The sequence below is a fragment of the Chenopodium album genome, chromosome 5 (genome assembly GCF_948465745.1).
Source record: "Chenopodium album chromosome 5, dcCheAlbu1.1, whole genome shotgun sequence".
In the NCBI taxonomy this organism is placed as follows: domain Eukaryota; kingdom Viridiplantae; phylum Streptophyta; class Magnoliopsida; order Caryophyllales; family Amaranthaceae; genus Chenopodium; species Chenopodium album.
The window spans coordinates 33,884,020-33,956,108 of NC_137838.1; the positions used below are offsets into that span (position 1 = coordinate 33,884,020).

Genomic DNA, 72,089 nt, shown 5'->3' on the forward strand with positions numbered 1-72,089 from the left:
TTTAAAAACCAATCTAATCATAAATCTAACTATTAATTATGAGTTTTGTGATTAGATTATGATGTTTGATTATGAGTATCATGTAATTTAATTTTCATATTTTAATTTTAATTGAAAATCCCCAAATTTGAAACCCTAGATTCATAATTTATTAATTATTGAAGGATTATGATATAGGATGGTTTAAACCTTTGATTTAAGTGTTTTAAGGCTTAATTACAGCAAGTTTTCATTAAAATATAATGCTAGAATTTTTGGTAGTGCATTAAATTACCCATTAATTGGGATTTAAGTATGGTGTTTTAAATATAAGTTTTGCTTATTTTAATTAAATTATGAGGGGTTTAATAATAGTATATGTTGTGCCTAAAATTTTACTACAGGTTCAAATGTCGTAGGTCACAGGTGCTAGATTGCAGGTTATAGATTGCTACGTGATCAACTACCTGGTTTCATGTATTAAACTTAATAAAACAAAGATATTTCCAAGGAATATTCTAAGAAAATCCAAGTTTGAACAAAGTCAAAGTTGTTATAAGCTTTCCTACGATCAAGGAGGAGGTATTTCCCACCAGGAATAAGTCAATTGGAAATGTTAATTATATCTGCACCAAAAATCAATCCACATTCATTGAAGACCAAATTAAGGAGTGAAACTACTTCTCCTATTTTCATGGAGGACACTCCCACCATTCTCCGACTAACCAGCAGCAAAGAACAAGTCAAAAGGCAAAGGATAAACACAAAGAGAACATGGTGTAAGGAGGGTGATCCCGTCTAAGGGGTACTCTCCTTAAATGCTCATGGCCCTTTAAAAGCCTAGGACTTTACACTTGTTAGGGTGTATTAGGATTTGAATTCCTGACTGTTTGGGGGACCTTGAATTAGAAATGATTCTATCATACACGCTTTTTTGTAAGGAGCAAGTAGGAGTTGCCAATGAGTTTTAGGAAAACCCATAAACCTCGTTCATGCCTTTCTCCCAAGTAGAGTTCAAGGGATATTTAGCATGAATCATAAGTTTGCCCATGCCCAAATTGGTCTACATAAACCAGAAATGAGTTAGGGAGCGAGGGTACTAAGATAACGTTCTCTTTTTAGAGGGGAATCGCGATCCTAGCCCTAGTGCGACCTCTACTAGCTCTTCCTTTTGCACAATTTCATCACCAAATAATATATGCAACGTGATACCTAAAACTAAGTTAGTTGATTTTATTTACACACATCAATTCACGTAGGAATTACATCGTAAGGTCGATATTCTTATTTTATTAAATTCGTGAAAAGAACAAGAAAATAAACAATATTCGCCTTTGCTTAAGTGATCAACCAACAATTATTTTATTCAATTCTAATCTTTATTTAACGAAAGATGCTATATGGAATTGATTAATTAATTATTTTAAAGGTGATCAAACAACACTAATTAATTAATTAAGGTTCTTTTAAACAAGAAAATAAACGTGATTTAACTAAGTGCTTGGGAATTTACCACTTCTCTTTGCTAGATCTCCGTTTAGAACACTTATGGATTCCTTCTTGTTGGGGAACCTCCACCGTAGTAACAAAGTATCAAAGGGGTGAGTGTTTAGGACAAGAGGATTAGGAAGCACAAGTTCACAAGTATTCTGCCAGCGTTTTAGGTTATTTTCTGTGTGTTTAAGCCTCGGGTTACGGTCTTATTTATAGGGAATGATTAGGTTTAGGGTTAAGAGCATTCTGCCGCAGCAGGTGTCGCGCGCAACTAAATGAGTTGCGCGCGGCTGTCACGCGCAAGTGAATAAGTCGCGCGCGGATGATGCGCGCAGTTATTTGTCTTGCGCGCAGCTCTATGGTAAGATTCGATTTTCAAATATTTTGATATTCTGAATCTTTCGCGAGCGCATCTCCAGAAGTTGCGCGGAGTGCTGCGCGTAACTGAATAAGTTGCGCACGACAGTTGAGCGCAACTTTGTGAGATGTGCGCGACATTTTCCGTGGATGCTTAAATTTTAACCTAAACGCTCCTTAATCCGTCATTATTGGGTTTTAAGCACGGGCTTAAGCTTAATTATGATCGGGTTTAGTTAATTGGACCTTGTATTGGCCTTGTTCTTTTATTCGGGCTAGTATTTTGTGTTTTGTGGCTTAACCAGTTATCCATAAGTATTCTTTACTTTGAGCCAACACGAAGATGGCTTTATTTATCGTCATTGCACTTCCTGTTGGGACAGGAGGCCAAAAGTAGATGTCTACACATGGCATGAATCTCGGAGCTGAACCTGGCAGCTAACTCCTACTTTTAAGGAATCATAAAAGAAGTTGTTACAAGACTTCAAAAGACTCCCCTATTATAAATAGGATGGAATACCATTGTAAAAAAAACAAGATACAAGCCCTAGGCATAATATTTTATAGCAGTTAATAATTAGCACTAAATTACAGGTTCGTTCTTGATCATAAAACAACCTGTATTGTACCTGTAATTTATCATCAAACTAGTAGATTGGTGGACTCAACGCCACCCGCAGATTTTGCCCTTATTCCTGGGGCTTTCTACGTCATCATCTTGTGTCTCTTCTTCCCTTTCCCCTTTGTTCATCTTTCGTAGTTAATTCACCCCTATTCTTTGAACCTACGCTATCATTCATATCCTTATTAATCTAGATGTTGTCATATTGAACCTGGTCGAATCTAGCAAGCAGATTTTGGCCTAACCAGTATATATTGCTAGAAATCTGTGTAGAGAGGATTTTAATACTTTTCTATGATTTTAAATTGTAGGAGACTTCGAAGTGAGTGATTTCTATTAGTCGTGGCGATTTTAAGATCGTATACAATGTACGTTCGCGTACTTAGCAAAATTTTATTGATGTAGTAGCATGCTAAATGTGCTTAATTGATTACAAGCAGTATTATGCTAGATTTGGAATGGAAATTATGATTTGGTTGTTATTGGTGATTGAATTATAAAGCATGATTTATTTGTGATGTATTAATAGTTGGAAAATAAGAGTTTGGAATGTTGTATATGAGCCACACTTTTATTTATGGCATGATAGAAAGCATGTTTAATTAAACTAAATGTTTAATTTGGTTTGGGGTATTAAAAGAGAATTTTATTATGGTTCATATAATTTTTATTGATGCTTTAAGCATGAGAAAGGAGCTATATAAGTGTCTATGTACACGAGGAATAAATTATATGTTGGTGCCTTAGTGCACTTAAGGTGTTTTTAACACCGAGGGATAGGATTTGTGGCGCTTTATGCGTTTAAGGTGTCCTTGACACCAATGTAGATTTAAAAAGGGTTCAACATTAAATATTATGTGGTCACTAATTATTCAATAATTAAATTGGTATATTTGATTATTTGAATAATTATTGGTGATTGAATGATTATGGTTTGAGAGTCATCACCAAGTTAAATAATATATAAATAACGTAAAGTGAAAGAGATTACGCACCAAAACTCTTGGAACGTATATACATTGAGTATGAACATATGGGGGGAGTTATGGGGTTTTATATTTAACAATAACTTCTACTGGAGTACACGACGCTGTACATTCCTTTTATTATTATTATTATGTGCAGGAATTCCGCCACTTACGAGTGGTTATTGATGCTGACACGGTTAGCTCCCGTGTCAGTAACCTCATTTATTGGGGGAGGTTAGTTGGGAAACCCGTTCGATGCGTAATCAATGTTAAAAAAATTATGTATTTGTCTAGTTGAGAAGTTTTGTTAAATGTTGTGTGCTTGAAAAACAGGTGTAACAAGGTAAGTTGTGTGTTGATAGGTAAATGCATGTTAGTGTGTTAAATACGGTTATGTACTCAGCTTTGCTGATTGTGTGTTTTGTGTGTTTGTTGGCCTTGTCTTTACCTTGGCCCTATGATGACCCATTAATGGAGAGTAGTGGAAACAAGTAGAGAGAAGCTTTTCGGGTGATGAAGCATATTCATGATGGGCATGAGTGAAGAGCGAATCATGCTAGTTTCCATAAGTATATGATGTGTTATTGCTTTATTTATATTATTATATTTCTATTGCGAGACTAACGTAAAAGTTTTAAGTTGAATTGATTTGTTTAAGGGCCTACAATGGTTCCAAGTTGTAGGTTTGACTTTACTTTCGTGAGTTGATTTTTAAAGTTGGGTCGTTTTAAAGGAGAGTCTTCCGCTGTGTGTATTTGATAGTTGCCTTAGCCGTTTTCACGGTGGCGGTAATATCTTAGATGTTCCTATTTAAAGTTTTAAACAGGGCAAAACAGGTATTTTAAAAGGAAGGAATTTCTTGGGTGTTACATAAGACTTGTGAATGGTTAGCTGATTTGGGGAAGCAGTCAAGGTGGACAAGGCACAAATTTGATCCCAAAATCTATAGTGATGAAAACAAGAACAACTTTGTAGAGAGTTTCAAGGCAATTTTGGGTGTGGATAGATGCAGGCATGTATTAACACTTTTAGAAGGTATAACTGTTCTTTTATAAACTTCTGTAATGGTGATTGACATCTTCATATTGATGCTAACATGTCCTAACATATTTGCATAGGTAAAGAAGAATGTGCATGGTGAGACTTTCAACAAAAAGACAAAAGTGCAACAGCTGGAATGAGGATGAACCTTGCCCAAACATAGTAAAGATATTAAGGGTGTTAACCTTTGAATTAAGGACTTGCAAAGATTATCAGTCTAAGGAGGGTGAATATGAAGTGAGGGATGGAAAGTCTATGCTTCATGTGTCACTGAACAAGAAGACTTGTATATATGGTTTATGGAAAATTTCATGTTTGCCTTGTAAACATGTAATTAGAGCAATATTGGCTGCTGGATTGATCCCATACCAGTTCTGTAGTACATGGTTCTCAGTCCAAACCTATAAGCAAGCTTCTGCCACCTCCATAAACTCTGTGCCAGATTTTGAGCACTGGCCAGAGATTGATATGCCTGCAATACTACCACCACAAATGTCAAGAGGCATTGGTAGGCCATTTCTTTCAGTTTTTTTTTTAAAAAAAATTACTTATCAAGGTTCGATTATCATGATCAAAAAATATTTTCGGGTTGGAATTTTCAACCTTAACCTAACCCATTTATTTATCAGGTCGGGTTAGTGTCAACCCATTTAACTTTTCGGGTCAAAAATCTCAACCCTAACCCGCTATTTTCAGGTCGGGTTCGTGTCGGGTTTTCGGGTCGGGTCAACTTTTTCTAGCCCTACCTTTAGGTTCCTTTCATTCTAGATGCTCCAAGCTAAAAACATACCACGCTGCACTACCCTTTTGTCTAGTGAATTCCAGTGAGCAACCATGTCACACAGAGAGTTGTGTTCGTCCCACTTCATCAAAATACCACACTCACAATCTTCCCATAGGTCTTTCACACGAATGCAGTCCACTAAGGCATGTTGCACTAATTCCTCTTCAACTTGACACCAGGGGCAATTAGCATGATCAATCATTTGATGCTTCATAAGCAAAGTTCGAACAGGTAAGGTGCCTGTGCAAAGTCTCCAAAAAAAGTGACAAACTTTAGGAGAAACTTCAGCTTTCCAAATTACAAGCCATGCTCTATGAAAGTCATCTAGTTCACATCCCTTCCCTAACATGTAAGAGGACTTGACAATGTAATCCCCACTCTTTGAGAAATCCCATATTAGTTCATCCTGCTGCCCACTTTCACTCAATGGGATAGCTTGAATGCACTTCCCATCACGCTCATTGAAATTTCCTTCGATCACTTCATGATTCCACTCCCCATTGCCTCCATCTATAATATCAGCAACATTATTCTGATCAGGGACTGCCTCACTCAGAATAAAACGCCTATTCTCATCCGCCACCCAAGGGTCGTTCCAGATATTAATCCTTGTACCATCACCAACTCTCCAAATGATGCCCTCATTGATAAGTGCCTTTGAAGACCAAATACTACGCCATGAGTAGCTACCCCCAAGCCCCAAACGAGCATTAAGAAAATCAGAATTTGGGTAGTATTTGCTTTGAAAACTCGGGCTAGAAATGAATTTGGATGCTTTACAAGCCTCCAAGCTTGCCTCCCGAGAAGGGAGTCATTGAAAACCGCCAAATCCCTAAACCCCATACCACCAAGGCATTATAGAGTGCATAAAGAGTCCTAGCTCTTTCAGTGAGTATTCTTCTTTGTCCCATCCGAACCCCACCAAAAGCGGGCCATAGCGGCGTGAATTTTCTGGATTATTAACCTCGGAATCTTGTAGACTCCCATAAGGTAGGTAGGAATAGCTTGGATCACAGATTTCAAAAGAATTTCCTTCAAGGCCCTTGAAAGTAATTTTTCCTTCCAACCTTGGTGCTTTTTCCAGATTCGGTCAAGGAGTGCTTCAAACACAATCTTTTTCGACCTTCCCACAATTGTAGGTATTCCGAGATACTTTTCATGCTTATCCACTTGCCACATTCCTAAAATTTCCATCAGACCTTCTCTTTTTACAAGGCTCACTCCCTTACTGAAAGAAACTTCTGACTTTTCATAATTAATTTTCTAACCGGATGCTTTTTCATACTGGTTGAGAATATCAACTACAACTTTGCATTCCTGTCGGTTAGCTCTATTAAAGAGTAAGCTGTCATCCGCAAAGAGAAGGTGGGATATTGCAGGTCCATTGCGGTTGACCTTAGTCCCATATAACATCCTTTGTTCCACTTTATTCTGCAACATTCGAGAGAACACATCAGCAACCAAAATAAACAGGTAGGGAGACAGTGGATCCCCCTAGTCGGGGTAACCGACCCACTAACTCCTCCATTAACAATGAAGGAGTACGAAACAGAAGTAACGCAGTCCATTACTAGGTTGACCCATCTTCCATCAAACCCCATAGTGAGCAGCATTTTTCGGAAAAAACCCCATTCCACCCTATCATAGGCCTTACTCATGTCGAGTTTCAAGGCCATTGTGCCTTTTCTCCCTTTACTCCTTTTTCTTCATAGTGTGGAACAATTCGAGAGCAATCAAGGCATTATCAGTAATGAGACGTCCCGGAACAAAAGCACTTTGGTTCTCAGTAACAATGTTAGGCAGCACATTTTTAAGCCTTATAACAATGCTCTTAGAGACAAGTTAATAAAGAACATTACAAAGAGCAATAGGCCTAAATTCAGCCGTCGACGTCGGATTTTTAACTTTAGGGATCAAAACAATGTTAGTGTTGTTTACATGATGAGGAAGAGAGCCACCATGTAAAATGTTACTAACAAAAGAGGTTACCTCGTCGCCAACAATGTGCCAAAACCGTTGATAAAAAATAGCATGCATTACGTCAGGACTGGGAGCTTTGCAAGGATGCATCTGTTTCAGAGCTGAAAGAATTTCCTCCTTCGAAAAAGGCTTCATAAGATCAGCATTAATATCTGAGGTGATCAAAAGCTCCAAGTTTTGGAGAACATCATCCATCATGGCCTCGGTGGGGTCAGAGGTGGTGAAAATAGCATTAAAGTGCCTAGAAACAACCTCTTCAATTTTGTCTTCCTCCTCCTGCCATTGACCATTCTCATCAAAAATTCCCAAAATTGAGTTTCTCTTTCTTCTTTGGGAAGCTTTGTGGTGGACGTACTTGGTGTTCCTATCTCCATCACGAACCTCTTAGACACGACTTCGAATGTACCAATATGCCTCTAATTTTTCATTCAATTCTTCAAGTTTCTTTTCTAACTTGGCGCACTCCGAAACACTTTCCACCGAAGTATCTTGCATTTGAGCAGTACGCAGGTTCTCCTCTTCCTCAGAAATTTGCACTCCCAGCTTATTAAATTTATCACCACTCCACGTTTTGAGGCTCCTAGCAACTATTGCAATTCTCTCCATAGTGGACCCACCCCTAGAGTCATCCCACGCTGCTTTCACAGCTTGTTCACAAGTCTCATCTAGCAACCAACTTGTCTTAAATCTAAATCCCACTTTCTTCTTTTTCTTCTTTTTTGCATTGCACTGTTGCTTAAGGAAAATAGCAGTGTGGTCAGATCTTACTCTGACGAGGTGTTTGACTTACTCCTCGGGAACATGGAAGTCCATGAGTGCGAGGCAAGAAAATGATCAAAACGTTCCCGGACCCTAGTTTCCACGGAATTACCCCTCTCCCACGTGTACCAACTACCTTCGAACCCAAGGTCTCGAAGTTGGAAGTCATTAGCCACTTCTCAAAAAGGACCAATCTCCCTCCTCATTCTATCCGCACCTCCCTCCTTCTCTTCATATCTCATAATCTCATTGAAATCCTCCCTAGAAAAATAGGATGAGAAGTCTCACTGCATAACTTACAAATTAGGTCCCATGTTTTGCACTTTTCCTCTTCTCTAGGCCACCCATAAATACCCACAAACCTCCAAACCCCTACCCTACTAGTCACATCCCCACATATATGGTTTTGAGAATAGGAAACAAGTTGAAAATCCACCTCCTCCCTCCAATACAAAACCAAACCACCCGACCTTCCTCTACTAACTACACCAAAAGAATTAAAAAATCCAGTCTGATTTTTAATTCCCTCTACCTCCAACTTATTGATCATCGTTTCCGACACAAAAACCATGTCGGGGGCAAGTCTATTACTCCACTTTCGGAGCTGTTGAACTGCACGGGAGTTGCTCAATCCCCGACAATTCCAACACAAAACACTCATTGCGAGAGGCGAGGTTGGTCCATGCCAACCTCTGTCACCAAATTTGCATCTATTACATCTACTTCATCAAGTCTAGTACATTTACTAATACCACCAGCCTCCTCAATGTCCATCTCTGCCACATCAAAGTCACGTTTAAGGGAATTCAAGTTACTGATCATTGTCTTGCTAGATGAAGGAACTTTCATCATGCGCTTCACAGTTTTAATTTTGGTTCTCTCAGAAGAGACACCAATCTGGAAAGTACTACTAGTGATGGTCAGAGGCCCACTCTCCACGTGCTCTAAACTTTTATCACTATCATGCTTTGTACTCTTATCAGCACATTCAGTTTAGAAAGAATTGGAACAAAATCTTTGTTGCCGTCTGTTTGCTTAGGTTCGATCAGCACATTAGCAGCTTGCTATTGAAGGGCGCTTGAAGATGATTTTGGACTGTCAATGCTCTTCTCCTCATTGCTCTTATCATCATTCCTGGTCACAAATTGGAGTTTTTGCTTCGCCTTAAGCGATTCTATTTCTTCGACTTCTTTGAGTCTCCCCTTCCGAGGCGTCGCTTTGATGGAAGTGCTCCACCCAAGCTTTAACTGTCTCTCTTCTTCAGGCGCCAAGTGACAGTCTTTTCCTGAGTGACCCATAATCCCGCAAGCAAAGCAAAAGAATGACAGATGTTCATAGGCGAAATCCACACGCGACTCTCTACCCTTGCGATCCTTGATCAATTGAAATCTTCGAAGGGGACGAGTCGTATCCAGCATCAGTTTGACCCTCCTATAGCACCCTATACCCAGCACATCCTCTTCAATTTCCAGGATCTCTCCCATCCCTTGCACTACTTCTCTAATGTGTGTGTCTGATCTACAATTGAAAGGGAGATTCTTTATACAAACCCAGAATGGAGAATGGGTCAGAGTAACCTTCTCAGGCTGCTCATCGCCATCGATTTCCTTGAGAATCACCAACATATTATCGAAACACCACGGTCGACCCTTCAAAACTTTCCCCAAATCCTTGTAATGGAAGAATTGGAAAGCGAAAAGATTAGGGCTAAGGACCCTAATTGCCAAACCATGAGTGGGAGCCCAAACGTTTGTGATTGTTTTTTTGAAAGCTTCAACATTGTACGGTCTCTCCGTTAGAATTTTTCCCACTAGCATTAATTCCAAATTGTTATCATTATCGCTAGGGTTAATCGCACCAAGATCAATCGCTTCTCCCTCCTCCTCATGAATTTGGAGTTGGGAATACATCTTAACTATGTCCTCTGCCATCAGTCAGAGATTGCCGATGAGGAGAACAACCGGATTCCGGTAGAATCGCTATCTGAACGATAGAGATCGCCCTTTTTCTCGAGAGAGAATGCCCTTTCTTTCAAAGGAGTTTTTTTGAATGAACAATCATATCATATAACTAATATATAAAGCTAAACTTTTAGACATGCCACGACATTGCGACACTTAGCGTTCTAAATTTTCGCCAAGTGTCGTGCCACGTTGGATATATTTATATAGACTTCATAGGATAAAATAAAAAGTTTAAAATTCTATTTTTAATCAAATTTGGATAGAATTTTAGGATAAAATTGTTAATTGAGAGTTTTATTTTTGATAAAATACCAATATTTCATAGGTATAAATTTAATTATAATTTTATTCAAAAAAATATTAGATTATAACTTTTAAAAAAATACCAATATTATTATTAGTCATTTACATGCCTACTACTATATAGTTTAAATCGTCACAAAAACACATCAATTTCTAACTAATTTTGTATTAGAAAGTTAGAGATCAGATATATTTTGAAATTTGACATATAAATTAAAATTTATCTCAAAATTTAATAAAAAATCCGGGCATCGCACGGACACAAAACTTTTTTTTTTTTTGAGAAAGCACGGGGCACAAAACTGGTGCTTTACTTATTGAAGAATTCCTAAAGTAAGAATTAATCATTCTGATTTATAAGTCAATTAAATTGCTTAAAAATTTATACAATAAAAAAAAGTAAAAAACAGTTTTTAAAACACCGAAGAGTATCGGGGAGTGGAAAAAAAAAGTGGGAGCATTGGCCATTTATAAACTCAGTATTGGCCTCATTCTAGGAAAATTAAAAAACAATGGCGGCTTCGCTTCTTCGCCGGAGATTCTCAAACTTCAGCGTTTCTCGTCATATTTACGGTTCGATTCTTTTGCTCTTATCTTCAAATCTCGTCGTAATAACATCTTTTTTTTTTCTTTTGTGTCTGACTTTATTTAACAGAAATTATAGAAACCTACATATTTTCTCTTGCCAATAAATTAAACCTTATGCTTTTCCTCTTTTGATATGATGTTTCTATTGTGCGGCAATCATAATAATAAGTGCAGTATATTACTTATTTAATTTAAAATTTATGAATTGGGATTGTATTAAATTGCTTATTTTGCACAACAATTTGTTCAGCAATAACCTGAGTTTGGTAATTAAACCTGGACATTGCTTCTATCCAAGCTTAAATATTTTTAATTAAATATATTCAATTTAGGATCTATTTTTTAGTTTTTAACAATACAATATGCATTTTTTTTTTGTATGTTAAAATATGTTTTTTGAGCATCATTTGCTAGGAAATTGTTAATTTTTGCTCTACGGAAAATGAATTAGAAGCTTAAAAGTAAAAACTATTTCAATTTTTTCGATGCATTCTATTGTTTGGGTTTCAATTATGTACCGAGGAGCAATTTTGAGTACTCCCTCCATCCCTAAATTACATTCCTCTTTCTAGCATTTATTCCTCACATAATAGAGAGAAAGAGGAATGTAATTTAGGGACGGAGGGAGTAGGAAATTGCAAATTGGATGATGTGAAAAGTGTGGAGAAACCAATTTCACTTTTGAGATTGCATTGAGTTAGTGACTTAGTGTTATCCGGCAACTCGTACTTTAATGTTTATTGATTCAGAAAGTTGAGGAAAATAATTAAAACGAATAGGTTTCCCAGTGGATTAAATTTATGTCATGATCATCTTGTCATATTATTGTTCTTTCAATTTTTCAGATAAGTTTGAGAGTTTCCCTTTGGAGTTTAAATTAGGACTGTTGGCTTGTCAATGCAATTATTCGAGGCTGTTCAGCAGTTGTGTTTCTTCAACTGGATTTGATTTTACAGACTTGACGTAAGTATCATCTCTTTACACTTGCTATTGTTATTTGATGTGTATGTATATATATATATATATCATTTGTTTGTTGTCTTTGTATAGCCTTCTTTGTTGATATATAGCATTGCCTCATACGGAGTAGTAGATTTTGATACTTCCTTGGTTCTTTTATATTGCACCATATGGACTTTTACACGATTTGTACATTTTCCTTAGACCATTTTTTGTTTTTTTTGTTTTTTTTTTTTGCGATTTATAAATACCAGAAAAAAGTCATGTGGGATCTTTGTATTTCCTTTTTTTTTTTTTTTAATTTTATTTTAATTCCTTTTTATGTTTTTTTTTAACTAAAAGCTAGTTGATTGTATTATTGGTATGTGTTGTGCATTTTCAAGTGCGATGTCCAAATGTTGTTATTAAAAAAGCGTATGAGGAAATATTATTTTTAGTAGAATATCTTTTCCTTTTCTTGCTACTAGTAATATTTATAGTGTTTGAAACTTTTGAAGGGAAAAATTTCTATTATGTTTTAGTGCTGTACTCCATCCGTTCTTTTGTGTTCTACTTCTACCCACTTTCCATTTTAATTTGTTTTACTACTTCACATTTTAGTCTTTTTTTGTTCTACTCAATTTGCTTTATTCTATTTAAGTCTATCAATTTTACCACCCACCCCTTCTAAGGTTCTACCCCACAGTAATTACACCTTTTTACACACTCTCTTACTTAAGTTTATTTCTTTTTTATTTTTATTTTCTTATTATACAAACTCATCTTTTTACATTTTCACTTACTTTATTCTATTTTATCATACACCTACTTACCTTTTTCAATAACTAAATAAAATCCGTGCAATACATGATTTTATTTATATATTTATTATTATTTTTTAATTTAAGCATAATTTTTAACACTGATTTAATATGTGGTTGGATCCACACGGTGTGGCCTGCCTCAATGGGGTTACCGGAGTCAAACTATCGTAACCTCAATGGTTGTTCAGTTTTTGATAAAATCCTAGTAGAAAAAAAACAATTTTTATCTTGGTAGTTATTTAAAATTAAATAAAATATGTTGTCAAATTAACTTTTGATTTTTTTTTTTAATTATATAATGAATTATAAATTTCTTTTATCATTTAGTAGATATTTGGATAAAATATCTAATATATAAAAAAAATCTATAATTATTGTTTTGAATTAATGATAAAATTTATTTTAATTTTAACTTAAAGTTGAATAATTTATTGACAAAGTTTAATATGTGGCGTGTGCCTAGGGTTATTTTTTTTTATTTTTTATTTCCTTAAAGAATGGTCGTGGTTATTTCATCAGAATGGTCGTGGTTACTTCATCGGGGGGGTTAAAACAATTTACTTCATCGGGGGGGTTAAAACAATTAGGAGTTACTTGGTCATGGGTTACTCGGTTATAGTGTAGAATTTCCACCAAATATTAATTACCTTATGTGTAAGATAATATCAATTAAATAATAGTTGATACAAATACATTATGCAATGCTGAAAACTAATTTAACTTAATCCTTTTGGTATTAAGCACCATTTATATTTGAGAGATACCATTGGCTAATATCTGTTGATATGTTTTTGGACTTATATCCATCATCCACACACTTATATGGCTATGTGAGTTATATAGATACACAAGTATGTAACAAAAGAATTTCATCGTTGATTATGATGCTTTAAGGCTTTGATTCATGTTAGCCGACCCCACTTTTGGGATTAAGGCTTTGATTGATTGATTGATTGATTGATTATGATGCTTTAAGGCTTACCATCCATGTAGATCATCAGTTTCATTAATAAAGCCATGCACTTGTTAGAAGGCCATTATAAGTATTTAAAGCAATGATAATAAAGTAAATGACATCATAGTCTTTTTATAGTTAGCTACTTTTAAACAAAATATTAAACCATAATAGGTGCCAAGTCTACACTGATACCATGGATGCACCCAACACATGATCTTGGTTAAGCTCATGGAACAAGAAACGACCTAGTTCATGAGCAAACCTTTTCCATAAAGTTAGCTTCATTATTTCCATGCCACAAATCAAAATATGTGATTTGATTTCAATAGCAGCAACAGAGCCTTAGTCCCGAAATGATTTGGGGTCAACTAAAATGAATCGTCATAAGGAACCGTATGATGTAAAGAGGAACATAACAAGTTCTTAAGTCGAAAGAGTAAAGTGAGAAAGAAAGAGCATTCAAGAAAAATAAAGGGACTTTTAAAAGAGAACAAAAAATGAAATTCAAGAAAGTTTAAAAGAGATGGTTAAAATGTTTAGAGTAAAAAACATAGAGGTTTGAGAAAACTGTAGCAAATGAAATTAATGCAGATCATAAAACACTAATGTGGTAACATAATAAAAGACAATACTAAAATAAATTAAAAAGTATATATATAATAAAATATGTGATTTGGTAAAAAAAAAAAAATACTTAACATTGCATAGTTTTTAATAATTTTTATAGTTATATAAACACAATGTAAGTTGTTAATTATGCTCTTACTTTGTGTCGAGACTTGAGAGTAATGAGAATATATGGTTTACGCACATTAATAACTAACCCAATAACATCTGTGTACATTCATCATTAAGAAAAATTGATACTACTTCTGTTTAGTGGCGTATCCAGGAATTCCGAACTGGGGGTTCGAAATCTTAAAAAAAAAAAAAACGATGATCATATATAAATTAAATATTCAATACATAATTTCAAATTTTTTATAACAAATGGATGGACACAATTAAAAATATATATATAAAAAAAAAAACAAGTAGAGAACTTTTGTGACTTCTCGGCATGTTTCCAAAAAGACACTAAACTTATGGTAAGTTGGTAACAAAAGCTTTACAATCTACAATAATACACAAAATAAATAATTAAATATCAATTAAAATCCCAAGTCCCCAATAAACACAAATTTGACAATATAAACTTCTTCTAATTATCAATTAAAAGACCATGGCCCTGTTTGGGAGAAAGCTGAAAGCTGAAGCTGAAGCTGATTGAGTTAGCTGATTTTGACTAGCTGATTTTATTAATTGATTTGACTAACTTATTGTATTAACTGATTATATAAAAGTGTTTGGTAAATAGCTGATAGCTTAAAGGTGATTGAGTATGTGAAATGACCAATAAGCTAATTGTGGGGTAGGTAGTTTAGATATGATTTTAAATTAAATGAGGTTATAAGTGTCATTTCGCAATAATTAATGAATAAGCTAATTGAAAAAGCTCCTAAAATGAGCTTTTTTAAAAAGAGCTTATTTAGTGGAATAAGCTCTTTCAATAAGCTTACTACCAAACACTTGTATTAGCTTGTTTGACTAGTCAATCAGCTAAAGTTAGTCAAATAAGCTAATATACCCCCAATAAACTTACTACCAAATAAGCTAATATACCCCCAATAAGCTTAGTTAAATAATTCTAACTTCTAAGTTTCTAAATTCAATTTGTCAACAATTCAAGTATTTTGTGTTCAACAATATATCAAAACCAATTAAAAAAAAAACAAACAAATAAAGATTAAGAATTAAGAGGAGTAGAGGAATAAGACTATAAGAGTATAATTAAGAGGATTCACAATTCTCGAAGAACTCAGAACTGTCGTCCGGTCGCCGGTCGATGGCTGTCAGTCAATAGGTGTGGCACCGCGGCGGCCGTGGCTAGGGTGTGAAGGTTAGGTTTTTGGTTGAACGTTGAAGCCAAAAGGTTAGAGTTTTGGAATTTGGGGGAAATAAGAATGTCGATGTTTTTAATTTCTGAATTTGAATGTAAGGTGTTAAAAAAAAACAAAAAAAAAAAGTACAAAAAAAGAAGGAAGTAGGAGTCGAACTTAAGACTCTAAGGGGGGGTGCGCTGCTGTATCATTCACTTCTTAACCAGTGCACCGAACTTACACATTTGATTATCTTCCTCACAAGAATTTCTTTTAACCCTTTTAAAAAAAAAAAAAAACTGAAACTTATAATTTTTTTCCAAAAAATCTGTGGGTTCAATGAACCCCCCTGCTTCTGTTAAATATTAGTTGGAACTTTGGGGTATTATTTGTGAGATATAAAATATTCCAAAGTTGCAACTAATATTTTACGTTACCGGTACCGTATGAAAATGTTATCATGGAAACATTAAAATTGATCATGTGAAGGTACCGTGGAATAAAATTCCAAAAATCATCAAAATTACCATATAAAACTGTTTGTATTAGGTATGTTTAAATCACTGAAAGACACATCCAGATGAGAGGAGAATTGATCATGTGAAGATGAGAGGAGAATTGATCATGTGAAGGCAGTGTGGAATGTAGAAAAATTCAATAAATGTAAAATTGTACCTTGGATATATTTACAATCATCGAGAACTTCCGTTATCATTTTTCTTGCTACTAAATTTCAACCTCATTTGGTTATTGGCTTGTAAGATGCATCTGGAGGCATAAGCTCCACCTGCAATCGAATAAATTTTTTCTTGTTTGAAGATTTCTTTATATTTATCAATATCACCATTATATAATGTGACTTAGAATTTCGAAAGTGAGAAATTATACATAAGTGTCTATATTTATGAATATGTTGGAAAAACAAATTAAGATGTTAGTAAAACTATAGTATAAACCTCTGTGTTAGTAAATACCATATTGCCATGAACAATGGATGTAACTTGCACCTCTAGCTGTAGCATATTCATTCACCACCCGTAATAAACGCACTCTCACATTTACTTTCAATATAGAAAGGGCAATAAAACGACATGGTGTGTATATTATATCCATTTCCTGCATTTAAATATCATTAAATGGGCATAAAAACTATAATAAACATACGATATCATTACCAATGCAGCCTTGCACATATAAAGAGGTCATTAAATTAGTAAATACATCATGAAAGAAATCTGTGATAAAGTAAATGGGGAGCATTAACATAACAAAGAGAATTTTAAAACGTATATGAAATACACTAAAACAAACATTATTAACTATTACAAATAATTTTGATAACAAAACTATATAACTACTCTAAAGATTTAACCCTATTTCCCTATTTCATTTTTTTAAAAGTAGAATTTTTGTTACATGTGTCTTTTTTCTAATTTTATTTTTATCATGTTTCAGTGTTTCACTATCTTTTTCTCTTTGTGTTTCGTTTTCAATTAATATCCACTCATATACGAACTTTTCTACATATGGTTAAATTCACCCTAGTTTCTTATAATCATTTTGCCCTTTGAGAGCGTGCAATTTAAGTATTGCTCTTTTTTTTTTCCTTTTCTTTTGAATTTTATACTTTTAGTGCTCTTTAGCCATGCTTGGAATGAGCGAATTTGTTAGAGGGGTGATAAAGTTTAATTTAACGAGGTGGTAGTTATGCATAGACAGTGGTGGGGAATTATTGACTTCATTATAGGGCTGTTCATCGGGCCAAGATCGGACCGACCCGGAGTGGACCGAAGACTGAAAATTAGAATTTTAAGAACCGAAGACCGGACCGAAAGAATCGGTCCAAAACCCGGACCGGACCGCTTTGGACCGATTTAAGAATTTTTTTAAAAAGAATAAAGAATTTTTTTAAAAAGAATACTAAATTTTTAATAAAGTTAAGGAAAACACAAAAAAAATATTGGAAAAACTATATTGTAACATCATTTTTACGTCTTTTTTTGTATGTTTAGTGCAAAAAAGCTTATAAAGTTAAAGTTTACTAAGTTTATTAAGGATAATTTTAACCATTATTTAAGGTTTCACACAAAACCCGATTTTGGACTGGACCGGACCGAAGACCGGGAAAATGAATTTCAAGACCCGAAGACCGGACCGATTAATTCGGTCCGGTCCGGTCCGGGGTGGTCCGGTCCGGTCTCCGGACCGATTTATGAACACCCCTACTTCATTATAGGGGGTGGGTTTATTCTATTACTCTAGTAGTGGGGTGGCCGGATCGGTGATTATTATGCTTATACGAGGGTAGTTGATTATTGTTTCTCCAACTTTTTCTTTTTCTCTAAACATTAACCTCCTCTAAATTTTAGCTTTATTCATAACCTCTTCAATTTAACTCATATTTCCAATATTTCCCCTTAAACGATTCCACTATCCCAGAGCCTCAAAACATTTTGGGTAAAGGGACCATTTATCTGGTATATTTTCCGTTTAATGAGGTTTAGATACACCCTTATTATATACTACCTCCGTTTATTATTATGTGCAACAAAAGAATATTTTATGTCTAACAAATAATACCCCTTTGTTGCACATAATAGTTAACGGAGGTAGTATATAATTTTTTACTAGATTTAAGCTTGTTCGTTTTTTATTTTTTTATTTTTTATTTTTCTTATATATATATAAATATTTATTTTGATTTATCGATCTCTATAATATTTATTTTCCTATTCTAATTTTTTTTACATAAATCTCGAGTAAATAAACTCAAAGTCTAAGATTTTTTAATTATTAAAGTAATAGTATAGAATAGTAATATTTTATCGTTACCGATATATAAATATCTATAATATTGGGATTAAATTTTTATTAGAAATGTATGATTTTTATTTTTAATGTAATAAAAAAATGCAATTTCATTCGTTGATGACACTTGAATAATTTAAGGAAAATAAATGAATCCTTTTACATTATATTTATCGGTTATTTAATTATTTAAATCCTTAATCACTATTCGTGTATTCGTTGTTTTTAAACTACGTGACAATTGAATTTAAATCTTAAATCTCATTCGTTAATTTTGTTTACATGGCGAATGAATTTTGTAATTCTAAAATAAAATATGAATATCTTTTTTTCGTTAGACCTCAGTATGAATCTGTAATTCTAATCTCATTCACTATTTTATTTGCTTACCAGAGTCAAAGTTGATTTGACCTCATTATGATTTTCTATTTCCCCTCCCCTCCCCTCAAATATTTTTATTTTTCCTTTGTGTTGGAGACGAATGAAGAAGGGAGATGCATTGCACACCCACAATCTACAAGATCAAAAGCTTCAGAAATGTTGATAAACATAGATTTATAGACTTTTAACTGACCAAACTTAAATCTTGCATTTTCATGGTCTATCTTCTGTTATCTTATAAGTACTGCAATCTGCACAAAAATTATGATATTTTGGGTAGAGCTTTGTAATTTTTATGCCTTAATTTTGTCTAGACCTAAGTTTTTCTTTAGAACACTAGTAGAAGCTGTATTCTAGACTTATTGGTCTCATTTGCTGTTCAATTCTTTTAGAAACTCACAAATGATGAAATCTAAAATACTACTTTCTTGTTGGGGTTTTTATTGCTAGTCGTCCTCATACATGGTACCCAATTGCTCGAAAGAAGAAGAGAACTGTTTATCTTCATGTGGGACCCACAAACAGTGGTAAAACATATCAGGCTTTGAAGCAGTTGGAATGTAGCTCAACTGGTAAAGTAGCTGTACTTACTCAGTGAGTCAGCGGTGCACTCTTGCGGATATGCATTTTATAATCAGATCCATAATCTTTTTATGTGTTGTGTTCTGCAGGTGTATACTGTGGACCCTTAAGATTATTGGCTTGGGAAGTTGCAAAACGTTTGAATAAAGCTAATGTTCCTTGTGATCTAATCACTGGACAAGAGCGGGAGGAAGTTGAAGGTGCAAAACACATGGCTGCAACTGTTGAGATGGCGGATGTGACATCTGACTACCAATGTGCCATTATTGATGAAATTCAGGCATGTAATTTGTTACAGCTTACTCTGCTGAACATTTTTCACTGTGTTGGTGGTAGAAGCTTTCTTTGTTATTTGATTGAAGTACTTTGATTTGCACTCATTTGCTGCACACATGTGACTGTCAAAGCATATGCGTAATCATTTTTCTTAGGCTTCACCTAATGCTTACCTTAAACTTTTTAGTGTCCATTACGAACCATCAGAATGATTTTTAGGTGTTAAGTATTGATAAAGTAGTAGAAATAATTTTCCAAGCAGAATTGTCTGATGCCAAATAAAACCTTGACTTGATATTTTCATACTGACTTTCTTGCTCTTGAGACATATGGTCCATGAAGTTATTTATTCAATTTTAACTCCCTCTCTGAAAAGTACAAAACGTTCTTTTAACTTCTTGTTTTGTTTCTTTCTTTCTTATTTACCCTACTTGAAGTGTCTAATATTTCTAAAAACCAAATGGAGAAGATTATAGTTGAGAATACTTCAAACATTATTACCTTGAAGAGGACTGAGGGACTTTGGTCTGTGGCATCCCAGACTAATGATCAGAATCATCTTCTTGGATTGTGGAGGCACCATTTTGTTTCTTTTATCTACTACTTCTTCCAGAATAATTTTTTGTTAAACACCTTATGTGTGGTGTAAGGTCCCTACAACCTTTTAAATTAGGATGTGCCTCTGATAACTGTAATATTTAGTGCTGTATTGTGAAGGTATCGTTTTGTTTCTTTTATCTACTACTTCCTGAATAATATTTTTGCTAAAACACCTCATGTGTGTGTAAGATCCCTACAACCTTTTGAATTAGGATGTGCTTCTGATAACTTTGTACTATGTAGTGATGTATGCACTGCAAGGAGGATGCTTGATTATGCTTAGTTGGAGGCATGCTTATACTAGATATACCATGTTCATTTAAACTTTCCCTCCTCTAATTGATCCTCTTCCATGGTCCAAATTTCTCATTACTTTGGTTGTGAGATTGATAGTTACCACGATCTCTACCTCGGCCAGTAAAAACCGCCTCATTGATTCCACCTCTTTGTTCATTTATTGACAACTTCAATCCAAGTGCTTACTCGTATCACTTTTGGTCCATCATTCTTGTAAATCCTTTGTTTATTCACTTGGAGCAATTCAAAAAGCAATTCTATTGATAATGTATGAATGCCTTTAGATTTTTCTATTGCAAGTAATGATTTAATTTCTTGTTGCATGATCAAAGTACTTTCTCAACGGTCTAAGAATCTTCGATCTTTTCTCTATTGTGCTTCTGTTGGTTAACATTTGTAAGAAGACTAGAAAAGTAATTAGAACTTGACTCATTATTTGTCATATTCACCTCGTAATGCTTGTAATATTTTTTCTCTCTCAATTCTTTTGAATATTGTTGCAAGAGCATCCCAAGCTTTCTTTGCTTGGGTTTGTAAAATTTTGACAAACTTTTCTTGATTAATCCTGCGTATATCAAAAGTAATGGCCTTCAATCTTTTTTTTTTTAGTTTAGTTTAGGTTTTTTTTTTTTTTTTTTTTTTTTTAGTATATGAGACTTTTGCCTCATCATACATGTTTTTTTTAAGCCGTCACTAACAACTTCCCACAACCAAATTGTGCCTTCATTTTAATGCACTATTCATCATATTGGTCTTTAGATAATTGAGGTACTTGTGGTTGAGCAAAGTTGGTATACATTTTTTGAGGTATAGAAAAACGTGTCTCTGATATTAAATGTAGGAGTTGCAGATTGCTAACTCAAATATTTGTTAAGGAGATATATAGGAGGAATAAATAAGGGTTATAATTCTCAATCTCCCATTTTCTCTATTTATATTTCCATGTATTAAATGAATTGCTTACATATTTATATCAAGGGTTTCTTTGAGAATTACACAAGTTTTCCAAAAATGTTTATATAACAGATTTTCTAATGCGTATTAATTTTCAATGTGTTAGACATTATTTTTAGGGATTGGTGTGGTAGACTACCTTTTGCCTCGCTCACTTGGACTATTATGTTCTTGTTCTTTTGGATAGGCTTCTGTGAAAACCGATTCATTCTTGGCTTCTGTTTGGTTGAAATTACCTTTTCAACTTATCTTTGCTAACACTTAATCATTTTTCAAGTTGAAGCAGCTATTACATGTGGCACAATCTTAATGTAATGAAGACTTACTTTGTGATTGTACTTAATTAGCTTATTCCATCAAACTTGAGCTCAAAAACTCATTGAGCTACTGCTTCTTTGGAAAGGGGTTCACTGCAATTTATTAATTGGAAACTTATATATTATGCTTCTCCCTTACCTTTATTGTTTTATAGATAAAAGAGTTTCACAAAACCAAACTGATTGAGCTTCAGAATGATCTTTTGCCTTGAATTTTTACTTACATCTTATTTATTGGATAAGGAAACTGATGTATGGGATAATGTTCAAATCAAACGGAGGAATAAAATTGAGAATTCAAAACATACTAGTGGGAGAAATTCATTGCAAGTTAAAATCTACCATGAAAAGTGAGAAGGGCAAGACTATGGACGTACCATATCAGTCCATATGACTGTGCTGAGAACGTTATTATTGTTTAAAGTATGCAATGATTTCAACTTTTCAAGCACTCCAAAACAGAATTAGCTTATCGCTAGAGCGTCCTTGTGTTTAAATATAAGATGACCATGTACTTTGACAATTTCTTTGAATTTGAACTAAAATATAAATCCTTTGTATCTCTAATTATGGAGCAGAATTTGAGGTGGTATCACTACCATTTTTAGTGCTAAAACTCTTTGAAGGTGTGATTTTACATCTCTTTTAAGAATATTTAACAGTTTAAAGTCTTCACCATAAGGGTTTTATCATTTGCTGATTAACAAGTCAAACACTTGCAAAATAATGCAAGTTTAGGAAAAGTTTTCTGTATGTTTGATTTGGCTTGGGAAAACCCATCATTTCTTGGTTTCTTGCTGTCTTGATATGTTTCCTAGGCAGGAGGTGTATGCTGCTTGACTTTAGTAAAAATTTTCTAGCATTAAGGACCACAATTGATGAGGTCCATTGTGTTTATTTATTGTCCGTTTTTCATACACTTGTATTAATTTGTATTTTTTACGACATCAGATGCTGGGTTGCAGGACCAGGGGCTTTTCCTTTACTCGTGCTCTGTTGGGACTTGCTGCAGATGAACTACACCTATGTGGAGACCCTGCCGCTGTAGCTCTAATTAAGGAAATTTTGAAAGTCACTGGTGACAATTTACAGGTAATTTTTTTTTCCCGGTTTGAGAGATTGTTAGGTATTTCATAAATTAGACTCTTTTTTTTAAATTTTTTATTTATTTACATTATCAGCAGTTTTCGGATAAATATATTTTCATTTTTAATTATATCCCACAGCTATTAATTGTCACCTAATTGATAATTGAATCATGCATAGCTTCTGAATCTTCTCAAAAATTGCTACCTATGAATGCTTCAATCACGTGCATATGTTTCTAATTCTGGTTTTTGATTGGCAGTGCACTATATTATTTTTTTTGTGGGTGGAGAAAGGAAAGAAAACAAGAAAGATAGTGGAATGGAAAAGCATTCAAATCCCTGTAACTTCCTAGCATGTTTACTCAACCGCCCACCCTCCCTTTATTTCATATCATAGTTGCCCATAATTTTAGCTCACAAAACTTAGTGAGGAAGTGAAAGCTTGTTGCTAGATCAGGGCTTTTCAAGGATTGCATAGTCCTTGCAGATAGAGCTTGTTTGTTTACTTCACTCGGTCAAATGTCTATGGTGTAGTTGAACCACGAGGACGAACCTCATTTAGTGTCAAGGAACATTTATCACTATTTTATGAGTTCTTAAGGGCTAGATGGAAGTCAAATAGGAATTTTGGGTTGGTTGAAGATGATGTGGTGGCTATTGGTGGTGGTAAAGTAGTTGTGTATGGGTGAGCATTGGGTGGAATGGTGATGTTTGCTGTAGGATAACGGTGCCAACAATGGGGTTAAAGTTGGGTGTCATCTACCATGTTGGGATTAGAATGGTGTATGTGGTAGTGGTGGAAGGACTTTGAGGGTTTTAGGCGTATTCAAGTTCCGGGGGGGGGGGGGGGGGGGCAGTGGGGGGTCTAACCAAATAGCTCCTTAGTATTATTTGGGTTAGTATTGAATCTTTTGTTCTTTAAAAATCTATTTTATAAGTTATGTGGCTTTCAAGTGTTAGCATGTCATTAAAGACACTAAAAACTTAAATAAGGTCACTATGGAGTATGGACACTGTTGTACCAATTCAATTACTTTTGTCGTTTAGAGTCTGTTGTAAAACTTTCTTTTTGTGGAAAGTTAAAAAGAATTGTAACATTACTTTATTTGACTTATGACTTCTTTGTATCAGTCTTTTCATGACATGAGTTTTTCATTTTAACTCTTTATCCCTCCTCATTCCATGGGCTCCTAGAATTTTATGTTGTCCCTAGTGTACGCCTAAGCGCTATGGCATTAGGCAATTATAGTAGTGTTTTTTTTTTATTATATTTTTTTTCCAGGCAACTAGGCAAGGTGCATTCAAAGAGGCACTTAAGGCGCACTCTGGTCATTTTTTATTTTTTTAATTTTTTTTTTATATGATTTTATAGTGCACTTCACTTAAAAAAGGTGCACCGAAGTGCGCCTAAGTGCAGCAAGATCTTTACTGTTTTAGTGCCCTTTAGGCACCTTCTGTGGCTCAAATATTTTGGAATTGAGGTCATGATGATTACCAAGATTACCAACTAATGTTTACAAGCCACCAAAATATGGGTTGGATTATAAAAGATTTTGACAAATATAAGCCCTTTCATTCAAGTCCATGTAGGTAAACATAATATTAGCAATTAAAATGCAAAATTATGGCTGTGATCAATTCATTTTCTTGCAAATGAATAATTAAGAAAGTTAGTGGCTTCAAAAAAAAAAAAAAAAAAAGAAAATTAGTTGAATCTAGTCTTAGCAAACTTCACTTGTAAGAACTAAATATTTGATACACTTGCCGTGATTCGGATGAGCATTAAATTAGGTTTTTCTACCCTAGAACGATTATAAAATGCCACACCTTATGGCTATATAGCATCATTCAAATGCTCTACAGGTGTAATTGTGCTATCACTAGTATCTGGATCAAATTTATCCAGAAGAGTACACTATCATATTATAAATAACGTTGTTCATGTGTGAGGACTCAGATTATAAGTTCAAAGAATGCATCAACTCGTCTAAGTAATAGAATTAACTATTGTAAAGTATGGTAACTGGTTTTTTGTTAGAAAGAATATAGCCTTGTCCCTTTAACTTAACGCTATCACATCTTATTTAACCCTTCGAGTCTCATGAATTTGGTATTGTCAACTAAAAAAAAATGAATTTAAAATTAACTAATATGAATTAGATCATAATATTGAATGACAAGATTCTCAAAAGACTAAAAGAAGTTATTATAAATGTATTGCCTCAAAAGACTATGACAAGCTATATTGCCTCATGGCAGAGACTTAGAGGAATTAATTAGAGAAGGTAAACGAACAAATTTTTTAAATAATTTGAACACAAGTAAGAGGGATGTGTAAGGGTATTGGCTGCTTTATTATTGTGATTTGTCATTTACTCTCCTTGATCTCTTCTTTAAAGCTTGTGCCAAAAGCCAATGTTGCTTCTTTATCAGCTAATATATGTTGTTTCTTTCCTTGCTTTGTTTTTTTTTTTTTTTTTTTTTTACTTCTTTATCCCTGTTTGTTATGCAGATAAAATATTATGATAGGTTATCACCTCTGGAACCATCAAAGGTGCCTCTTGGATCATTTAAGAATATAAAAAAGGGGGATTGCATAGTTACCTTTTCACGTCGTCAAATATATAATTTTAAAGTAAGCTGCCTACTTTTTACCCGTTTTTCTATTGATTATTTCTATTTATGGGGTGTGGATTTCTATGACTGTACAAGTAGCTTTAATGTTACCCCCTTCGCCCTATTTTTTGCTCCATTGCCAAAATGTGGGTCAAACTTTGACCACAAATTTCCGTTCTACAAAAGGAAATATAGTCATGTGGGATTTTGTTTGGTTCGTCTCATTGTAAAGTCAATTAATATCAACTTTACACTTATGAAAATGAAGATATAAACGTCTTAACACGTGTCTAGGAGACCACACAAAGTCAAATGGGGCAAAAATAAAAGGACAGAGGGAGTATTAGGATTGAGATTCTACTTGAGGGCTATTAGGATCGGATTGTACGACTCTACAAATTTTGTAGACTTTATGAGCTGCACTAAACAATAAAGGTGTCATTTCGGGTGTTCGGATCGGGTTCGGTGAGGTCGGTCGGGTCAAGTTTTAAAGTTAAATCATGCTAACTTATTGTGTCCATGTGAGAGTCGAAATCTGATATTATTCGAGTCGGTTATTCAGATCGGATCGGGTCGGGTGTGGTTTTGACACCTCTACTAAAAATGTTAATTGTTTACTCATTTTATTATTAAAGGACACTTAAATTTGAATTTTTTTTTTTTTTTTTTTTTTTTTTATTTTTTTAATTTTTATTTTTATTGTCAATTGTTTGTTTATTTTTTGTTTGTAAGTGGTGATTTGATACTGCAATTTGCTTTTGTTATTAGAAGTATTATCGATGAAGGGTTGGAAGATGAGAGAATTTTTTTTATTTTTATTTTTCCTAGTGGAGTTCTTTGTTGTGTATAATGGTTTGCTACTCCACCCTTAAAGGTTAGAAAGGTGCAAGTTAGGTTGCTAAGTAAGTTGGAGACTTAGGGCAGAATAATTTGTTTTCAGAAGATTACTTCACAACTTTCTCTCTCTTTCTCTTACCTATTGGGATTGCCATCCGGTCATTATCGTAGCCTGTCTAGCTATTGCTGTAGCTATTTATGGTTGAATATAGAGTACGTGCAGAGCTAGGTTATTGGGAAGAGGAGATAGGGTTTTGGGGGTAGAGAGGAAGAGAAAAATGTGTGGGGGCTTGGTAATGCAAAGAGGAGAGCGGGAGAGCAGTCTGGGGCTTGGTAAAGATAGGAAGACAGGAATTTAGGTTCTTTGTCATGTGTTAATTACTTTGGTTGTTTGCAAAGCACACCACATACTGTATGCCACTTGGCACTTGTTGCAGTGGGGCTTCCTATATCGATGACATAATATGAGGTGATATATAATGCTGGCACCATCCTTATTCAAGTACACCTCTTGTGTCTAGGTACCAAGGATACACTTCTTGGATGTAGGAAGTTTTGCACACAAGTTTGTCTCGCTAGCTATTTGTATGTATACTCTTTGATGCGCACTCGGTGTCCATTTTTCCTCTCCCTTACTTTGTCTATGAGATGTGGGGGGAAGGTTAAAGGAAGAATAATTTGAGAAAATATTTGAAAAAGACTGCTTGCATTCCCTTTATGATATACAAATGATGCCTTTGTGCCTATTTATATGCCCCTCGAATCTTAGCCTTATTTCTAGATTATTCTCATATCATGCAACAAGTGTTCTAGATACATGGCTTCTCTAGATACGCCTATTCTAGACATATCCACACAAATACATCTTTTATAGGAGCTCTTTGGTGATTTATAAACCCTTTCTTAAGAGTGTCTAATCGTTGCTAGTTCTCATTCATCGAAAGCGGCTTCCATGGCTCACTTTATCTTATTTAACACATTTCTTTGACTCGAATTTCACAACTTACTAAATCTCCTATTGACAAAATAAGTATCAATGTTTTGTTGATGTTTAGGAAGCTTGTAAATGTGTGTAATAGATCAAAAGTTTATGTTCCTTAACCCTTTTGTCTCACAAAATTGTGTAGCTATACATGAGATATTTATAACTGAAAGAAATGTGCCTTGAATTGTGGCTAGGAAGTAGTAGGGAGACACGCCATGCCATAGGGAGGCATGTCTCACGTCTGTGCCTCGTCGGGGATTTTGGGAAGAATTGCAAGGGGTTCGCTGTCCGTGCCGAATGGTGGATGTTTGGTTAAGTTCATGTTCACTTTCCTGGGTTTAGGCCGGTTTTCACGCGGGATTTATTTTCTTATACATGGGTTATATATCCTATTATAGGGAGCACTGTATAAACTCCTTGAGGTTATTCCTAGCCAAGTACTTTAGAAATTTGACAGTTTTATGTTGTATCTTTCATCTGAGATCTTAAAGAGATTACGAGAGATAGCATCCGAGAGACGATCATTCTGTCCATTGATCATTCTGTTTTTCCATTTATTGGTTTCTTAAATTTGTAATCTGTTATTTCTCAAGATTAATAAAATTATTACTCTTGCCTGTGTTAACACATTGTTGGTGAACCATGTAAATTCCGTGTGTTTTCTTGTTTGATTTTGCATTCAACATTTGTTCTTTCTTGTATCTGTTATAGCACAGCTATGCATTATGGATTTCTCGACTACATTTGTGCAAAATATGATGGAAAAATTACTTAAGCTGTTAATAACCAACACAACCTGAGAAAAATACATTTAAACCCAAAGTGGCCTGTTCTCTAGAAATACACCCAAATTGACACCTCTAGAAATACCCTCGTAACTATGTTTTGTTACGTGAAAATGATTCTTTATGTAGTTCAATTCAACATCATCCCAATTTGGTATTAATTACTCCGTGTTTTAATAAGTGTTACACTTACTAAATGCGGCTGTGTTTAAATAAGTGTTATACTTTCTTTTTTGCCAAAAAACTACATTTTAATGTTATCTCTCTCCTCTTATGGTCCCTACCTAAACCCACTACTATTTTTTTATTGTTTATTTCCTCACATTCATTACTTTTCAATACACTATTAACCCCACTACCTTTCTTTTACAATTTTTAATACTCTAACTACCCCACTTACCTCTTATTTTATTTAACTTAATTAAATATAACCCTTATTAAAACACGGAGGGAGTAGATTTTTTTAGGATTCACCCAAAGATGCTCATTAGGACAGAACAAAGGCTTATTTGGATCGGTATCTGGCGTTAAAGATGGAAACACAGACATTATTTTCTTACTTCAAGTTTAATTTATAAGGCTGAAAATGCTGTTCTTTGCGCTCTATAGTACCTGCAAGTATTCTTAAATATCCCTCCATTATTTAGCCAATCATGTACAAGTTCTTGTACACTGTCAACTTGAAGTTCAATTACTTGAAGGAAAATTTAACACCTTTTATAACCCTGTAGTTGTGAAAAAGCACCTTATATTTTATTTTTTATTTTATTTATTTATTTATTTATTTTATTTTATTTTTTTTGTTAAAACACACCTAAAACCGTTTTTTTTTTCTTTTTTGTTTTTTTTGAGAACACACCTTAGGGCGGTTTTAGAGGGATTGACTCGGTTTTCGGTGACCATCACGTGAAGGTCACGTGACGACACCTTTCCTTTCTTTTTCCCCCTTTTTACTCCAATTATTTTCTCTCTCCTCAAAACCACCAAACCACAACCTAACCAACCCAACCATCGACACCGACACCACCGCCTAGCCAACCCAACCGCCGACACCACCACCCACCAACCTAGCCGCCATCACTAGCCACTTGAAAAAGCCCCTTCCTTTCTTTTTTTTTTCCCCCCTATTCCTCTCTAATTGGACTTTCTTTCTCCTCTGTTCTTCCTAGCAACAAACCTTCGTTTTTGCTCAATTAATTAACTCCATTGTTTTGCTCAAATTGCTGCAAAGAACCTTAATTAACCTAATTTTGAGGAAGGTAAGTTGTTAAAATCAATGAAATTGATTGCTAATTTTGTCATTTTTTTATTTACCTTAGTTTAGGGTTTTCAATTGGAGGTATGAAAGGGGCAAAAACCACTACCAACCCTCTTCTCTCTCTATTGGTTTGTGTTCAGGGTTTTTGTCAAGATGTTTGGGGTTGCTTATGAGGTGGTTAGGGGTGTTTATGGAGATGCTTAAAGTTTTTTTTTTGGGGTAGTTTTCATGGTGGGTCTAGTAGTTTTGGAGGGTGATGTATGGTGTATGTGGTGGGTTTAGAATGATTTAGGTGGCTAGTGATGGCGGTTAGGTTGGTGGGTGGTGGTGTACGGCTGGGTTGGCTAGGTTGTGGTTCGGTTGTTTTGAGGAGAGAGAAAGTAATTGGAGAAAAAAGGGGGAAAAAGAAAGGAAGGGTGTCGGCACGTGATGATCAACGTCGTAAAACCGAGTCAATCCTCCTAAAACCGCCCTAAGGTGTGTTCTTGCAAAAAAAATTCTGGTTTTAGGTGTGTTTTAACAAAAAAATATTTATAAGGTGTTTTTTACAACAAAAGGGTTATAAAAGGTGTTATTTGACAAAATTTCCTTACTTTAATGGCATGTCAATGTAAAAAGAAGATATTACATTCTACTCCCTCTGTTTTTACTTGCAACAATTTGACCATCACAGAGTTTTATGCGATTGAGTTGAATTTGTAATAATATTGTGTAAGTGGGGTTTGTTGGGAGTTAAAAAATGAAAAGAAAGTGATAGTGGGTGAATAGTTTATGTAAAAGTAAGGGATGTGAGAGAAGAGAAATATTATAAAAGAGTGAGCAGGGTAGGAGTGGGGACCATTTGAGGAAACGGATATAATAAAATAGTGATGAGTATTTCCATTTAAGGAAGTGTTGAGATTAAAAAAGGCTGATTATAGAAAATGTTGCAATTAAAGAAAATGGAGGGAGTATTTTCTTCTGAAATAGTTTTTTGTCACTCGCTTGATTTTGTATACTTCACTTATTTGTTCTAAGTATCTCCATGGTGTTCGGGTGGTTGTATATTAGCTTTTTAGCTAGATTGATATTATTGGGTATGCAGAATTTTTTATACACGATCTGTCCTAACTATATAAAAAAAGGTATTACTACTCTATACTGTGTTACGTTCTTTTTGCTGGGTTTTGTTGCACTCTAAAGGAGATTCTTGTTTATAAAGAGAATTGTCTCTATCCACTAAAAAAATGAGTATATAATCCATCATGATGGTTTTATAGATGAGTATGGCCCTCTTTTGAGATTCACTACTGATGTTTTTCTTTGTTTCTTGTCTAAGGATGACTTTATTTGCGGGTCTTTGTGTATTGTTGGCTTCTTGGTTAGGTTTGAGTGTTTGTGAAATGCACTCGTAATTTTATTTTATGCTGCTGGTAGTGTCACATCTAACCAGATTGTAATTTTATGTATGCTGCTGGTTAGTGTCATATCTAATCAGATTTCTCGTCTATTTCTCAGAGAAAAATTGAAAATGAGGGAAATCATCTTTGCTCTGTTGTGTACGGTTCACTACCCCCGGAAACTCGTACTAGACAGGTAATGACATTGTATATTCTCATGCTTTCTACATATTATGAGTTTCAGCAACCTTTATGTTCTGTTGGGTTCAAGGCAAAGATTGAAGATTTCACTGAACTGGTTATTGGGATGGCTGAACATGTCTCATATTTAAATGTGATAAAGTGTTTCGGTATATGCAACCCAATGGATGATGTGAAACTTTCATGTAAAGAACCAAGCCATGAATTGGAGGTTCAGTAGTGTTTTTAGGACCTACTTTTGTTTAAAATTGATTACCTATGTAGAAAATGGATATTTTCTGCGTTTAGTAATCGATAAAATATTCTCTAATCCTATAAGGTTAGACTATGAGTTAGATCTTAAGGGATTGGAAAGTTTCTAGATGTTACACCCAAGGCAGAAAGTTGAATATCAGTGTTTTGGGCTATATCCCTAACTTTTAAAAATTCAAGCAAACTCTGATGAATGTTAAACAAACATTTATATCCCTAAAAATGTTAGTTAACTACTTTTTTTTGTTTTTTTTTTTTTTTTTTTTTTTTGAGCTTTTATGAATAGTGTGTGGGCATTTATATCCCTAAATATATAACCAAGTAACTTAAGTAATCCCAAGTTAGTCATATAATTGAATGAAGATGAATATCCCAGATTTCTGCCACACAACTTAAATTGATATAACAGTAGGGTTTCTATCTGCCTTTCTGCTGAACTTTACACCAAAGATGTCCATTTTCTCATGGAATTAATCCAAGACAAACCAAGAAGATAAGAAGTGTTTAGGCTGAATATTGTGAATATAATTGAAGCGTTTAGGCTGAATATTGTGAAATATAATTGATGAATCTGATATCAATTTGATGTGTATTTTTACTCCTAATCAATTTAAGAAGCAAAGTCTGATTAATCCAAGTATAAGTATTCGACATTATTTGAAATTTGCTCATATTTATATTCAATTAAATTAAGGAAAGACGCAAGAACGTCCATAGAGGTTTACAGCTTGTCCAGGAAGCGAAGTCTGATTAATCCAAGTATAAGTATTATATGTAATTTGCTCAAATTTATATTCAATTAAATTAGCAAAAGACGCAAGAACGTCCATAGAGGTTTACAACTTGTTCTTCGGTATCTTTGTCTTCGTTTCTTGAGCTACTCTTTGTTCCGAACGCAAGTTAACACTTTTTTTTAGGGGAAGAAATCTTCACCGAATTCGTATAGGTGCCAATCGAACTTGAAGGGACCAATGCCATATTGAGGTTCCTTGACTTAGGGATTAAATCTGGTTCACTTGGACTTAAAGGTGTCAATTGAATTTAAAGGGACCTATGCCATATTGAGGTTCCTTGACTTATGGATTAAATCCAAAGAGGTTGCAATTTTTTTGTTACGGTGGCAAGTGGAGGACATACACCCCGTAAGGGCGAATGAGGGATTCATGGGGTTTTGATCTTCCTCGGTGCAAAGTTGAAGAAGCTTTTTGTTAGTAGGGTTTTGGGATAGTAGGGGTTCAAATGTGGTTGTAGGGGTTTCTATCACCAGGGATAGTAGGGGTTTGGTAGTAGAGGTTTTGGGTTGGTAGTAGGGGTTCTAACAGTAGGGGTTGGTTGTAGGGGTTTGGAAATAGTAGGGGTTCTTTCAGTAGGGGTTGGGAAATAGTAGGGATTCTAACTATCAGTAGAGGTTGGGATAGTAGGGGATGGGGTAGTAGGGGTTTCAGTAGGGGTTGGGATAGTAGGGGTTCAAATGGGGTAGTTAGGGCTGGACCGGAATGGATCGAAACCCGGAATAAGCATTTTTTAAGGACCGGGGACCGGACCGTATTCTGCCGGTCTGGACCTGTTTAATACGGTCCGTTCCGTTTTTGGACCGGTTGGGACCGACTTCATCCGTTTTTTTTTTCCTGCATTTTAACAACACTGCTAATCCCTGCTATTTTTTTTAACCTGTTTGTTCTATTTTTTTAACCGAACTTCCGAGCCGGACTGACTTCCGGTGAGGGCCGTGAGGCGGCGAAGGCTGGAGTGATCGGAGCTGCAGGTTGCGGCAAACGGAGGAGTGTAGCCAAAGCAGCTTTGGACTCAATCAAACCTTTTTTTAGATGACCAAGTACAATTTCAGGCCAATTCAAAGAATTAACCTTCTCTAAATCATCAGCTAATTCAAACAATTTTGGTACCTGGTCCTGACAAACAAGGTAAACCGTTTTTGAAAGATCACCTCATCCTCCTTTGTTCCAATCTCCATTTTAACGATACTATCCCTAAGATCAGAGGCAAACAGGGGTTTTTCCCCCCTTATTAAAAGGGAGAGGTAAGAAGGAAAAATAGAACAGTGTTTCAACGTAGAGAGATCAATCACGATCCCGGTATCTGCAATACCAAGGACCGATGCCACCTCATGGCTGCATATTTGCATTGTCGTAGATGGGTTGAAGACAAACTGTGTCCTATCAAACACATTATAGAGCTCGTGTGCTAGAGGCCCACTAGCCTTTCGGTCGTTTTTTAGATTTATCAAGTTCTTAAAAATGGAAGAACTTAATAAATCTGTTTTGTTTTTTTCCCTCAAATCCTGAAATAGTTTAACAATTTTACCTAGGCTAGTAGCACATTTCACTCTCTGACGAAGTTCACTCAAGTTGATGACGAATTATACCTTATCAAAAAACATGAATACATTAGACAATTATACCTTACATGAAGTGTACAAGTAGACATAACACGCAACAGAGTAAACTCAAATCTTAAATCTTAATTAAACCTTAAATTAACCTTAAATAAAATATTTAATCTTACAAATAAAGGAAAAATATTAAACTAGCACGAGTCCATTTCCATCACAGCACTATCAAATTAGGGGAATTTTACATACAATTTTACTTGAATTCATCCCAACATGAATTGACATAAAAAACATGAATTGACAAAGTAATTTAAATGGATCCGAAATATCATATAGCATAGACTCAACAAGAGCATATACACAATAATGAATTTCAACCAGCATCACTACTAACATCGTGCAAGTCTCAGACCAACAATTCAAGAAATCCCACATTTGGGCACATTAATTCATAAGCATAATCAAGCATCTAAGGGTTCGTTTGGCATTGCTGTGGTTTTCTATTTTTTGATTTTTTGTTTTCTAAAAGTATATGATATGTGTCCCATAATGAATGAAAAATTATATAACCTTATTAAAATTATGATAATTTTGTAAACTGACAACAGAAAAGTGGAAACACCTTTTTCTTATTTCCTGATTTTTGTTTTTGGTTTTCAAAAAAACAGAAAACTGAAAACCAAAATTGATGCCAAACAAGCCCTAAACAAGCAAATTTTATTAAAAATCCAACCAAAAATTCGTGTATATTTTTGGACAAAAAAGGCCAATTTTGGGCAATTCAAACTCGAATTGAAGTTCAAACATAAGAATACATCATTATCAAGAAAAACTAAGCACAACCAAGCAAGAATTTGAGAAAATTTTTGGCGAAAATCTAAAGCCCCAATTCGAGCCCTAGTTTCGACAATTTCGAGCAATTCAAGTTTTCGACAATTTCGAACAATTCAAGTTCGAATTCAAGTTTAAACACAAAATACTACAATACATCATTCTCAAGAAAAATTAAGCACAAACAAGCAAGAATTTGAGAAAATTTTGGGCAAAAATGCAGGAATGGATCTTTATTAAAATGTAGGAATGGGCAAACCCCCATGAAGATTAGCAATGTTGTTAAAATGCAGGAAAAAAATAGGAGGAACGGACCGTATTAAACAGGTCCAGGGGTAGTTAGGGATGGTACCGGAATGGATCGAAACCCGGAATAAGCATTTTTTAAGGACCGGGGACCTGTTTAATACGGTCCGTTCCATTTCTACATGCTTTGGGCTTTCATAAGATCTTTACACATCTTAAATATTAGAGATAATACTAAGTTGCTGAAAATTTGTGTTAAATCAGTCTATGCACAGTATATTTACTGAATTGATGCTTATTCCATTCCTTGCTCCTGGTGATAACTCCAAGTCTTTTTGGTTAATATTTTGTTCTCTGTGCCCCTGATACCTGTTTGATCAGACTCACTAAGATCATCTTTTGCTTAGTAATGCAGGCAACTATGTTTAATGATGCTACCAGTGAGTTTGATGTTCTTGTGGCTAGTGATGCTATTGGAATGGGTCTCAATTTAAATATTTCTAGAATCATATTTTCAACGCTGCAAAAGTTTGATGGTCAAGAGATGCGTGATCTGACCGTGCCAGAGATCAAGCAAATAGCAGGTCTGTTGTATTCTGTGACTTTTATTAACTCCACTGTATGGAAGAGACGTGATTTTCTTAAAACTGCAAATGCATCGATGAAATGATGAAAATTCCATCACTTGTCAACACAGTGAATGATGTTAACAACATGAGGTCGCTGGGGGGGGGGGGGGGGGAGGGGAGTTAGGATTTTTGCATTGGAATATTCACCAACAGGTTACATGTAAACCAATTTTTTTCTTTTTCTCTCTTCTTCCCTCCCTCATTTCCTTTTTTTTTTTTTTTTTTTTTTTTTTTTTTTTTTTCCCCAATTGTATGATAGCATTGATAAATCTTTCTGGATCAAGTGTTTTCAGACCAGTGGCGATTCCAGGATTTTTCCATTATGGGTTCGGATTCTCGGAGCTCATTACTTCATTAGATAATCTAGTTGATCGATATATCGATAAATATAACAAGATATACAAAATAAAAGTATGATTGTGTAAAATAAAATACTCCACATGCTTTGACTTTAATGAAAAGGAAAAAATATTCAGTAACAACAAGAAATGAAGCAAAAATAATTATTGAAATTTACAAGGTACTCTGTAGTATATAAGGATAGTTTTACAATGACCACACTAATTTTGTAGCCACTATAATATTTTGACCCATACCGTTAATTACTATTATTAGATCCACACCCTCCTATTCATACTATGGTGTCTTAAATCTTAATTAGATACATACTACCAATAATGATCAGTAATCGTGCAAGAATAATAAAAAAGTAAATACATATTTAATAAATTTAATAAAAAAGTAGAAACGATATAATGAAAGTCAAATGAAGCAACAAAACAATCATAGAAATTAATAGGCGGGTAGTACTATATAAAATGTGCAGTTTTTTTTGGAAAAAAATTAAAAAAAAAAAAAGCAAAATGGGTTTGGCATGGGATTAGATCCCGCGTCAACTAGTGAGAGTCTTTCACAAGAGTTCTTGACCGCTGAACCACAGACAATACATAGTATCATTTAGTAGTTGCATATTTATTTATCTTATATTTATCTTATATTTATTTTATCTCTAAATTACGAATTTTGCCCAAATCCAGTATGGGTTCAGCTGAACCCACTGAACCCATACTGGAATTGCCACTGTTTCAGACGTCTGTAAAATATCGTATGCTTTTAGTTTTTCCTAGGCCTTATGTTTGAAGGATGTTTTATAATAAGTTTTTCTCAGGTGTACCATACATAGGCAATTTTTCTGCTCAGTTTTCCTGTGTTATGGAGATAGAGTCATAGAATTTTGTGCTTCCATCCTGCATTTTCTTTTTTCTCCTACAGCAGATTTCTGCTTTCTGTGATCTTTGAATTTCAGTGATAGGTATATGTTGATGCAATATTAATGCAAACATGGGTAATTCGATTATTTGATGTAACAGTAATCAAGCCCTAATACATTCATGTTTCTTGAAATAAGATGAATATGTAAAATATCATGTTATGTGACTTTAATTGTCGTTAATCACTGTTTTATGAGATGATCCATGGTTCTTGTAGGAAGAGCTGGTAGATTTGGGTCCAAGTATCCAGTTGGTGAAGTGACATGTCTAAACGGGGAAGATCTACCACTACTACATTCATCACTCAACTCTCCATCTCCAGACCTAGAGGTGAAAAAGTTAAACTACTGCAGCTGTAATTGGACTTCATTTGAATTGTTTCTATTGTATAGCTTCCTATGAAACATTCTATAGATGAAGCAAATAGGTTTTTACGTTACGAGTCTATTGCCTTTTTGTATTTTTGATCATGTATATTCTTTGCAGTGTGCGGGATTGTTTCCGAGCTATGATCTTATGCTCATGTATTCAAGAGCGAATCCACAAAATGGATTGTACCAGATATTGGTAAATTATCTCACTATCCTCCCCCATGAAACAACAAATCACATAGCTATTACTGTATCATTTATTTTCTGTATTATGGGTCTCGACTTCTGTTTGTATTGACAGAAATCGTGTACACCAATATTTTCTGAAATTATAAGGGCATCTCTGTTTGTATTGAGGAAGAGAGGGAGAGGGTTTCAATCACTATTTCTGTTCGGCTCCCTTCTAAATCATGAGGTCTTCAACATCTTTTCTCAAGTTGCTAAGGGATTCTCTCCAGTCCATTTTAATAATTGTTAGCATGTATTCTGGTAGCATTGTCTTGTGGAAGGTGGGTGATGGGGTTATCAGTGACCTCAAGGTTGTGATGCTCAGACTTGTCATATTGCCTTACCGGTTACCGCACCTATGTCGATACTACCCAACTCCGGTGCGGACATAAAATACGGATTATATCTGGCAATATGATTGCAGACATGAACTCAATCTCTATAGGCTATTGCTGGGTTGAGAGGATATTTTCCTACTTTCTCTAACACAAACCTCGTTTGCAACACTCTCTTACTTTTTCTTACAGGAAACCCACATGCAACACTTTTCTTAGAAACCCCACATGCAACACCCTCTCTCCAATCTTGTCATGCAACACTTTCTCATCAACGCACTTTGGTCTTTGAGGCTACAGTGGGTGCAATTAACATAAATTTATCAGAGGGCTTTGCTGATTTTGGTAGCATATATATTTAGATCATTAGTCAACTCTGTTGCCGTTAATTTGGTTTCTTATTTTGCAGGAACACTTTTCAATCAATTCTAAATTAGCATCAAATTACTTCATGTCCAATTGTGAAGAATTGCTGGTATGTAAAAACAAAATGTATCATTCTCATTGCAATCACATTCTTTGGTATAATGCTGAAAAATTATTCATTCCAACTAATGTAATATATTTTAAAAAAATGAAAAAAAGAGTTATCCAATCCTTCCCCCAACCGGCTCACTTTTTTTTTTTTTTGCACAAACTCCAACATAGAAGCTTACCACCAGAAAGGGTCATCTGTATTTCCCTCGCTTCAAATGCCGCCTGTTCATTGTACCATTTTATGATGTCACACAACCCACATAAGTAGCAAAAATCCCTAATAAATAGAGGGCTTGAAATTATGCCACTGTACTCACAGTCAGGAGATTTAGTTGACACATTGCCTTGAGTTCTGTCCATGGAATTTGGGGATGTGTTTGCACTCTTAGGTGCAAAATAAAAAATTCAGTGTACATTGGGTGTACAATAATATTAGTGTAAATCTAACAGTTTAGGTGCAAAATAAAAAATTCTGTGTACATTGGGTCTTCTTTTAAGATATTGTCAATTTAAACCTATCTTGTTAGAACAGATTTGTCATTGGTTACCATAGACAGTTACACAAATATTAATAAAGCTATTTTAGTAGGATAAAATATGGTTGTGTCAGAGAAACTTAAGGCATCAAGGTGGTTGTCGATAAACTTACCCCCACCCCCTCTCTTATTGTTTTTTCTTTGCATTTTTGTTCCTTTCTTGTAACACTTTTGCACCACATAAACATATTTTCGGTGTTATTTTAAATGCTAACAAGCCGAAGTTGACACAGAAAGTAGCTGCCATTATCGATGAGCTTCCACTTGGTTTGCGTGAGAAATATATCTTCTGTATCAGGTATTAGACTTTGAGCAGGTTTTCTTTGATTGGCCCTTTCTGTGTGCACTTGCTTGTTTCTTTTATCTGATTTTCATTATTAATCACTGTGTTGCCATCTTTAAGTTTTAGTCAAAGAATGAATTTCATCAGATGAAGAAAGATGATTAAAATTATAGATCTCTAAACAGAATTGTGACAAATTGTCCTCTCTAAAAATAGAAAGAGAATCACAGCAGATATATTGAGAATGTATTTTATTATTTACCATCAATCTGTGTTTTGCGTACTTTAATTATTTCTTGCGCTAAAGTTTTCTCAAAATTTTGTGTTTTTACTCCCATGTTTCTCCTCCCTTTTTATCACCTTACCACTGTTTCAAACTCTCTTAACTTTTATTTGTATAATTTTTCTATTTCTCACTTAACACATTTTTTTTAAACACTTTTATTCAATCAATTACTACGTATATTGTTATACTCCTGTTCTGTTTTGGACGATTCTTTATCAAGGTTCATGTTAGCCGATCCCAAATCACTTTGGGATTTACTTCAATTGTTAGACACGTGGACTATGTCCAAAAATTGTACTTGGATGTGGGAACATGGCTATGGAACATATCTAAATTATGAGAAGATTGTTTAACATGTGCTAAATGTACAGATACATACACATATTTTTGGCTTACTTATTAGTTATCATTGACGTGCTTATTTGTAGCTCATATCCACACATATTCTTCTCTTTCTTATGTTTTCACACGTTCTTCTACAATTATGTGGATTGAAATAATTGAATCGTTGAAGAGTTTGGTTGAGCCTTTTGTGTAAGTTTTCCATACCCTTGTTAGAATGTTGAGTGTTTGTAACAGGTGCAACAGGTGCAGAAGAGAAATGAAGTATTTTGAAAAAATTGAATGAAGAGGAAATTGTTTGATGTCTAACAAGCCAATTTTCACTATAATATATGCTAGCAACTTTGTTTAACACATGATTTAAATTGAAAGCTTGATTTTGTAGAGATTTCGGAATCAAGCTCCAGTGACAAAAATTGGGTAAAAGTGCATAAATAGGATTTCATCTATGTTACATGGACTCGAGAATAGGTGTCGAACACGACACATGTCCAAGTGTCCGATCCGACAAGTTCCAAAATTTTAGGACACGGGGACTCTGTCCGAAATATGGACATGGGTTTGGGGACACGTCAATACGTCACTTAAACTTATATAAATTATATATTACAAAAGCTTTAAATTTTTCATTACGTCCACCCCTATTTTTTTGTAATTTTAATTCTCTCCTCGACAAATTCTTCTAATAAATGGCAATCTTCTTCTCTCCATCTTCTTTATATCCCTATAAAAAAATAAAAAAATAAAAAATCTTCTCTATATCAATGGTGGTTTCCTTTACAGTTGTAGGGAAAATTCTACAGGACTGCCCTCTATTACCAGTGTTGCTCTATGGTATAGAATGTTGGGCTTCTAAGGAGCACTTTAAAAAGATGGAGGTTATGGAAATGCGCATGTTGAGGTGGATGTGTGGGAACACTTGAAGAGATAAATACAGAAATGAGGTTATTCACAAAAAATTAGGTGTGGCAGGCATTGCAGACAATTTAAGGGAAAATCGTCTGCGTTGGTTCGGGCATGTAAGACGGAGACCCGGGGTGCACCGGTTCGAAGAGTGGAAGAGTGGGACCATGGAGGGGTTAAACGAGGGAGAGAGACCGAAAATGATTAGGTTGGAAAAAGTTAGGAAGAATATAAAATATATGGATTTGCATGATGATAAAGTATTGGATTGTAAGGGATGGAGGAAGAAGATTTATGTCAATGATTACACGAAATAATCAAATTTGGTTCATGTTAGCCCACCCCATCGTTATGGGATTAAGGCTTTGATTGATTGATTGATATCAATGGGTGGTCTTCAAACAAGATATGGTTTACTTTCATGCTTCTCTTTTTTCCTCTCCACTTTTAATGGAAGTGTCCGAGTGCATAGTGAAGGGTCGGACACGGATCCCGTGTCATGTTGTGTTGACACAAACACTGCGCGATTTTAGCCATGTCCAAGTAACATAAGATTTCGTAGCTCTTCAATGTTTGGTTGTTGAACAGAAAATAGCAAAATAGAAAAAGTGAGTAAATATGATGGGTAAATCCCTTAATTATATTTTGCTGTTTTCATACTTTTTTCCCCTTAGAAGTGATGGGAATATCTGTGTAAAATTATGCAAATCAATATGATAAATTTAAAGGATAATACCCTATTTTCTTGTATTTCCATAATAACACATGAAAATAGTGAAAATAAAAGATTTCCACATACTTTTGTAGTTTTACTTTCTACAAATATTTAGTCTTAATCAATTTTTTTCCAAATCAACTTGGCTCCCAAATACATTGTTAATTCTGTGCCTCTGCATGTTCTTGGCATTATCCATTGATTGGAAAAAAGTATTGTTAGGAAAAGGTATAGAGAGAAATAATAGAGAGAGTTTGGACATAAGCGTAATCCTTTATCCATAATCCATATTGTTCTACAATGTATTATTGCCATTGTCTATGGATAAATTTCTGTAGTATCATTCACTCTTTGGGGTAGTCCTCTTATAATTCTTACCAGCTTTCTGTCTAGAATCGCCTTTCCAAAAAGTCTACTGGAAATTTTTGAACATTTTGTATCCTGCTGTCGCAAAGAATAACAATTGGTGATGGGAATTTGTATTTCTTCTCAGCATGGTTGGATTTGATATGATATGATATTGATTTGAGAAGTTGAAATTACTTTTATATCATTTGTTAGAACTGATTGTTGTTGGTATTGCAAGGCTTAAGATTCGTACACAAGTTGCTCTCACGAGTCTCCTCACCTATCACCAAGATAGAGATGCACAAATGAAAACCCACTATGTGGTCTATGTCATATAATTGTTTTATTAATTTTGGAGGTAACAATGTTTACTTCTAGATATCCATACAATGTAGGAAGGGTCGGCAGTCTATTTGTTCTATTCCTGCAATGTCCCTTTTTAATCTTGTTTCTTTTTCTGGCCTCTTTGCTCATAGATATTTCTGGTATCAAGGAGAGCATATTGTGTGGGAAGTCCTTGCAAAACAACAATGAAAAACTTCCATGTTTGAAAAAATGAATTCAGACACTCAAGCTGGGTTCACATGCCTGTAGCGCTCCCTCGTGCCTCCTCTCTGCCTGATAAATATGCACTGCCCAGATCTTCCTAGATTTTTAAGCTTTGGCATCTTGGGCTACAGAATCTAAGCATTCGTTTTTAGATATTGGCTTTTTTTTTTTTTTCTTTTATTGAAACCAGATATTCGTTATTTAGATCTACTTTCATTTCTCTTTTATGTATTCTTATTATGATCGCTGAATTTTGGCCCTTATTGTATCAAAACATGATGGTATGCATGACATTTTTTTTTTTTAGTGTGTGTGTGTGTGTGTGTGTATTCTACCTCTGGTATGGCACAATTTACTTTCCATTTCTTTAATATTTTATCATTATCTTATTTTTTAATCTTATTTTATTTTTGTATGTAACTGATTTTATGCTATTAGTTTGCAATGCAATAACCATGTTGTGTTGAGTCGTACATAAACCACTATTGTCTTAACATTTATTCTGTCTCTATGTGCAGTCCAGTTGATGTGGATGATGATATATCATCGCAAGGACTTGTGCAGGTAAATAAATCTTATCCACATGCTATATGTATGAATTTTTATTACTGTAATTTTTTTTTTCACAGTTGATTTTACTCTGTAAATATATATGGACAGTTTGCACAAACATATGCCAAGAAAGGCATTGTTAATTTACGGGAGATTTTCACACCTGGGACACTTAAGGTGCCTAAAACACCAGCTGCTATGCAAGAACTGGAATCTATTCATAAGGTTTGACTCCTAATAGAAGTTATAATTTATGTATTACCTCCTCACCCCCCCCCCCCCCCCTCCCTCCCTCTTTTCTCTCTCAAATAAATAAACTGCAAGGTATGTAACATGATACCCTTGTAAGGAAAATGGGCCATTCCCCTACGAAGCAAGAACCTTCGGTGCATTTGGTTTAACAATTATATATCCAATTTCTGCCTGGTTTCAGATATCACACGTTCTGGTTGCAATAAGAATGACATTGATGACCTATGATATAGTGTAAAAGTGCTGTCTGTGCCCAGTCCTTTTGCTATCACTGTATCTGAGGTTTGCATTAATTAAATGTCCACTTTATTGGATATTGTATTGTTTCCCAAAATGACTATAGTGCATTGGCAATTTAGGTGAAAAATATTATGGGATCAATAATGAATTTTTTATTTTTCTACAAATAAGAAGAGATGGAAGTTATCTTATACAGTAGAATATTGATTTAAATAAGATCCCTAGGAATGCTTGATACAAGCGCTTGTTTGGCTTTGTTACTCTGTATTAATTTATAGTCTAATTGGAATGTGAAAATGTAGAAAGGTGCATAAAAAGTTGAGGGAGCTTGTGTTTTAGTTGATTTGATGCTTTGGAAGCCTGTTGCTTTGTTACTCCGTATTGTTTAATTGAATTTGAAAATGTAGGAAGGTATTAAAACAGTTGAAGAAGTTTGTGTTTTCTTTTTAACTGGAAATTAGTTGAGTTGCTGTTTTTGAGGACTGTTGGCTATTTTATCATCATCATCATGCTGAAAAAGTAGTTGCTGGTGGTAGTGGTGGTGGTGGTGGTGTTCTTGTCATTGTTGGATTCTCGCAATTTTATGTTATCTATATACTCTCTCCGTGTTTTAATAAGTGCTACACTTATCAAATGCGGCCATGCTTTAATAACTGTTATACTTCCTTTTTTTGGCAAAAAAACTACATTTAAATATTATATCTCTCTCCTCTCATGGTCCCCACCTAAATCCACTACTATTTTTTTTTTTAAGTATATCTTTCCTATCACATTCATTACTTTTCAATAAACTATTAACCCTACTATTTTTCTTTTACAATTCTTTAATACTCCAACTACCCCACTTACCTCTTATTTTATTTAAGTCAGTTAAATTGCCTAAAACTATGTGCCCGTCAAACTGTAACACTTATTAAAACACGGAGGGAGTAGAAAGTATTGTTTTGTGATAGAAGTGGGGTTGGTTGAAGAATAAATAAAATCTACTAGTAAGTATAAGTGGGGAAGAGAGAGAATATGAAAAATGTTATAATTTGATATGAGGGGACCATTAGTGGGGAGGAAAATTGTAAATATTGTTTTAAGTTTCCAAAAGTGGAAATGGAGCAAGTAACAAATTATGGCCGCAAAAAGAAAATTGTAGCAAGTATTAAAATACGGAGGGTGTATAAAGTTAGAATTAAGGGATTATGTTGTTAATCTTTGTCATACAAATTTTGTCAACTTTTATTCTCCGTTTCTCTTTAGTGTCATTGAAACTCAAGGATGCAAATTATGCATGATAGATCTCAAATATAATATTTTGGCCTTGAAGAAATGGAATTATTCCTATTTTGACAGATCTATTTTCAATTTACTGTAACTTACAGCTCCTTAAACATATTTAACATAAGTATCTCTTTGATGAAGGTCTTGGAGCTTTATGTGTGGTTGAGTTATCGCTTGGACGATTCATTTCCTGACCGTGAAATGGCAGCTTCCCAGAAGTCTATTTGTAGCATGTAATAACTGGAGATCAATTGATGTTTTTAGTATGCCTATCCCTTTGGTGTTATTCTAATTTTATTTTTTTTCCCGGTGATCTACCAGGTTGATCGAGGAGTTCCTAGAGCAATATGGTTGGCAGCAGCCACAGTTCAAGAAAAAATTAACCCTTTCAAAATCATCTCTTTTATCCCTGTATAAAAGGCCACAACTGTAGTCTCCCCTTTGGTGTAATACTGATACTATTGCAATTTCCGTCAAGCCTATCAGTCTTTTCTAGAACTGTACTGTGGGAAGTGAAGCGTGCAGTACTCCTCAAGTGATTGCGATTCCATGCTTTTCCGAAGTGTTTGGTCTCATAGAATTTACAATGGACATGGCAATGACAGTTCATCATATACTCAGTCGACAGGCAAAGTATTACTCGAAGTTGTTGGAAGAAATTACATGATCAACAGGACTTAAGTTGCTTTCCTCATGTATACCTCATTATAATAATACAATTGTCTTCTAAATGGACAAAATTAAGTGTAAATAGCTTTACATTATACTTTGTTAATCTCTTAATTTAATACTTGTTTTTAGTGTACGTTTTTGTTGATTCAATGAAAAAAATTATAAACAGTTGAGAGCTAAATACATAGGGTAATCACAATCACATATTGTACAGATTTTTTATTCAACTTATTGCAGTCTTGCTCAATTGTTTGGACACTTTTGGAATCCAATGGAATTTTAAAACATATTTAGTAAAAATTACTGTAAAGACTAGAATTATTATTATTTTTTATCCTCAGATCCCAAATGGGTTTCATAAGCTTACTGGTAGAGAATTGAAAATGGAATAGATGATTCGTGCTCGCGTTTGGTTTGATGCATGGCTACCTGAGACACCAGCAAAACCTTCTACACATGGTCCCCTTTATGATCCGGATGTGCAGGTGTCGCAGTTGATTGATACACCTTCTGCTTGTTGGACCACTAAGGCACTGCGAGTCTGCAAGAATTATTTTTGTCGGAGGAGTGTACTTCCATTCTTCAGATACCGCTATTTATCTCTATGCCTAATGACTCGTAGATTTGGAGGCCATCTAAAAATGGTGTTTATAATGTAAAATCTAGGTACCGGCTTGGAAGAATAGGTCAAATTAATTGTGTTGATGTTGGGGCAGAGGATGAAGAGCAGGAAGCTTGGTGCATTATATGGAAGTTTTGCGGCCTCCCAAAATTTAGCCACTTCTTGTGGCGAATGTGCAAGGGGTGTGCTGCGTAGGGGTGTTCAAAAAAACCCGACCCGATTTCCCGATGACCCGGTAAATATCCGATGGGAAACTTGGGGAAAAAAACTATTTTTTCGGGACGGGTACCCGACCCGGGAAAATTGCATGTTATCCGGGTCGGGACATGGTTCGCAATTTTTACTACCCGGGTACCCGAATTCCCGAAAATAAATTAATTTAAAAAAAAAAAACAAAAAAAAAACTCAAACTTTAGCCCAGCCCATTAGGGTTCTCATTCCAAAAAAAAAAAAACCCCCTCTTTGCCGCTCTCTCTCTTCCTCTCTCTCTCTCTCTCTCTCCTCATAGATCTGCTTCCTTACAATGGTGAATTTGGTCTCACTTCACTCTCATTACCGCCATCTTCTCTCTCCTTCCGCCTTTGTTGAACCTTCATTTTCATCCGCCAATTTCAACGCCTAATTAATTAATTATCCCTTCTTCTGCTAACCCCTAAGTTTTGAAGCCAAATCGCCACGAAGAAGATGAAGATGAAGCAGCGGCAGTCTTGTAGAAGAAGATGAAGCAGCGGGCCGAACTCCACGAAGTTTTCAAGAGAGAGATTCCATTCTTGTTCTCTTATTCTTGTATTTGAATTTTATTAAAAGATTATTAATTTACTGAGTATTTGTTTGATTGAGGTTATTTAATTCATTCTTAGCTTTTGAATTGGTGATGTTTATGATTACATTATGCGTGCTTTTCTTGGTATTTGAGTGTTTGAGCTTTTTGAGAATGAGAAAATCCGGGTACCCGATGTCCCGACCCGAATAATTCGGGTACCCGAAACCCGGGTATCCGAGATATTCGGGTCGGGACATGGGACGAAATACCAATTACCCGGAACTCTGGGTACTCGGATTTGAACACCCCTAGTGATGCGGTCAAGCAAGAACTCTTTCGTATGCATATAGTAGGGGATGATTTGTGTGGGGTGCAAATCTCATTCACAATGTGGCAATGTCCTTCAGAAGGTTTATTAATTTAAAGTAAATGTGGATGCTCATGTAACTACTTCCTAGTGGCAAGAAACCATTTGGGGGAGGGGGAGCTCATCCGAGCAGCGGTTAGACAAGTTGTGGGTGTGTGGGAGGAGGAGTGTGCAAAGGCATCAGCAGTGCATTTTGGGACTGCTAAGCGCTTGGGCATGATGCAAGTATGGTTGGAAGGTGACTCTTCTTCTGTGTGTGGCAATCAACAACGGTTTCAGAGGTTGCTCTCCAATATGGTTAATTTATGATAATATTAGCATGTTTTCAAAGTTTTTTAATGCTTTTTATTTCCTCTCATGCAAGAAGGGAAGGTAACATGGTAGCCCACCATGTAGCAAGATGGGATACTCATGGTTGTTTGGAATTCGTTTGTATGGGTCGATTCCCGCAAAGTCTTGAACTGTTAGCGGATTCTATTTAATAATATTATTGCCTAACGTTTTCCATAAAAAAAAGGTTTAAACTTGTTTTTGAAATGAACTAGATTATTTACATCGTTCATAAATAACACGTTTGACTTTTAAACTATTCATAAACTTACCTCCTTTTTTTTAGTTGATACGTATTCCTTTTTAGGAAGTTTATTTTTAGTTGACACGTTTGTACCTTGCATTTGCTAGTGTACCCCACATGTTTTATCATTTCCTCTCATCTCCTTAATATATGTGTCTGAATTAAACGCGTCAACTAAATTGGAACGGAGGAAGTGCCAAGTTTTGACACATATTTTGAGAAAGTGATTGGAAAAGGTAAACAAACGATTTAAGAGCTACAAACTATAAATTTAAATCGTAACTTAAGACTTTCTTATTGATCACAGCATACTTTAGTAAGTGCAAGGAACGTAAAAGTGTCATAACTTATTGATCACAGCAGCATGACTTGGAAGAGGGAAGATGTTGAATGTGGTTTGAGGCATTAGATGCAAGAGAGATTTTAGCCATGGAGTTGCCAAACTCAGAACAACAAGATAGTTGTATTGGAAGCACAACTCGACAGGTAAATTCACGATTAAATCAGGTTATAAATGCCTGAGGGATAAAGAGCAGGGAAACAGTACAACTTCTGAAGAACATGCTCGTTTTTCTTCAATTTTGTGGCGCCTGAATCTCCCTCAAAAATAGAAAAATTTCTTATGGAAAGTCTATCATGATGGAATAGCTGCAAAAGTTAATTTCTCTTAGAGGAGTGGACTTAAACACCTCTTGTGATTATTGTGGGGAGGAAGAAACGACATAACATATTTTTAGATTTTGTGGAATTGCCACGGAGATTTGTAGTAGTAATATGGTAACCAATGTGAATTTTAATCATGATATTACTTTAAAGGAATGGATTCAAATATATAGCAAGGATAGCATGTTTAGTGAGCATATCAAGACTCTAGTTATAACCTTGTGGAGTCTATGGGTGACTAGCTTAGGAATGACAGAGTCTTTAGACAGGATAAAGGAAATGTGGCTACGGTTAGAAGAAACCAACAACAATGCAGGAAACAACTACAATGGTTTGAGACAACAGATGAAGATTGTATTAGAAGCCGCGACCCCCTTTTCCCTCCTGGTTTCCCAGCAGCTAACCTAACCTGGGAAAAGAGAAGTATGGGGGGGGGGTATGATTATCTAATCCAAATTGATGGCTCATGGGATAGGAATACTAAGCAAATAGGGATTGGTTGGATTTTTGCTGGAAACAACAGAGATAGAGTGTATGGTGGAGGGGGAAACTATGGGATTGCAGAATCAGCTTTTTGTGCAGAAGTAAGGGCTTGCTTGGCAAAAATTCTTGTGTGGACCTTTAAGTCTCACGTGCGAAACTAACCAAGCTGCAAAAAGGAAAGCCCACTGGAATCTCTTTTTTCCCAGCCCAACATACTAACTTCTTTCCCAAGCTTTATTTCGACGCCATTAACAAATTTCCAAAGCTCGAATTTTTTTCTTTCTCAAATTTCCCAGAGCTCGAATTTTCTCAAATCAATTCTAGGGTTTATAATTCATCCCTAATCAATCAATTTCTTCAAAATTCATGGAGAATTCTTCTATACAATCAATTGAATTGGATCTAAATCAAAATATACAGGACACTATAGAAAACTTTGATATTAATGTCATCAATTTCGATCTGAACGAAGTTATTGAAGATGGAGAACAAACTATTATTGAAGCTGAGGATGAGAATGAAGTTCATGAGAAAAATCGACCTCTAATGCAAGCTCAAGGTATTATACGATTATGCAATTTGATTTTAGAATTTGATAATGTGAATTTAAGCGATTATGCAATTGCAATTGTTTGTTTGGAAAATTAAATTAGGCATTTAGGTATTAATTCATATTATTGAAACTAGTTGTGCGTAATTTCTGTGGATTGAAAATTAAATAGGTTTACAGTAGTTATAGCTATGCCCCCAAGGTTATTGAGTTTCTAAGGTGTGCCCATGCTTTTTTAAAATTACAATATATACCCTCTAACTTAAGATGTTTATTCAACCGTACCCTATAACGTTAATCCAATGTTAGTAGTTGTGTTAACGGTTCATTACCACACTTTGGAGAGAGTTATATAAGTAGGTTAACATTTAACATTTTTTTTTCCAAATTTTCTTATTTGCTTTTCTTCTTTCTTCTAAAAGCAACCATTGATATGTCAAGATCTCGGTGTATTTCTTATTCTTTTTTCTCATCCGCTTTTTATTACTTCCTATTTATTTACAATTCTAACGTCGAGTTTACGTTAGAGGGTACGGTTGATTAAACAACTTAAGTTGGAGGGCACAACTTGTAATTTTGAAAAAGCATAGGCACAACTTAGAAGCTCAACAAAGTTGAGGAAATAGCTTAGAAAAACCTTTTTTTTTACGCAAAAGAGGAACCATATATTACATCAAAGTGGTAACTTCCACTTGATCAAAAGCAGCAGAGACTGGTGCATGTTTAGCAACCAGGATAGTAGAGTAAAGCTTAAAAGATAACAAAAAATATAGAGCAGAAAGCAGTAAATATAGTTTGTAGTACTAGGTAAGTAATTAGCAAAAGGCCTATTAGGCAGCACTAAAACAGTAGTTGAAAGTTCATGGGCAGTAGCTAGTAGCAGGCTAGGCAATTCCTTGATCAGTGGCTTGATATTCTGGGATTTCAGAAGCATACAAATCAAAAACTTCTGGAGGAGGGAAGAAGTAGTTTTCTTTCTCACCCTTCTTGACTCTTGTTCTTCCAATAGTAGCTAATTTGTCAGCAACAAAGTTGCAAGTTCTTCTTGCATGAAAAAATGGTAACTTTCCAATTCCTGCTAAGAAGAGCAGCAACATCCCTGATGATGTTCCCAAGGTCATTATCCAAGAAAGCTTCTGGGTTTTTAAGCATCTTAGACAAAGCATCTGCATCTGTTTCCAGTTCAAGAAGTTTAATCTTTCTCTTCCAAGCAATGAGCAGTCCTTCTCTAATAGCAAGGAGTTCAGCAGAAGTTGCACTAACAACATTGAAATTGACTGCAAAACCCTCCTGCCATAGACCTTTTTGACATTTAATTACACCTCCCCCTCCTGCATTCTCAAGGTTCATCCAAGAGCCATCTGTGTTGAGCTTAAAATAGCCCCTGTGAGGAGGAGCCCAAATTCTGCTGGCAGAAGAGCTTGAAGAAGCAGCTGAGTCCATATTTCCCTGCTTTAATTTTAAGCAACCAAGATAATCAACTTGAAACTTATTAAAAGTGGATTGGATGAAAAGCATTTTTTGATCAAAGATGGCCATATTTCTAGTTTTCCATAAATGCCAAATAGAAACTTCAAAAATAATTTTCCAAGAAGAATCACCTTTTAAATTAAAAGGTAACCACTCAGCAAGGTTTGAGTTATAAAAAGTGTTTAAATCAAAAGTAGGAGAGTAATAATTCTTGAAAATGAGAGACCAAAAGGAGGTAGAATTTGTACAGTCCTTAAAGATATGGATGGAGTACAGTCCTCTAAAGGAGCTTCACATCTTATACAAATAGGGTCAAAAGAGACAATTTTTTTCTTGAGAGTAGTTCTTGTTGGTAAGATATCCCTTACTAAATTCCAAAGCAACATTTTGTATTTATAGGGAGCCTTTATTTTCCATAATTAGTTTTTCCAGGAAAGATTAGGAAGAGAAGAAGAATTTAGATTACAAGGAGGGAGAGTAGAGTTGTAGGCTGATTTTATGGTAAAAGAGCCACTCTTGTCTAGAGTCCATCTTAGTCTATCTTTAACATGGACAAGGGTAGGGAGAGGATGTTCTAGAATAAGGGAACAAATAGAATCAGGGATGAAATGCTTAATATTATCTAAATACCAACAGTTGTCTCTAATAATGTTAGAAACCCTCTAATGACCTCTAGAATTAGGAATTCTAATATTGGGAATAAGATACAAAGCACAATCACCAATATAATGATGGAACCAAAGGGAAGTGTCTTCCCCATCACCAATATTAATTATACTTCCAGATTTTAGGATTTCTCTCCCAGCAAGGATATCTTTCCAAATTATAGAATCAGTTTTTTTTTTGGATTATAATCTATGAAATTACTATATCTTAGGTATTTATTGGTTAGAATTTTTACCCATAATTTATCAAGTTGAGTTAAAATTTTCCAACCAAGCTTGGCCATAAAAGAAAGATTCCATCTTTTTAAATCTCTAATACCTAGACCCCCTTTAGACATGGGATCACAAATGACTTTCCAATTGGTTCTAGGAATGTATCTAGATCTATTAACCCTATTCCAAAGAAATTGCTTACATTTCTTTTGAAGCTCAAGGAGGACACTAGAAGGCAAAAGATTAGTTTGCATGGCATAAACGGGGTAAGAATTAAGAACCGATTTAATGAGAGTACGCCTGCCAGCCATGTTTAAAAGCTTAGCTTGCCACCCTTTGATTTTAGCACAAGTTTTATCAAGTAAAGGGAAATAGTCTAGATGATTTAAACGTTTGTGACTAATAATAATACCTAGGTATTTTCCAAAATTAGTAGTATTGGTTATGCTACATATATCACAGATAGATTTCCTGATATTATAATCCATTTTCCTAGGAAAAATGACTGAATATTTTTGAATATTAATAGAAAGACCAGAGATTTGTTTAAAATGGTTAAAAACTTCCATCATAACATGAATATTAGAGGAGGAAGCTTTGCCAAACAAAAACACATCATCAGCGTAAAATAAATGAGATATATTAATATCTTTAGCAATTTTCATAGGTTTCCACATATCTTCATTAACTTTGGCTTAGATCATGCAAGAAAGACAATCTAAACAAAGGACAAAGATATAAGGAGAAAGAGCATCACCTTGGCGAATGCCTTTTTCCGAAAGAAAATGGTTAGTAATTTCACCATTCCACAAAAGGGAAATATTAGGAGTGCAAATACAACTCATAATTAGATTAATCATTTTAAGAGGGATGCTAAAATGGATTAGAGTATCTTATATAAAGGACCATTCTAAACTATCGAAAGCTTTGGAAAGGTCAATTTTAGGGCCATTAAGTTAGCCGTTTTAGAAACTTTATTGAAGTGATGAGCCACCTCTTTAATAATAATAATGTTTTCATCAATGGATCTAGACGGAATAAAACTAGATTGGAAAGGGCTAATAAGATCATTCATGTAGGGCTTTAATCTATTAGAGATACATTTGGTAATAATCTTATAAATAGTATTACATAGCCCAATAGGACGGAAATCCTTCATAGAGGTGGGGTTATCACATTTGGGTATAAGAGAAATATAAGAATCATTTATGTTGCTAGGAATAGCTCCCTTATTAAAACAATCACCTATAAAGTCAGTAATAGAAGAACTTATAAACTTCCATTTTTTTTTGGAAAAAATAGGTTGGATACCATCAGGGCCCGGGGATTTAATAGGGTCCATTTGGAAGAGAAGAAGCTTAATCTCACTGTCAGAGGGAGGTGAAGCAAACCTACTGTCCAAGGAAAAATCTACCCCCTTTTGAAAGGAGTAATTTTGTAAAAGAGAGGTATTAATAGGGTTGCTTTTAAAAACATTTACAAAGTACTCTCTAGCCATCTGTTTTAGTAAAAGTAAATCATTAACCCACAATCCATTATTATCTTGTAAAGTAAGCACTTTACTTCTACATTTTTTAACATTAGCTAAAAGGTGAAAATACTTGGAGTTACAATCTGCATGTTTTCTCCAATCCAAACCAGCCTTTTGAGCCCATAAAATCCTTTCAATTTTGTAAATATGATTGAGATAAAAAAGCAATTCCTTTTCCAAAGAAACAAGAAAAACAGAATATTGTCTAGCTAGGGCAATTTGGATTCCATTAATTCTGGAAACAAGTCTTCTCTTTTGATTGGTAATATTACCAAATACATCATGATTCCATTTTTTAATATTTAATAAGAATTAATTTCTTCCTTTCATAAAATCAAGATCATGCACGTACCAATTAGAGATAAAAAAAATCATTAAAATCAGGATGTTCAAGCTAAGCTGCTTTGCATCTAAAGGGGTAAGGGCCACCTTTACGTTTTTCAAATAAAGAAATAAGAATAGGATTATGGTCAGAGTGATACGAGCAAGATGTAATACCTGAGTGTTAGGGTAGGTGTTCAGCCAACTAGGATTCCCCAAAGCTCTGTCCAACCTTTCTTGAATCAAGTTTAGACCCTCCCTAGCGTTATGCCATGTAAAAGGGTTTCCAGAAAAACCCAAATCGACAAGACAAGCCGCATCAGCTAAACGATTTAGGTCAGCACATTGAGATTGCCTAAACCTTAAACCACCAGATTTTTCAGAGGGTTTGGTAACCTCATTCAGATCACCAAGGAATAACCACGGTGTATCATCTGGAGGAAGAGAAGCTTGGAGGTCTCTCCAAAGTTTGTGCCTCTCCGAAGGTGAAGAGGGAGCATGCACAGCAGTTAGCAAGACTTCTTTGCCATCAGGAGAGAATTTAAAAAGTGCATGGAAATAATTTTTAGTATGACCTTCAATATAGTCAATTAACTCGACAGAGTTCTTGTACATTAACCAAATACCACCACGCAAACCATTCGGATTCACAAATTGAAATCCATCAAAGCCAAGAAATTTAGAAACTTCAGATGCACGATTTTCATCACTCTTAGACTCAAGAATAATGAAGATACTAGGTTTATGAGAGGAAATAACATCCCATGCATGTGGAATAAACTCATTCCTAGTTGCTCCTCTAACATTCCATAAGACGATTTTCATATTAAATCAGGAAAAGGGGGTGGAGGATTACCATTGCAGAAAAGAGGATCAAAATGATCCCACTCCTTCCAACTCATGTATTGACCCATCTTCACTACATTGTGCATCTTCAGAGGGATGACCATCGAGTTTACCTCCCTGATTGTGTTCAATGTCTCCCAAAAGTCCACATCGACTTGAAGTCCCACCACTCCTTTTTTTATTGTGAAGATTTTCATATGGTGATTTGGGTTTTCGAGATCTTGTTCGCTGTTTTCAGACGAGAGAGGGATTATTTGTGGGTTTTGTGGCGGCAGAGCTAGGTTGTGGGCAGTGTAATTTGGCCAATTCACCTGCTGCTGGTACCAAGGACGGAGGGTGGTTGTTGGTGGAGGAGAAGGGTTCAAAGTTGGCGTCGTTGATGTTGGTTGAAACTAGTTGGTCATGAACTTGGTAATTTTGAAGAGGGTGTTGTACATCAAAGTTATTTTCTCTGGAGTCGGAGGGGTTTCTATCGAGGACCAAAAAAGAGGATTCGAGATGGGTGGAGTCTGAATTGAGAGTGTTGGTGGAGTTTGCACTAAATTTCAGATTTAGGAGGGGGTCATGGTCAGAGTTAGTGCAGGGTTGAAATGGAAATGAGGTGGTGGTGGTGGTGGATTGGGAAATGGGTTGAAAGGTTGTCTCATTGACAGAGGTTGAGCTTGGATGATTGGAGAGCCCTATAGAGGGCGAGAGTGAGGGATTGATTGACTTGACAAAGGTCGTATCCATGGAGGTGGGGTGCTGCTCCTCGTGTTTATCCTCGCCAATCGGCGTGGTGGTCGTACCGGAGGTAATTTCGATATGTTTTTCTCCATTGTTGGTAAGAGGCAAGGTTTTGTTTTCTGGGATGTTTTTGTTCTGTGAAATGGAAGTGAGAATGGGGGAGTTTAAAAGGCAATAATTGGTGGTAGTAGGGGTTTGAATCGCCATTGTTGATGCCGATTCCATGGTTGCCAAGTGGCTAACTATGTCTGAGCTTAAGCAAATTGGGGATGGAGGGGAAGCGTGTGAGGGTAGGGAAGAGAGATTTGGGGGATTTTATTTGGTATTTTCAATGTGGAGGCTATCATTGTTATTTATTATTTTATTAATTAAATCATTGGTAGTGATTTCATTGGTGGTGTCTAGTAAAGCAAAGGAATTGGAAGCTGAAGGAATAGAAGGTGAAATTTTAGAAGTATTTTTGGGAAAGTTATTCTGTTTTGTGGTGGGTAGGCTAGGAATTGGATTGGGCTTTAGTTGAACTTTTGGGTTCGAGTTTGGGCCTTGACAAGCTTTAGAGAAAGTGGGTTGGTTGGTTTTTTTAATAGTCTTTGAGGTGTAATTTTTTTTCTTATTGGAAACCATAGTCCATGGTCCATGGTCAGAATTTTGGTGGGAAACCAAGACCCCCATATTAGGGGTAGAAGTTGAAGAAGATGGTTTGGAAGTGGAATTCAACTCATCTTTTGAGGTAGAAGTAGTAGGTTGGACAATATTTTCCACAATTTTTAGAGAACAACGCTCCGTAGAGTGTCCAATTTTTCCACAAAGGAAACATAGGCATTGAATATTTTCATATTCAATTATTTGCCAACTATTGCCCACCCAAACTTTAGAGATCAAAGGACTAGTAAGGTCAATGTCAAGGCATACCCTTGCATACCTTGATCTAGTGATATGATCAGTTGCATAATCAACTCGAATTGGAATCCCTGCTAGCTTGGCGATGTCGAAAAGAGCTTCTTTATCATAATACTCGACGGGTAATTCCGAGAATCGAATCCAAACGGTCATCCTATCAAAAGGATCCATTGAAGGTCTAAAGTTTGGCTTCCATTTGGTGATCATTAAGTAATGATCCATTATAAACCATGGTCCTCCTAGTAAGGCCTTTTCATAATCATCTTGGATAGAGAAACGAAAAAGATAGACATCTTTACCTAAATCAATGACCTCTAGAGTTCCTTTGGGCCTCCACATTGCCCTCACTCTTTAGGTTATTAAAGACGGTCTTACAGAAATACCCAAATATTTCCCCATCAAGGTTAATTTCCGTGGTTGTCTTAGCTTTTGTAGAGTATCTTTCGGGAAGGATACTGCCTTAGCAGGATCAGGGGGGGTATAAGCTTCATCCTCCCACTCAGTAGAAGTTACAACTATCTTACGAGCTTCATCAAACCATTGAGAGGATGATTGAACTGCTTCTCTAAATGATTTTTTTGAATCGTAGGAGATAGGGGGTTATTAACTTTATTATGGCTAATAACAACCTCATTGCTATGTAACATAGTCATATCCACTTCTCAATTTGATATCAAAAAAGTATTTTGCACTTCCTTTTGCTGCGTGATTGATGACTTGTCAGTAGGAGTAACAATACTATCATGATTGTTCTCAACATTATTGTCATGATTGTTACAAATGGAATCAACCATGTCAATTTCAGTTGTTATAGAAGGTGATTGTAATGTCATTGAGACAGATAAAAAGAGAGTTAGGCTTAAGAAAGGAAAGGAAACTAGAATAGGACATAGCTTGGGGAATCCTCGAAGGCTGAAACCTGTAGAAAGAAAACAATTTGAGAAAGAAAGCTATCTTAATCCCAAACAAGAACTCCCAAGTCCACCTTGCCTAGGCAAGATGGTAGTTCCTTGATGGCTCATGCGAGAGAGTAAAAAAGCTAGAGAGAGAAAATATTTTTTTTATCACTGGAATACTCTCAAAACATTTTACGTAACATAGTTACCTTTAATGATAGTATAGTGATCTATTTTTGTTAAAACTATTATGATATCTCCAATTTGACTTGTATAAATGATTATTATGGATGGTGCAAATAAATAACAGGTGCAAATAATAATGATGAGATTAATGGTTGGTTAGTAGGAGAAACTCGAGCAGCACTTGCGGAAATACATGAATTGTATTGTCAACATGCTGCTGCAGTTGGTTTTAGTGTTAGAAAAGCAAAACAAACAAGCAAAATCGGAACTAAAGATATCATCACCAAAAAGTTCTTCGTATTCTCTACAGCTGGACTAAGAAATTCCGGTAAAAAGAAGGAAAAAATTCCAGAAGAACTCTTGACAAAGGAAAGTTCTTCGGTTAAAAAAAAAACAAGACAAAGTAGGAGAGTTCCAATAACAAGGACAAACTGTAATGCTTTGATAATAGCTAAGTTGAATAAGGAGGGGCAATTTTAGATAGTTCAGCACGTGTTGGTGCACAATCATCACTCACTAGACCACAATGGAACCATTTCCACCGTTCAGAGCGTGCAATGACTAGAATTAAAGGGCAAGCGATTAAGGCCATGCAAGACTCTGGACTAAAACCTATGGAATCCTTTAATTACATGTCAAATGAAGCTGGAGAAGAAGATGCTATTGGTCATATAGTGAAAGACCACATGAATTATTGTTATAAACTGAAAATAAAGGCCATTGAAGGAGGAGATTCTCAAGTAGTTTGTGACAAATTACAGGAAGCTTATTCTGAGGACCCTAAATTCTTTTTCAAAGTAAGGTTGGATGCAGATGGAAGGGTTTGTAACTTGTTTTGGAGGGATTCCATGATGCTTGAAGATTACAAAATATATGGGGATGTCAGTGTATTTGACACCACATATAGGATGAATCGTTACAACCTCATTTGCGCACCCTTTGTAGGAATAAACAACCACTGGAAGAACACTGTGTTTCCTTGTTCTTTTATTGGTGATGATACCACATATTCATTTGTGTGTCTATTTGAGACCTTCAAAAAGGCAATGGGTGGTAAATGTCCTCTCTCACTGTTTATAGACCAAGATGCAGCCATGGTAGCAGCAATACCAAAGGTAATTTCTAATTTTGAAGGAACTTTTTGAATACCACTACATATAAATATGTTTGTACTGAAATTATATTTAGTTACCTCTATTTTAAATGCAGTAACCATTTTTGAAACTATAGTAACTGTATAAAAATATGCAGGTATTTCCAAATACTAGACAAAGACTATGTCTATGGCACTTGATTCAAAATGCTGTAACAAGATTTGGAGTTTTGAAGAGTGATGACACATTCAAGGCTGCTTTCATGAAATGCTTGAGTGGTTGTATTACCGAAGCTCAGTTTGAAGTATGTTGGGATTCAATGACGAACAAGTACAAGCTGAAAAACGACAGTTGGTTCAAAAGGTTATACTCACTAAAGCATAAGTGGTCAACAGCTCTAAGTAAGGACTTTTTCTCCGCGGGAATCTTGTCATCACAGAGAAGTGAGAGCACAAATCATGCAGTGGGATTCAAAGCAAACAAGAAAACAAGTTTGATAGAATTCTACAACATATTTCAGAAGACAGTGAAGACTTGGAGAAGGAATGAGGATTTTTATGAGTTCAATAACACAAAATTAATTCCTACTTCAAGCTATCTAATGTCTACCTTACTAAAACATGCTGCTGAGGTTTATACACATACATTATTCAGGGACTTTGAAGAAGAATTCAACCTAGCCATTGGATCTCAAACTAAACTGCTATTCATTAATGGAGGAAAAATGGTTTACCAAGTGTACCTTGAAGGCAGAGATGGCACAACTCAAGCAGTAACTTATGATCCAGTTAACCAAACAATTCAATGTCCATGCAAGAATTTTGAAGAGTCGGGTTGGTTATGCTTCCATAACCTTAGAATCTTACACATGCATTCTGTTGTGAAAATCTCAGAGCAATACATATCTTTCAGGTGGACTAAAATGGCTAAGGATAAAGTTTGGGAAAGTATGGAGGCAGAGAAAAGGATGAAGGGGACATTAAACAACTTCACACCTTGGCGGCTACACATGGTGAGGAAGTATTATAGTCTAATCCTTAAGAGCCACAAGTTTGAACAAGCAAGGAAAGTCTTAGAAGAAAGCTTTGCAAAAGATTTAAGTGCAATTGATGAGATTATTTCTGCTATGAATTCAACTCAGAACACTACAGGTGTAGAAGAGAATTAAGAAGAAACTTCATCTAGTGTGGCTCAGGTACTGAACCCATCTCGTGCCAAAACTAAAGGAAGCCAATCAAATAAAAGGATTCCAGGAAGCTATGACTACATGAAAAAGGGGAAGAGAAGGAAGCATAGAGAATTTGGTGCCAAAACACCAAGTATTAATAATAAGTATATGCTCTGATAGTCTTAAGAACACCATATTTTATCATAGTAACCTGTATTGTTACATGGTTACCTTTTATTTGTAATTACATTCTTGGAAACTTTATATCTTTTAAATACTGATTATTATGATATAGTGTCAATTATGATTGACATAGTAACCTTTAATTTGATCTTAAGTGTACTTAATCCTTTTCAAACAAACAAGGAATAAAGCAGATGAGTACTGTAATACCTTATACCCAAAGCCTCCTTCTCGAAACTTGTTGTGAATTGGTAGTTTGCTCTACTACACGGAAGGCTCCTTTTAGATGTTAAACGAAGGCTCCTTTTAGTTGTTAAAGCTTTCTTGTTTCAATGTTTCCTATGATCAACAGATAAGAAATCAAGAAAATGAAATGCTGAAATCTTATAACTAACTACTGATTATTATGATATAGTGTCTTTTATGATTGACATAGTAAACTTTAATTTTGAGATATATATTTCTTGATAGTAACCTTTTTTTATAATATAGTGATCTTTATTTTTAAATACCTTGTATTGTTAGTTTTTTACCATTAATTAACATAGTATATAATCAATTTTGACATAGTTACCTTTATATTTATAATAGTGACCTTATTAATAAAATAGTGGCTTTATTTTAACATACAGTGACTACGATAATTACCATTAATTTAAAACATAGTCCTTAATTTTGACATTATAAAATATTGAAAATGAAGTGACCTTTTTTCACCAAACAAAGACCTTATAAATAATATAGTGACTTTATTTTAACATATAGTGACCTATGATAACAGAGAACTTTAATAATTGAATTAAACAAACAATATACCATTTTCATAAAATGTTGGCAAAAGCTTGTTTATACAAAATGAATATTTTTCCAATCTTCATTCAATAACCTACACAAAAGTTGAATGAATACTAATTAGCTATACAATCTTCAAAGTACTTTGCTTAGCATCAAAAAATTATGATCACAACTAAGTCAAAAAATCTTAAGCCTACACAATGTTCTGACATCTTAAGCCTTTCCTTTCTTCTTCTTGTCTACAGTCAGCTTCTTCTTATTCTTTCTCTGTTCAATCTCTTTCTTCCTTCTTTTTTCAACCTCTTTTGAAAGACGCTGTCTATCAGCTTTGAATTCAGCCACCTTACCAATTATAATTGATCTAGCTTCATTCATATCAGATAACACTGTACCAAAGATGCAGCAATTTGAATCCGGTGAATCTTCCTATTTGAAGCCTAAAAAAGTAAATAATCAATATAAGATATTGTGATATTAATTAAAAGAAATAAATAATAATTTAAAAGGGATAGAATCATAACTGTTCTTAAAATTTCACATTTAAACTCATCAGCTCCATTACATAAAAGTATGCTCATTATAGTATAAACACCAGAATCTGAATTATCTTTGCTAGATCTCCAATTCAAAGCAGGAAACTCCAAAGCGTAATCAACCATAGCTCCAGATTGAGTAAGCCTTTGATCAAAGAAGGTACTGATCATATCACACTAACAAAAAAGCATATAATCAAATCATAGTCACATTAAATGATCTATTAAGAGTCATTATAACAACCATGTTGCAACTTTATGATACAATCTATTTGAATTTTGTCTCAGTTACTACTATAAAAATTACACTTCACAAACTCACAATGCTAGTTTCACATGTAAACTAGTTTAAAATTTGTCCAAATCCTAATTCCTAAAACTCATAATCAAAACCTTTAGACAAGAAAATAGTGAGAATATGGAAAAGTGAGAAAGTAATACCAAGAGACTAGACAACTTTTTCAAGAAGATACGATCACATCCTCATCATAATTCAGATTATCAATAAATTGAATTTTTCCTTTCAGTCAAATTCACCACAAATAAGCAATAGTGATTGCCACAAAGACAAGGTAAAAATATCTACAACAAAGATACGACAATTAGTAATAAAAAAACACATATAGATTCCATTTTTGATATTATAGTGACCTCTTTTAAAAATATACTACTAATTTCCAGCCACTCCGAGGTCTGGGTTATATGTTGTATTGCGCTATTGGTATTTTTTTGCTTCCGTATTACAACAATCATCAGTTTCACAAAAAATTCTTCTTAATTTCTTAATTTTATTAACAAAAATACATTAGCAACCCTGTTCAATAATGAACATTATTCTGCCACTTAGTCAAGGAAAATGAAAGCCCCTTCCAGCCTACACTCCTTTTTATATTGTTGATGCTGAACTGATACAATTAAAAAGTTACAAGATCTGGCCTTAACTTGCTATATTCTCTGTGGACTGAAAACTGGACTACTCAGTAAGTAGTTCTTATTATTAATGATATCACTGATCTTTTTAGTTATAATCTAGACTTTCTAAGAGTATTTTACAATAGGCACTCTCATTTAAAAAAAGGTATCTACAACATAAAAAAAGGGAACTATATATATTTTCCAAAGCACAAAAAAGACAGAAAGTATTACCAGCTCCACTTCTGATAAATCAAAATTATTGCAAGCTATTTTCATCCACTACTCCGATTCTTGATAAACATTGTCCACTAGTTGTGAATTGTCATCACTGCCGGCAGCTTCTACTATTGTAACCTTCATAATATTTAAACAAATAAAAAAATAAGTGAAAAGTATAAACATGTATAAACATTGAAATAATTAAACAACTCACGCTAATTGAAGAACCAAAGTACAATTTCCGAGGTCCATACTTAAGACATTTCTGATTTTCATTGAGAAGCAATGCCCAGCAATCCAAAATACTACTGCTCATGATTTCAGAAGGCTCTCCTAATGTGTAGAAGTCTTGCCTTTAAATCAAATGCTTTTCGTGAAAAATACAAACAGTTTACTGAGTCAAAGAGTATAAAATAAGAATTAAAAAGGTGTTTCATAAATAAATAAATTAGAGAAAATCAATTTAATCAAATAAAAGATTACTTACTTAGGAGCCAAACAAGAATCATTTATAATGCAATAGTCGACAATCTCTAGGACTAATGGATCCAATAGCTTCATTTCCTTGTTATTTGACTTCAAAAGGTGTGAAATAACTATAAGCTTTTCATCAGATTTCTAATCAAAAGAAATCGAACACACGGACCCTCCATTTGCAAGAATATTTTCAAAGCCAATCACAGGCAAAGTGCCTCTAATTTCCTCCCTCCCTTCATTTGTTTTGTTGTGGTCAAATGTAGAAACTTGATCAAACACCTCGGGCATTTTTGTCACCCAAATAGCAAGTTCGGAGATCTCATCAATCACAGATTGAACTTGAGGATCCAAAAAAATGATCATCCTGGGACACATTAATACCAGGAGCGTTTGGTCTCATTGCGGCGTGAAAGAAGAATCTGTTTTATCTTGTCATTGTAAAAACAAGAAATCACATTCACATCTCTTTTCATGAACAAAAATTGTTCATGAACGGGTTGCAAAGACATTAAAAAAAATCATGTATAAAAATTTAAATCATATCCAATAATTAAAAAAAAAGAATAAAATTCAGGTACTCCTTACATCAATAGTAGCCGAATGGATCTCTTGATCTGACATCGAACCTGGTGGGAGAATGAACTGTACTGTACCAGGCACATCTGCACCCGCCTGACATTATCAACATTCCCCATACCTCCCCCTGTAGTACCCACATGACCATCCTGAAACTTCAGGATACACATCAGAGAGTAAAATCCCACACCCAAAACTTTTGGACAATTTTTCCTTCTTAATTTTGTCCCTAATCAACTCATCATTCCAATGTTGAATTAAGGGTAAAGAAGTACTTAATTCAACATTCCTAAATTTCAACCTATGGAAGTAAATAATCTCCAACATCAAAATACAACCACAACAATTCTAAATTTCTCCATTTTTGTAACTTTTAACACCTTCACATAGTTTTTCAAGAACATATTTACACCAATTCAAATTCTTAATTTGTCCAACATCATCAAGTGGCTTGACAATCCTAAGATCAGCAGTTCTGTTAGAAGTAGGAGCTAAAAATGTGGATATCGCATGCATAACAAAGAGTTGCTTAAACTCATCTCCACCTTGACCTAAAGTAGGTATCCCAGCTTTTAACAAATTAAGTGGAATTTGGTCATTTTCATCTGTCAACCCAAAATTCAACCTCCACTTATGTTTGAAAACAAAGTCTGGATTTTTTTTATTAGCAGATCGAGTTATCTCCTTAACACTTTTGGGGTTCAAAGGAAGGCAAAACACATCATACACATCATACTCAGTCACCACAAACTCTTTACTATTATCAATTGAAAACATGCAGCCACCATAGTCAAAAGAATCAATTAGCCACTTGTACATACTAGTAGGATTCCTTTTCAACTTCAATTATAACAACCCTCCAAAACCGATTTCATTTACAGAAGTTATTTGAGAAGGAGAAAATTTAGACATCATGTCAACCAAATGCAAAGGCCTACATTTGGTTTTAAATGGCCGCAATCTGCAAAATAAAAATAATAATGCATAGTCACACAACATGCATGTTGAATCTAAATTTTTGAGAGCACTCCAAAGGAAATAAAGTTACTTACGTAGGTACATCACCACCAGCTTCAACTATTGATTTCTTCGTTCTTGTCCTTGGCTTCTTAACATGAACAAGAGAAGCAGCTTCAGCGCCAAGTTCAGGTTCATCTTCACGAGTTCTCTTATGCCGAGATGAAGGTGAACCAGTTACAGGAACTTGATGCTCATGAACCTCTTCAGAAACATCTTCTTCAGCAACACTCTTTTCCTTGTTAGCTCTAGTTTTCTTATTCAAGCCTTTGGCACCATTATTATAGAAAAGAAACCAAAATGTAAATTTATTATAGTGACCTTACTGAAACAATAGTGACCAGAAAATTTAAGACCATGACATGTCATTGTAAAGTGCACATTTACGCAGCATATATAATACAAATGGAGCACTATAAACAGAGCCGAAAATAATCAGCAATGCCACTTAAAAAAAAAACTTAGCAGTTAACATGCATGATAAAGAGAGATTAGCTTTAAGTCAACTAATACATGCTGAGAGATCATATAACAAGAACATAACAATATGTGCTCCACGAGAAGTAAAAAAAGAAAAACACTAAAGTCCTTTTTTTTTAGACACAGCTCACCCATTCATGGTCTATAAAATTACAATGAAAGTTCATGAAGTAGGAAAGAACAGAAAGTATCCCATATAGAAAGCTGATGCTTAATCGGATTTCAAGCAAAGACCCAATCAAAGCAATAGAAATAGGGAACATAAAGCAGATTCCAGTAATTAGAAAGCATGAATATGCATATATTATTTCAGAGGACACATAATACCTAAATTTTTTCCCATTTATTTTAAAGAATCATGATAAACCTACATAGTGAAACAAAACTAAACAAACTATATCTTTAATGTTGAGGCTGGTAGCAAATAAGCTATAGGACTTGGGTCATCAAAAACATTATTTAGGATAAGGAGTATAATTTTCACAGGAAACATTGAACATACAAAGAGGACAATATAAGTATATAACCTCTGACATAAAGACTTTACAGAGGCAGAAGAGGGAAAGTATAGCACCTAATATAGATGTAATGATATATGCTACAGAATGTATCTCTACTCTATTAAAACAAATTAACAAATACTTTATGTATTAGGAGTAATTCCTTTAACTATCCACTACCACCTCAACATGTAACTTAGGTATGAGCAATTGTGAAAATGCATAAAGCATAAAGTGTCTGCTTAAAAGGCATAGATCACCTAATATATTCATATGGAAAATCTATACATGATAAACAATAATCATTTCCTTCGATTTTAAAAGAGAAATAATGACAAATAAAAGGCTACACAATTAGACCTTAAACTAATCTTAACAAAACTTATACACATATTTGTATGCAGCCTTACTCTACAAACAAGTAAACAAATACGAAGTATAATGGACCTTAACCTAAACTAATCTTATCACAATAGGTTGTGAAACTAGATTTATAGCAAAATTTCAATGTAACTATTGTTATGTCAGCTCCCAGCCTCCTACCTACTTCGTATATTTTTTCTGACACAAATGATATGTAGCTATACAAATTATGTACTAGTATATAAGATCAATTATCACAGACTAATACTCTAAATACTAGGATTAAGAAACCATGATAAATTATTAAATCTAAAGCTCACAAGTCAAAACAAACCATTGAACCATAATAAGGTTCATGTAATTTTAAATCAACCTGCTGTTATCCTAGCCCCTAACCTGCTGTCCCACTGTTCAATTAATGTAACCTACACCACTCTTCCTCTCTAATCTCTATTAAATGACACACCACATCAAACAACTCCATGAGCCCTTGCTTGTTATCATCTTATTCTCACAAATTACATTCTGACATCTGCATATCTGACTAATCTGAGATTTAAGTTTGATAAGCATGAGACAAAACTACATCCATTATAGAACAATAGTCTAGGATTCAAAACAAAAAGTTCAACACAAAAGGGATTGGTGTGAGAAATAGTCGGTACCTAGCACTAGATGGAGTTTGTGCTCTGTAAGATTAAGAGTAATATAATAGCAAATGTAAAATGCAATTAGCATAGAAGAATTTTAAAATGCATATTAATCAAGTTCACATCATTTCATCCCTTAAAACAAGCACATTCTGCCAAAAATCAACCGATCAGTAAAATTTCATCCTCATATATAGTTCAACATATTACAATATACTAACAATTCCACAAATCAAATAATTAATCGAAATTGATGATAATTTATAGAATATGGAGCAAAGATCATTGATAAATCACATTCTATTTCAATAGAAGATGATGATGATGTATGTATCTACAACTATAACAACTACTATCACACCCAAATTGTAGCCTAAATTTCAGAGTAAAGACTTAAAAATTGGTGAATTGTTAATCACGCCATCAAAATTGAAATAGGCCAAGCAAAACCATGAAATTGAACTAATTGCGCACAATTCATACACATGCAGACTAAAACCTAAACCAAATCTGCTTCAATTTCAACAAATTAGATCAAAATAACACACAAAAAACAACAAAGAAAACCTAAAAAAACACAAATCATCATCGAACACAAAAAAAATTAAACTAAAAAACAATAAATCAACGAAATTAAACAACAACGAAGAACAAAAATTAAACAAAAACGAAGAACTAAAAATCGCTCAAAATTAATCGCTCAAAAACAAGAACAATGACTTCCTCAAAAAACAACAATTAATCGCTCAAAAAACAACAATTAATCGTTCAAAAACAACAACTAATCTCTCAAAAACAATAATTAAACGCTCAAAAATGCAGAAATCAAAGAACGCAAAACAAAGAGCAACAACGATACTAGAAAGTGGTTTTGTAGCTGAAGAACGAAGACCTCTTTTCCGTTGAAATGTTGCACCACCTCGAATTCTCGCCATAGATGCTTGAATTTAAGCAATTTTGAAGAGAGAGAAAATGGAAGAAGAGAAGAGAGAGAAAGTGTGAGGGCTTGGAAGAGACAGAAAGTGTGATGTGTCTGATCTTTTAGAGGAAAGAGAGAAAAAGGAAATAAATTCCTGCTTGTAATAAATTGTACAGTAAGAAGCTGGTAGTAAGCAAGCACATGACAAACTTGGTGTACAATAACTTTATTGTAGACCAGGTTTATTTAAGAATTTTTACTTGCTTGGGGGCTATATTAGATTTATTACATTTATTATTTTATAAAGTTAGTTAGAGGTGTAACTAACTCCAATATATATACTGTACACTTGTAATAATTATGTAATTAGAATTCATTTTACAGATTTTCTAACTGAAATAAAATCTCTCTCTACATTTCTCCTCCTTATATCTACAATTCCTACATGGTATCAGAGCAAAATCTCACTCGAGATTAGGGTTATTCGTTTCTTTGATTGAATTCTTCAATCGTCTCTTTTTTCCGCTGATTTGTTGTTCGATTGCGAAGATTTATTGCGATTGCAATTTGTTTGCAATTGCGAAATTTTCTTGCAGATCTTGAACATCTGATTTCTTTTTTAGATTGTTGATTACGATTTCGTCATCAGTTTCTTAAGTTGTTCGTTCTTCAATTGCGATTATTTTTTGAGATCTTGAAGATTTTGAGCTGTTTTAATGGCGGCTGGTACTGGTAATGGTGATGCGTCTTTTGAGATGAACTCGTTTTCTTCTAGAGGTAATCTTGATCCTCTTTTTATTGTGAATTCAGATAGTCCTACTGCTTCTCTAGTTGTTGTTCCATTTTCTGGTCAGAATTTCATTAGATGGAGTCGTAGTGTAAAACGTGCTTTGATTGCTAAGAATAAGGATGGTTTTGTTACTAGTTCATTGAAGAAACCTGATGAATTTCACAAGGATTATCCTAGGTGGAAGAGAGATGACTATATGGTTGTTAGCCGGATTTTGAGTTCTATGACTGCTGAAATTGCTGATGATTTTGCTTATGTTGATTCTGATGTTGAATTGTGGAGTGAATTGCAAGAACGTTTTGGTCAGTCTAATGGCCCTTTGATCTATTAGTTGAAAAAGGATATTGATGCTTTAAAGCAAGAAAATATGTCGATTATTGCTTATTATGGCAAAATTAAGAAATTGTGGGATGAATTGCAGAGTTTGAAGGAGTATCCTGTGTGTACATGTGGTGCATTGTCTTCTTGTACTTTGTCAATTTTTGAAGAAGCTTGCTGATCTTGAAGCTGATGATAAGCTGATGCAATTTTTACTAGGTTTGAATAGTGGTTTTGATTATACAATTACAAACATTTTGTCTATGGATCCTCTTCCTTCTCTTAATAGAGATTTATCCATTGCTCAACAAGTTGAGAAACACAAGGAGGTTAGTGGTAATACTGAGCATATTACTGAGAGTAGTGCTATGGCTGCTCAGAGAGGTCAGAGTAATTATAATAAGAGGTTTAATCCTCGAAACAACAATAGTCAGAATGTTGTTAAGAAGGATTGGAAGAAGGAGAAGAATGATAGGAAATGTGATTATTGCAAAGGGAAAGGGCACACTGTGGATTCTTGTTTTGAATTGCATGGTTACCCTGATTGGTACAATGCTCTTAAGGCTGCTAAGAATTCTGGTGGTGGTCAGAAGATTGTTGCTAATGTGACTGTTGATCAAGTTCAAGAAGATCCTCTATCTAAAAATACTGCAGCAAGTGCTGGTGGTATTGATTCTGATATGCTGAGTATGATATGTCAAGAAGTGATGAAAACTATGAAAGGCAAGCAGGCTACTGGAGGTTCTGGCTTGTCATTTGCAAATTTTGCAGGTATTGACACTTACTCCTTTAATTGTTCTGTGAATGATTATGGAGCAAATTGTGTGTGGATTATAGATTCTGGTGCTTGTGATCATATGATTTATGATGAATCTCAGCTGCTAAATAAGAAGAAACTTATTACTCCTATTAGGGTATGTTTACCTGATGGGTCTTTTAAGTGTGTTGAGTTGGTTGGATCTGTTAGATTGAATGACAAGATTGTGTTGAATGATGTTATGTTGGTAAAAGGTTTTAAGCATAATTTGCTATCAATTGGGAGGTTGATAGAACAGACTGGTGTTAAGGTGTTCTTTACTTGAAATAGTTGCTATTTTCAGGACCATTCTAGTGAAGATGTGATTGGATATGGACTAAGGCAAGGTGGCTTGTATTACTTCTCCAATAATGAGGTAATCTCTGGTGTTGATGTTGATAATAATGTAGGGTGTAATACCTTTGAGAATGTCAATAATGCAGGTCAGAATCTTGTATTGCCAAATAGGACTAGTACAAGTATTTGTAATAAAGGCAGAGTTGATGTGAGTGTCTATTTGTTTCATGCTAGACTAGGGCATGTTTCCTTGTAAAAAATGAAGTATGTTACTGGTCTTGATTGTTCAGGAATAAAGGAATACAGTTGTGATGTTTGTTTGCATTCTAAGCAACATAAATTACCCTTTTCTGTGAGTGATAGTAGAGCTGAAGGGGTTTTTGATCTGGTGCATATTGACTTGTGGGGTCCCTATAGAATTAAGGCTATTAACGGAGCTTCATACTATCTTACAATGCTTGATTATCATAGTAGGGTCACATGGACTTCTCTTCTACATAACAAAATGCAAGTTCAGAAAACTGTTGCTGGTTTCTTGGCTATGGTAGAAACACAGTTTCATAAAAGGGTGAAAATAATTAAATCTGACAATGGGACTGAGTTGGTGAAAGAATTTTGTTTAGACATGTTTGCTGATAAAGGGATTTTGCATCAGAAAAGTGTTGCTAAGGTGCCTTAGCAGAATGGAAGAGTTGAGAAAAAACATAGGCATTTACTTGAAATCTCTAGAGCCATTAGATTTCATGCTAATTTGCCTAAAAGATTTTGGGGAGATTGTTTTCTTTCTGCTACTCACTTGATTATTAAACTTCCAACCAAGGTTTTAGGTTGGAAATCTCCTTATCAAATTTTGTTTCACAAACCACCTGACTATGATGAGCTTAGAGTTGTGGGTTACCTATGCTATGCATATACTTTGTCTCCTAATAGGGATAAATTTGATTCCAGGGCTAGAAAGTGTATCTTTCTTGGTTATCCTTTTGGCCAAAAGGCATTTAAGATGTATGATCTAAATTCTCATACAAGTTTTGTCTCTAGGGATGTGATATTCTTTGAGAATGTTTTCCCTTTTAAAACTGATGTTCAAATTTTTTCTGATTGTCCTGTTCAAGTCTCTCCTCATCTGGTTGATTTTAGTTCTGAGAGTGTGATATTGCCTACTATCACACCTCAATTCTCAAATAATTCTTTCCAAAATACTACTGATACTGGTAGTATTCAGTCTCCTATCACACAACCTTCTGTTTCTAATTCAGCAGAAGATAGTTCTGAATCTTCTGAGTCAGTTTCTCAGATTCCTCATTCTGTTTAGCCTGTACAAAGTGCTCCTAGAAGATCTTCTAGACCTGTGAAATTTTCAGGAAAATACAAAGATTTTGAAACAACATATATGCCTCATAAGGATTTTACATCAGATCAATCTGAATCTTTTAATGTCAGTTCTTCTAAAGTGATTGAGCCTACTACTTATAATCAGGCTAAGAAGGATAGTAATAGGGTACTTGCAATGGAGAAAGAATTGAAGGCTTTGGAAGATAATGAGACTTGGGATTTAGTCTTCTTACCCAAGGATAAGAACGCTATAGGTTCTAAATGGATCTATAAGGTGAAGTTGAATCATGATGGTACAATAGAGAGATACAAAGCTAGGCTGGTTGCTATTGGTTATCAGCAGATATAAGGGCAAGATTTTACTCAAACCTTTTCTCCTGTTGCTAAATTAGCTACTGTGAGGGTTGTGATAGCTCTTGCTACTGTGAACAATTGGCCTCTATGCTAATTGGATGTAAATAATGCCTTTTTACATGGGAGTCTGGATGAGGAAGTGTATATGGTACCACCAGCTGGTTATGACAAGGCTAAGTCTGGTCAAGTGTGTAAACTCAAAAGGTCTATTTATGGACTGAAACATGCATCAAGGTAGTGGAATAAGGAGTTGAGCAAGCTACTGAGATCTTTGGGTTTCACACAGTCCACACAAGACTATTCTATGTTTACTAGACATAAGAGTGGTGACTTTCTGGTGATTCTTGTTTATGTGGATGATATGCTGTTAACATGAACTTCAGACTCTCGGATTGGTGAGGTAAAGAAGGCTCTAGATGATGCTTTCACAATTAAGGACTTGGGAGATTTGAAATACTTTCTTGGAATTGAAATTTCAAGGAATTCCAAGGGTACTTTCTTGTCCCAAAAGAAGTACATAAGGGATATAATCTCTGATGCTGGTATGGAAGATTGTATTCCTACTTCTACTCCTTTATCCACAGGCCTTAAACTTTCTACTGAAGTTGGACAATTACTAGATACTCTTGATACTTACAGAAGATTAGTGGGAAGACTGTTATATCTAGGAATTACTAGGCCTGATCTTTCTTATTCTGTGCAACACTTCAGTCAATTCATGCACACTCCCAGAGTTCCACATCTGAGAGCTGCTTTGCATGTAGCTAAGTACTTGAAGGGTACTATGGATGTAGGGTTGTGGTATACAGCTGACTCTGATTTGTCACTTATGGGTTACAGTTATGCTGACTGGAGTGGTTGTCAGTTCAGCAGTAGGTCCTTAAGTGCTTATACTTTGTTTCTTGGTTCAAATCTGGTGTCCTGGAAGACCAAAAAACAAAGGTCTGTGAGCAAGTCTTCTGCAGAATCAGAGTATAGAAGCATGTCTGTTACAGGAAGTGAACTTGAATGGATGCATGGTTTGCTTGAGGATTTAGGAGTTAAAGTTCAGTTACCTGTGACTCTCTATTGTGATAATATCTCAGCTGAGCAGCTCGCCAAAAATCCTATGTTTCATGAGAAGACTAGGCACTTGAAGAGGGATATGCATTATGTTAGAGAACTGGTTGAAAATGGTTTTCTTCTAACAAACAGTTAGCAGATGTGCTAACTAAACCATTGGCTTCAACACAGCATTGGTCTCTGGTTTCCAAGCTTGGACTATTGGATCAATGTCCAGCTTGAAGGGGGTGTATTAGATTTATTAGATTTATTATTTTACTAGTTGTGGCACCGCGTGCTACGCACGCGGGCAACAACTTGGTTAGTATATATCTAAGTATTGTTAAATAGATTTTTTATCAATTGACGTTTGGTAGGTTTAAGTACTATACAAATATTTACAAAATAGAAAAAAGTTGGGAGAAAAAAAGTATAGACGTACAAACTGAATATATATATTATTTTATTTTACAATACAATTACACTATTACATAAGTACAGCTTGTTACAGAATAAATATTTAAATTTCGTAAAATCTATAATATATATATATATATATATATATAACACTAATCTAAATACATATATGTTATAAAAGTCCTTACATAAATATATTATACATAATATAAACTCTATATGTATGTATGTATGTATGTTTACACACACACACACACACACACATTTGTTATTAAAGATAAATACATGTATAAATATAA

General features: G+C 34.8%; 3 protein-coding genes across 3 annotated transcripts; 2 read left to right on the top strand and 1 right to left on the bottom strand.

Annotated features, from left to right (window-relative positions):
* The first annotated feature begins 10,713 nt into the window (after positions 1-10,713).
* LOC145632065 (DExH-box ATP-dependent RNA helicase DExH16, mitochondrial-like) lies at positions 10,714-45,052 on the top strand. Its single transcript, XM_081684335.1, has 16 exons — positions 10,714-10,824; positions 11,685-11,802; positions 19,119-19,240; positions 19,340-19,530; positions 22,646-22,786; positions 25,295-25,417; positions 30,761-30,838; positions 34,938-35,106; positions 36,640-36,752; positions 36,909-36,989; positions 37,766-37,831; positions 38,603-38,667; positions 42,314-42,359; positions 42,456-42,572; positions 44,250-44,341; positions 44,430-45,052. The coding sequence occupies exons 1-16, from the start codon at positions 10,764-10,766 to the stop codon at positions 44,539-44,541; spliced, it is 1,695 nt and encodes a 564-aa protein (XP_081540461.1). The 5' UTR covers positions 10,714-10,763; the 3' UTR covers positions 44,542-45,052.
* An 11,202-nt stretch (positions 45,053-56,254) lies between these two features.
* LOC145632814 (protein FAR1-RELATED SEQUENCE 5-like) lies at positions 56,255-58,818 on the top strand. Its single transcript, XM_081685149.1, has 4 exons — positions 56,255-56,468; positions 56,681-56,929; positions 57,037-57,671; positions 57,808-58,818. Exons 1-4 carry the CDS (start codon positions 56,255-56,257, stop codon positions 58,816-58,818), a joined length of 2,109 nt encoding a protein of 702 aa, XP_081541275.1.
* A 4,546-nt stretch (positions 58,819-63,364) lies between these two features.
* On the bottom strand, positions 63,365-66,501 carry LOC145630667 (uncharacterized). Its single transcript, XM_081682873.1, has 2 exons — positions 66,386-66,501; positions 63,365-63,800 (listed from the first exon to the last, which is right to left on the bottom strand). The coding sequence occupies exons 1-2, from the start codon at positions 66,459-66,461 to the stop codon at positions 63,565-63,567; spliced, it is 312 nt and encodes a 103-aa protein (XP_081538999.1). The 5' UTR covers positions 66,462-66,501; the 3' UTR covers positions 63,365-63,564.
* Positions 66,502-72,089: the final 5,588 nt, after the last annotated feature.

What these genes read in the sequence shown, in the direction of transcription:
- LOC145632065 (XM_081684335.1), top strand. Translation starts at nt 10,764, where the DNA reads ATGGCGGCTTCGCTTCTTCGCCGGAGATTCTCAAACTTCAGCGTTTCT. An exon ending in CGGAAACTCGTACTAGACAG is followed by an intron (nt 30,839 to 34,937) that starts GTAATGACATTG and finishes TTAGTAATGCAG; the next exon opens with GCAACTATGTTTAATGATGC. An exon ending in CATCGCAAGGACTTGTGCAG is followed by an intron (nt 42,360 to 42,455) that starts GTAAATAAATCT and finishes ATATATGGACAG; the next exon opens with TTTGCACAAACATATGCCAA.
- LOC145632814 (XM_081685149.1), top strand. Translation starts at nt 56,255, where the DNA reads ATGGAATCAACCATGTCAATTTCAGTTGTTATAGAAGGTGATTGTAAT. An exon ending in AGAACTCTTGACAAAGGAAA is followed by an intron (nt 56,930 to 57,036) that starts GTTCTTCGGTTA and finishes GGGCAATTTTAG; the next exon opens with ATAGTTCAGCACGTGTTGGT. An exon ending in TGGTAGCAGCAATACCAAAG is followed by an intron (nt 57,672 to 57,807) that starts GTAATTTCTAAT and finishes AAAAATATGCAG; the next exon opens with GTATTTCCAAATACTAGACA.
- LOC145630667 (XM_081682873.1), bottom strand. Translation starts at nt 66,461, where the DNA reads ATGGCGAGAATTCGAGGTGGTGCAACATTTCAACGGAAAAGAGGTCTT. An exon ending in AGCTACAAAACCACTTTCTA is followed by an intron (nt 63,801 to 66,385) that starts GTATCGTTGTTG and finishes ATGGTGCCAAAG; the next exon opens with GCTTGAATAAGAAAACTAGA.